This window comes from Pseudorca crassidens, chromosome 12 (assembly GCF_039906515.1).
Source record: "Pseudorca crassidens isolate mPseCra1 chromosome 12, mPseCra1.hap1, whole genome shotgun sequence".
Taxonomy (NCBI): domain Eukaryota; kingdom Metazoa; phylum Chordata; class Mammalia; order Artiodactyla; family Delphinidae; genus Pseudorca; species Pseudorca crassidens.
Genome location: NC_090307.1, coordinates 31,866,279 through 31,936,119, shown reverse-complemented (window position 1 = coordinate 31,936,119; position 69,841 = coordinate 31,866,279).

The window sequence follows — 69,841 nt, the reverse complement described above, 5'->3', positions numbered from 1 at the left end:
GGCGACCTCTGGCTTCTGAGGAACCTTAGCGTAAGCAGGCCCCTGGAGACAGCTCTTCACATTCATAGCTAGGGCAGCGTACTCCTCTCTGTGTTGCCTAGGTAGAGTGGGCCAGTCGTCAGTGAGACTGGCGAAAGCAGCGCTGGTGGGACTCCCTTTGCCAGTCAGTCGCACGGCCTCCTTGACTGAAAGAGAACTGCAGTGCCAAAAGACACCTCGCTGACGACTGGCTCCAGGAAGAGACTCGGGACAGCACTCTCACAGAAGCGAAAGCTAGGCTGTGGGCCCAGCCTGAGGAGCAGTACGTACGTTCGCCACACTGCTTTACACAGCTAGGCGTGAGCCGGAGAGCCTTGGTCACTGAGGCCTACCTGAGGTACTGCCATACTTACCCAGTAGATCCCACGCAGAGGTCCCTGTGCCCTAAAGGGCCTCCACGGAAGGGCCCTGTCCCTCCCGTTGTGTTTCCTTGAGGTAATCAGAAACCACTGACGATAACTGTATGAGCTCAGGTGTGAAGCTGGGCGACCCTGGCCAAACCTGATTCCCCTCCGTGGTAGGCGAGACAGTGGCGGGTCCTAAGCTGCCTGAAGCACACTCCTCGCGCGCACCTTCTCTTTGCTGCCGGAAGGCCTCACATAAGAAGTCTGAGTTGACTCGTGTGAGGCCTGCTGCTCTCAGTTCCTTGCTGGGAGCTTCAGCAGGAGCGCTCTGGAGCTCGCCGGCAGAAGAACTGTGAGTCCCCCCGCCCCACCCCGGCCTCGAGCAAAAGTCCAGATTTCCCCCGTTAGGAACACCTCGGAGTGCCAGAGGGAGCGGAGGGGCATGCGTTAACGGAATGCTTCGACCGTGGAAGGTATTTCACGAGACACTGTGCCCTCACGTTCGTTGTGACAACTGTCAAAGGGCCCTCGCTGTATGCCTTCCAACTCCTCGGCTGTGTTGGAGCCCCAGGAAGTAAATGCGTTCGTTTGACTAAGCTCCGTGAATGTGCAACGGTGATGGCGAAGCGCTGCCCTGTTCGCTCGAAAGCTCTCGTTCGTGCGGCCGTCACACGGCCGCAAGGTACGCAGTTCTAAACAGCCTTACATTCCATGCTGGTGTGCCAAGCCCCCCACCCACCCGCAGGGAGGATTTGGGCTCTTCTGAGAAACACCAGTGTGCGTCCCAAGTGAAACCAGGGCGTCTACCACAGGACGTCGCCAAACGGCAGTCGGATGCCAGAGGTGTACTTCCAGCCGGAAAAAGAGGGAAAAGGACAGCTTTCCCAGGGACAATTCTGGACCCTTGGGACCATCCAGAATCACCAAGGCCTCAAATTCGCACGGCCTGGGGAACGCTCTTCCGCCTGTCCAGCAATCCCCACGTCAAAACCTTTCTCGGCAGAGGCAGGCTCTCTCTCCCTTGTACTAGATAGCTCGGCAGAGCCTTCCGAGAAACATGCTGCGTCATTCAGCTTGAACGTGGGACGCGGAGGGGAGAGGACGCTTTCTCCCCGTTTGGAGGCGCCTTGCGCTTGGCTTCAAAGCTGCCTGGAACAGCACTAGCGGCCCGACGTCTCTGCACGGCAGGACTGTCGTTGTGGGCCGAGGCTGCGTGTTCTCCCAAAGCGAAAACCGTGCTGGCAATCCCTTTCTAGGAACTCCTCCCACGGCACCCCAGGTTCGGCTCCGGCCGAACGAAAGGTGACCTCGGGCCTCACGGTGAAGTTCCAGTGTTTCACGTCAGGGGACTTGGGTGTGCAGGGGTCTCCAATGAGGCCATACTCCACCACGGAGTGCCTTAACCCTGCGACGCTCCTGGGGACACACAGGGTAGGAGCCCATTCACCAGTTTCGCAGGATGACCTCTCTCCGTGCCGGAACGGCGACCTCTGGCTTCTGAGGAACCTTAGCGTAAGCAGGCCCCTGGAGACAGCTCTTCACATTCATAGCTAGGGCAGCGTACTCCTCTCTGTGTTGCCTAGGTAGAGTGGGCCAGTCGTCAGTGAGACTGGCGAAAGCAGCGCTGGTGGGACTCCCTTTGCCAGTCAGTCGCACGGCCTCCTTGACTGAAAGAGAACTGCAGTGCCAAAAGACACCTCGCTGACGACTGGATCCAGGAAGAGACTCGGGACAGCACTCTCACAGAAGCGAAAGCTAGGCTGTGGGCCCAGCCTGAGGAGCAGTACGTACGTTCGCCACACTGCTTTACACAGCTAGGCGTGAGCCGGAGAGCCTTGGTCACTGAGGCCTACCTGAGGTACTGCCATACTTACCCAGTAGATCCCACGCAGAGGTCCCTGTGCCCTAAAGGGCCTCCACGGAAGGGCCCTGTCCCTCCCGTTGTGTTTCCTTGAGGTAATCAGAAACCACTGACGATAACTGTATGAGCTCAGGTGTGAAGCTGGGCGACCCTGGCCAAACCTGATTCCCCTCCGTGGTAGGCGAGACAGTGGCGGGTCCTAAGCTGCCTGAAGCACACTCCTCGCGCGCACCTTCTCTTTGCTGCCGGAAGGCCTCACATAAGAAGTCTGAGTTGACTCGTGTGAGGCCTGCTGCTCTCAGTTCCTTGCTGGGAGCTTCAGCAGGAGCGCTCTGGAGCTCGCCGGCAGAAGAACTGTGAGTCCCCCCGCCCCACCCCGGCCTCGAGCAAAAGTCCAGATTTCCCCCGTTAGGAACACCTCGGAGTGCCAGAGGGAGCGGAGGGGCATGCGTTAACGGAATGCTTCGACCGTGGAAGGTATTTCACGAGACACTGTGCCCTCACGTTCGTTGTGACAACTGTCAAAGGGCCCTCGCTGTATGCCTTCCAACTCCTCGGCTGTGTTGGAGCCCCAGGAAGTAAATGCGTTCGTTTGACTAAGCTCCGTGAATGTGCAACGGTGATGGCGAAGCGCTGCCCTGTTCGCTCGAAAGCTCTCGTTCGTGCGGCCGTCACACGGCCGCAAGGTACGCAGTTCTAAACAGCCTTACATTCCATGCTGGTGTGCCAAGCCCCCCACCCACCCGCAGGGAGGATTTGGGCTCTTCTGAGAAACACCAGTGTGCGTCCCAAGTGAAACCAGGGCGTCTACCACAGGACGTCGCCAAACGGCAGTCGGATGCCAGAGGTGTACTTCCAGCCGGAAAAAGAGGGAAAAGGACAGCTTTCCCAGGGACAATTCTGGACCCTTGGGACCATCCAGAATCACCAAGGCCTCAAATTCGCACGGCCTGGGGAACGCTCTTCCGCCTGTCCAGCAATCCCCACGTCAAAACCTTTCTCGGCAGAGGCAGGCTCTCTCTCCCTTGTACTAGATAGCTCGGCAGAGCCTTCCGAGAAACATGCTGCGTCATTCAGCTTGAACGTGGGACGCGGAGGGGAGAGGACGCTTTCTCCCCGTTTGGAGGCGCCTTGCGCTTGGCTTCAAAGCTGCCTGGAACAGCACTAGCGGCCCGACGTCTCTGCACGGCAGGACTGTCGTTGTGGGCCGAGGCTGCGTGTTCTCCCAAAGCGAAAACCGTGCTGGCAATCCCTTTCTAGGAACTCCTCCCACGGCACCCCAGGTTCGGCTCCGGCCGAACGAAAGGTGACCTCGGGCCTCACGGTGAAGTTCCAGTGTTTCACGTCAGGGGACTTGGGTGTGCAGGGGTCTCCAATGAGGCCATACTCCACCACGGAGTGCCTTAACCCTGCGACGCTCCTGGGGACACACAGGGTAGGAGCCCATTCACCAGTTTCGCAGGATGACCTCTCTCCGTGCCGGAACGGCGACCTCTGGCTTCTGAGGAACCTTAGCGTAAGCAGGCCCCTGGAGACAGCTCTTCACATTCATAGCTAGGGCAGCGTACTCCTCTCTGTGTTGCCTAGGTAGAGTGGGCCAGTCGTCAGTGAGACTGGCGAAAGCAGCGTTGGTGGGACTCCCTTTGCCAGTCAGTCGCACGGCCTCCTTGACTGAAAGAGAACTGCAGTGCCAAAAGACACCTCGCTGACGACTGGCTCCAGGAAGAGACTCGGGACAGCACTCTCACAGAAGCGAAAGCTAGGCTGTGGGCCCAGCCTGAGGAGCAGTACGTACGTTCGCCACACTGCTTTACACAGCTAGGCGTGAGCCGGAGAGCCTTGGTCACTGAGGCCTACCTGAGGTACTGCCATACTTACCCAGTAGATCCCACGCAGAGGTCCCTGTGCCCTAAAGGGCCTCCACGGAAGGGCCCTGTCCCTCCCGTTGTGTTTCCTTGAGGTAATCAGAAACCACTGACGATAACTGTATGAGCTCAGGTGTGAAGCTGGGCGACCCTGGCCAAACCTGATTCCCCTCCGTGGTAGGCGAGACAGTGGCGGGTCCTAAGCTGCCTGAAGCACACTCCTCGCGCGCACCTTCTCTTTGCTGCCGGAAGGCCTCCCATGAGAAGTCTGAGTTGACTCGTGACAGAAGAAGTCTGAGTTGACTCGTGTGAGGCCTGCTGCTCTCAGTTCCTTGCTGGGAGCTTCAGCAGGAGCGCTCTGGAGCTCGCCGGCAGAAGAACTGTGAGTCCCCCCGCCCCACCCCGGCCTCGAGCAAAAGTCCAGATTTCCCCCGTTAGGAACACCTCGGAGTGCCAGAGGGAGCGGAGGGGCATGCGTTAACGGAATGCTTCGACCGTGGAAGGTATTTCACGAGACACTGTGCCCTCACGTTCGTTGTGACAACTGTCAAAGGGCCCTCGCTGTATGCCTTCCAACTCCTCGGCTGTGTTGGAGCCCCAGGAAGTAAATGCGTTCGTTTGACTAAGCTCCGTGAATGTGCAACGGTGATGGCGAAGCGCTGCCCTGTTCGCTCGAAAGCTCTCGTTCGTGCGGCCGTCACACGGCCGCAAGGTACGCAGTTCTAAACAGCCTTACATTCCATGCTGGTGTGCCAAGCCCCCCACCCACCCGCAGGGAGGATTTGGGCTCTTCTGAGAAACACCAGTGTGCGTCCCAAGTGAAACCAGGGCGTCTACCACAGGACGTCGCCAAACGGCAGTCGGATGCCAGAGGTGTACTTCCAGCCGGAAAAAGAGGGAAAAGGACAGCTTTCCCAGGGACAATTCTGGACCCTTGGGACCATCCAGAATCACCAAGGCCTCAAATTCGCACGGCCTGGGGAACGCTCTTCCGCCTGTCCAGCAATCCCCACGTCAAAACCTTTCTCGGCAGAGGCAGGCTCTCTCTCCCTTGTACTAGATAGCTCGGCAGAGCCTTCCGAGAAACATGCTGCGTCATTCAGCTTGAACGTGGGACGCGGAGGGGAGAGGACGCTTTCTCCCCGTTTGGAGGCGCCTTGCGCTTGGCTTCAAAGCTGCCTGGAACAGCACTAGCGGCCCGACGTCTCTGCACGGCAGGACTGTCGTTGTGGGCCGAGGCTGCGTGTTCTCCCAAAGCGAAAACCGTGCTGGCAATCCCTTTCTAGGAACTCCTCCCACGGCACCCCAGGTTCGGCTCCGGCCGAACGAAAGGTGACCTCGGGCCTCACGGTGAAGTTCCAGTGTTTCACGTCAGGGGACTTGGGTGTGCAGGGGTCTCCAATGAGGCCATACTCCACCACGGAGTGCCTTAACCCTGCGACGCTCCTGGGGACACACAGGGTAGGAGCCCATTCACCAGTTTCGCAGGATGACCTCTCTCCGTGCCGGAACGGCGACCTCTGGCTTCTGAGGAACCTTAGCGTAAGCAGGCCCCTGGAGACAGCTCTTCACATTCATAGCTAGGGCAGCGTACTCCTCTCTGTGTTGCCTAGGTAGAGTGGGCCAGTCGTCAGTGAGACTGGCGAAAGCAGCGCTGGTGGGACTCCCTTTGCCAGTCAGTCGCACGGCCTCCTTGACTGAAAGAGAACTGCAGTGCCAAAAGACACCTCGCTGACGACTGGCTCCAGGAAGAGACTCGGGACAGCACTCTCACAGAAGCGAAAGCTAGGCTGTGGGCCCAGCCTGAGGAGCAGTACGTACGTTCGCCACACTGCTTTACACAGCTAGGCGTGAGCCGGAGAGCCTTGGTCACTGAGGCCTACCTGAGGTACTGCCATACTTACCCAGTAGATCCCACGCAGAGGTCCCTGTGCCCTAAAGGGCCTCCACGGAAGGGCCCTGTCCCTCCCGTTGTGTTTCCTTGAGGTAATCAGAAACCACTGACGATAACTGTATGAGCTCAGGTGTGAAGCTGGGCGACCCTGGCCAAACCTGATTCCCCTCCGTGGTAGGCGAGACAGTGGCGGGTCCTAAGCTGCCTGAAGCACACTCCTCGCGCGCACCTTCTCTTTGCTGCCGGAAGGCCTCACATAAGAAGTCTGAGTTGACTCGTGTGAGGCCTGCTGCTCTCAGTTCCTTGCTGGGAGCTTCAGCAGGAGCGCTCTGGAGCTCGCCGGCAGAAGAACTGTGAGTCCCCCCGCCCCACCCCGGCCTCGAGCAAAAGTCCAGATTTCCCCCGTTAGGAACACCTCGGAGTGCCAGAGGGAGCGGAGGGGCATGCGTTAACGGAATGCTTCGACCGTGGAAGGTATTTCACGAGACACTGTGCCCTCACGTTCGTTGTGACAACTGTCAAAGGGCCCTCGCTGTATGCCTTCCAACTCCTCGGCTGTGTTGGAGCCCCAGGAAGTAAATGCGTTCGTTTGACTAAGCTCCGTGAATGTGCAACGGTGATGGCGAAGCGCTGCCCTGTTCGCTCGAAAGCTCTCGTTCGTGCGGCCGTCACACGGCCGCAAGGTACGCAGTTCTAAACAGCCTTACATTCCATGCTGGTGTGCCAAGCCCCCCACCCACCCGCAGGGAGGATTTGGGCTCTTCTGAGAAACACCAGTGTGCGTCCCAAGTGAAACCAGGGCGTCTACCACAGGACGTCGCCAAACGGCAGTCGGATGCCAGAGGTGTACTTCCAGCCGGAAAAAGAGGGAAAAGGACAGCTTTCCCAGGGACAATTCTGGACCCTTGGGACCATCCAGAATCACCAAGGCCTCAAATTCGCACGGCCTGGGGAACGCTCTTCCGCCTGTCCAGCAATCCCCACGTCAAAACCTTTCTCGGCAGAGGCAGGCTCTCTCTCCCTTGTACTAGATAGCTCGGCAGAGCCTTCCGAGAAACATGCTGCGTCATTCAGCTTGAACGTGGGACGCGGAGGGGAGAGGACGCTTTCTCCCCGTTTGGAGGCGCCTTGCGCTTGGCTTCAAAGCTGCCTGGAACAGCACTAGCGGCCCGACGTCTCTGCACGGCAGGACTGTCGTTGTGGGCCGAGGCTGCGTGTTCTCCCAAAGCGAAAACCGTGCTGGCAATCCCTTTCTAGGAACTCCTCCCACGGCACCCCAGGTTCGGCTCCGGCCGAACGAAAGGTGACCTCGGGCCTCACGGTGAAGTTCCAGTGTTTCACGTCAGGGGACTTGGGTGTGCAGGGGTCTCCAATGAGGCCATACTCCACCACGGAGTGCCTTAACCCTGCGACGCTCCTGGGGACACACAGGGTAGGAGCCCATTCACCAGTTTCGCAGGATGACCTCTCTCCGTGCCGGAACGGCGACCTCTGGCTTCTGAGGAACCTTAGCGTAAGCAGGCCCCTGGAGACAGCTCTTCACATTCATAGCTAGGGCAGCGTACTCCTCTCTGTGTTGCCTAGGTAGAGTGGGCCAGTCGTCAGTGAGACTGGCGAAAGCAGCGCTGGTGGGACTCCCTTTGCCAGTCAGTCGCACGGCCTCCTTGACTGAAAGAGAACTGCAGTGCCAAAAGACACCTCGCTGACGACTGGCTCCAGGAAGAGACTCGGGACAGCACTCTCACAGAAGCGAAAGCTAGGCTGTGGGCCCAGCCTGAGGAGCAGTACGTACGTTCGCCACACTGCTTTACACAGCTAGGCGTGAGCCGGAGAGCCTTGGTCACTGAGGCCTACCTGAGGTACTGCCATACTTACCCAGTAGATCCCACGCAGAGGTCCCTGTGCCCTAAAGGGCCTCCACGGAAGGGCCCTGTCCCTCCCGTTGTGTTTCCTTGAGGTAATCAGAAACCACTGACGATAACTGTATGAGCTCAGGTGTGAAGCTGGGCGACCCTGGCCAAACCTGATTCCCCTCCGTGGTAGGCGAGACAGTGGCGGGTCCTAAGCTGCCTGAAGCACACTCCTCGCGCGCACCTTCTCTTTGCTGCCGGAAGGCCTCACATAAGAAGTCTGAGTTGACTCGTGTGAGGCCTGCTGCTCTCAGTTCCTTGCTGGGAGCTTCAGCAGGAGCGCTCTGGAGCTCGCCGGCAGAAGAACTGTGAGTCCCCCCGCCCCACCCCGGCCTCGAGCAAAAGTCCAGATTTCCCCCGTTAGGAACACCTCGGAGTGCCAGAGGGAGCGGAGGGGCATGCGTTAACGGAATGCTTCGACCGTGGAAGGTATTTCACGAGACACTGTGCCCTCACGTTCGTTGTGACAACTGTCAAAGGGCCCTCGCTGTATGCCTTCCAACTCCTCGGCTGTGTTGGAGCCCCAGGAAGTAAATGCGTTCGTTTGACTAAGCTCCGTGAATGTGCAACGGTGATGGCGAAGCGCTGCCCTGTTCGCTCGAAAGCTCTCGTTCGTGCGGCCGTCACACGGCCGCAAGGTACGCAGTTCTAAACAGCCTTACATTCCATGCTGGTGTGCCAAGCCCCCCACCCACCCGCAGGGAGGATTTGGGCTCTTCTGAGAAACACCAGTGTGCGTCCCAAGTGAAACCAGGGCGTCTACCACAGGACGTCGCCAAACGGCAGTCGGATGCCAGAGGTGTACTTCCAGCCGGAAAAAGAGGGAAAAGGACAGCTTTCCCAGGGACAATTCTGGACCCTTGGGACCATCCAGAATCACCAAGGCCTCAAATTCGCACGGCCTGGGGAACGCTCTTCCGCCTGTCCAGCAATCCCCACGTCAAAACCTTTCTCGGCAGAGGCAGGCTCTCTCTCCCTTGTACTAGATAGCTCGGCAGAGCCTTCCGAGAAACATGCTGCGTCATTCAGCTTGAACGTGGGACGCGGAGGGGAGAGGACGCTTTCTCCCCGTTTGGAGGCGCCTTGCGCTTGGCTTCAAAGCTGCCTGGAACAGCACTAGCGGCCCGACGTCTCTGCACGGCAGGACTGTCGTTGTGGGCCGAGGCTGCGTGTTCTCCCAAAGCGAAAACCGTGCTGGCAATCCCTTTCTAGGAACTCCTCCCACGGCACCCCAGGTTCGGCTCCGGCCGAACGAAAGGTGACCTCGGGCCTCACGGTGAAGTTCCAGTGTTTCACGTCAGGGGACTTGGGTGTGCAGGGGTCTCCAATGAGGCCATACTCCACCACGGAGTGCCTTAACCCTGCGACGCTCCTGGGGACACACAGGGTAGGAGCCCATTCACCAGTTTCGCAGGATGACCTCTCTCCGTGCCGGAACGGCGACCTCTGGCTTCTGAGGAACCTTAGCGTAAGCAGGCCCCTGGAGACAGCTCTTCACATTCATAGCTAGGGCAGCGTACTCCTCTCTGTGTTGCCTAGGTAGAGTGGGCCAGTCGTCAGTGAGACTGGCGAAAGCAGCGCTGGTGGGACTCCCTTTGCCAGTCAGTCGCACGGCCTCCTTGACTGAAAGAGAACTGCAGTGCCAAAAGACACCTCGCTGACGACTGGCTCCAGGAAGAGACTCGGGACAGCACTCTCACAGAAGCGAAAGCTAGGCTGTGGGCCCAGCCTGAGGAGCAGTACGTACGTTCGCCACACTGCTTTACACAGCTAGGCGTGAGCCGGAGAGCCTTGGTCACTGAGGCCTACCTGAGGTACTGCCATACTTACCCAGTAGATCCCACGCAGAGGTCCCTGTGCCCTAAAGGGCCTCCACGGAAGGGCCCTGTCCCTCCCGTTGTGTTTCCTTGAGGTAATCAGAAACCACTGACGATAACTGTATGAGCTCAGGTGTGAAGCTGGGCGACCCTGGCCAAACCTGATTCCCCTCCGTGGTAGGCGAGACAGTGGCGGGTCCTAAGCTGCCTGAAGCACACTCCTCGCGCGCACCTTCTCTTTGCTGCCGGAAGGCCTCCCATGAGAAGTCTGAGTTGACTCGTGACAGAAGAAGTCTGAGTTGACTCGTGTGAGGCCTGCTGCTCTCAGTTCCTTGCTGGGAGCTTCAGCAGGAGCGCTCTGGAGCTCGCCGGCAGAAGAACTGTGAGTCCCCCCGCCCCACCCCGGCCTCGAGCAAAAGTCCAGATTTCCCCCGTTAGGAACACCTCGGAGTGCCAGAGGGAGCGGAGGGGCATGCGTTAACGGAATGCTTCGACCGTGGAAGGTATTTCACGAGACACTGTGCCCTCACGTTCGTTGTGACAACTGTCAAAGGGCCCTCGCTGTATGCCTTCCAACTCCTCGGCTGTGTTGGAGCCCCAGGAAGTAAATGCGTTCGTTTGACTAAGCTCCGTGAATGTGCAACGGTGATGGCGAAGCGCTGCCCTGTTCGCTCGAAAGCTCTCGTTCGTGCGGCCGTCACACGGCCGCAAGGTACGCAGTTCTAAACAGCCTTACATTCCATGCTGGTGTGCCAAGCCCCCCACCCACCCGCAGGGAGGATTTGGGCTCTTCTGAGAAACACCAGTGTGCGTCCCAAGTGAAACCAGGGCGTCTACCACAGGACGTCGCCAAACGGCAGTCGGATGCCAGAGGTGTACTTCCAGCCGGAAAAAGAGGGAAAAGGACAGCTTTCCCAGGGACAATTCTGGACCCTTGGGACCATCCAGAATCACCAAGGCCTCAAATTCGCACGGCCTGGGGAACGCTCTTCCGCCTGTCCAGCAATCCCCACGTCAAAACCTTTCTCGGCAGAGGCAGGCTCTCTCTCCCTTGTACTAGATAGCTCGGCAGAGCCTTCCGAGAAACATGCTGCGTCATTCAGCTTGAACGTGGGACGCGGAGGGGAGAGGACGCTTTCTCCCCGTTTGGAGGCGCCTTGCGCTTGGCTTCAAAGCTGCCTGGAACAGCACTAGCGGCCCGACGTCTCTGCACGGCAGGACTGTCGTTGTGGGCCGAGGCTGCGTGTTCTCCCAAAGCGAAAACCGTGCTGGCAATCCCTTTCTAGGAACTCCTCCCACGGCACCCCAGGTTCGGCTCCGGCCGAACGAAAGGTGACCTCGGGCCTCACGGTGAAGTTCCAGTGTTTCACGTCAGGGGACTTGGGTGTGCAGGGGTCTCCAATGAGGCCATACTCCACCACGGAGTGCCTTAACCCTGCGACGCTCCTGGGGACACACAGGGTAGGAGCCCATTCACCAGTTTCGCAGGATGACCTCTCTCCGTGCCGGAACGGCGACCTCTGGCTTCTGAGGAACCTTAGCGTAAGCAGGCCCCTGGAGACAGCTCTTCACATTCATAGCTAGGGCAGCGTACTCCTCTCTGTGTTGCCTAGGTAGAGTGGGCCAGTCGTCAGTGAGACTGGCGAAAGCAGCGCTGGTGGGACTCCCTTTGCCAGTCAGTCGCACGGCCTCCTTGACTGAAAGAGAACTGCAGTGCCAAAAGACACCTCGCTGACGACTGGCTCCAGGAAGAGACTCGGGACAGCACTCTCACAGAAGCGAAAGCTAGGCTGTGGGCCCAGCCTGAGGAGCAGTACGTACGTTCGCCACACTGCTTTACACAGCTAGGCGTGAGCCGGAGAGCCTTGGTCACTGAGGCCTACCTGAGGTACTGCCATACTTACCCAGTAGATCCCACGCAGAGGTCCCTGTGCCCTAAAGGGCCTCCACGGAAGGGCCCTGTCCCTCCCGTTGTGTTTCCTTGAGGTAATCAGAAACCACTGACGATAACTGTATGAGCTCAGGTGTGAAGCTGGGCGACCCTGGCCAAACCTGATTCCCCTCCGTGGTAGGCGAGACAGTGGCGGGTCCTAAGCTGCCTGAAGCACACTCCTCGCGCGCACCTTCTCTTTGCTGCCGGAAGGCCTCACATAAGAAGTCTGAGTTGACTCGTGTGAGGCCTGCTGCTCTCAGTTCCTTGCTGGGAGCTTCAGCAGGAGCGCTCTGGAGCTCGCCGGCAGAAGAACTGTGAGTCCCCCCGCCCCACCCCGGCCTCGAGCAAAAGTCCAGATTTCCCCCGTTAGGAACACGTCGGAGTGCCAGAGGGAGCGGAGGGGCATGCGTTAACGGAATGCTTCGACCGTGGAAGGTATTTCACGAGACACTGTGCCCTCACGTTCGTTGTGACAACTGTCAAAGGGCCCTCGCTGTATGCCTTCCAACTCCTCGGCTGTGTTGGAGCCCCAGGAAGTAAATGCGTTCGTTTGACTAAGCTCCGTGAATGTGCAACGGTGATGGCGAAGCGCTGCCCTGTTCGCTCGAAAGCTCTCGTTCGTGCGGCCGTCACACGGCCGCAAGGTACGCAGTTCTAAACAGCCTTACATTCCATGCTGGTGTGCCAAGCCCCCCACCCACCCGCAGGGAGGATTTGGGCTCTTCTGAGAAACACCAGTGTGCGTCCCAAGTGAAACCAGGGCGTCTACCACAGGACGTCGCCAAACGGCAGTCGGATGCCAGAGGTGTACTTCCAGCCGGAAAAAGAGGGAAAAGGACAGCTTTCCCAGGGACAATTCTGGACCCTTGGGACCATCCAGAATCACCAAGGCCTCAAATTCGCACGGCCTGGGGAACGCTCTTCCGCCTGTCCAGCAATCCCCACGTCAAAACCTTTCTCGGCAGAGGCAGGCTCTCTCTCCCTTGTACTAGATAGCTCGGCAGAGCCTTCCGAGAAACATGCTGCGTCATTCAGCTTGAACGTGGGACGCGGAGGGGAGAGGACGCTTTCTCCCCGTTTGGAGGCGCCTTGCGCTTGGCTTCAAAGCTGCCTGGAACAGCACTAGCGGCCCGACGTCTCTGCACGGCAGGACTGTCGTTGTGGGCCGAGGCTGCGTGTTCTCCCAAAGCGAAAACCGTGCTGGCAATCCCTTTCTAGGAACTCCTCCCACGGCACCCCAGGTTCGGCTCCGGCCGAACGAAAGGTGACCTCGGGCCTCACGGTGAAGTTCCAGTGTTTCACGTCAGGGGACTTGGGTGTGCAGGGGTCTCCAATGAGGCCATACTCCACCACGGAGTGCCTTAACCCTGCGACGCTCCTGGGGACACACAGGGTAGGAGCCCATTCACCAGTTTCGCAGGATGACCTCTCTCCGTGCCGGAACGGCGACCTCTGGCTTCTGAGGAACCTTAGCGTAAGCAGGCCCCTGGAGACAGCTCTTCACATTCATAGCTAGGGCAGCGTACTCCTCTCTGTGTTGCCTAGGTAGAGTGGGCCAGTCGTCAGTGAGACTGGCGAAAGCAGCGCTGGTGGGACTCCCTTTGCCAGTCAGTCGCACGGCCTCCTTGACTGAAAGAGAACTGCAGTGCCAAAAGACACCTCGCTGACGACTGGCTCCAGGAAGAGACTCGGGACAGCACTCTCACAGAAGCGAAAGCTAGGCTGTGGGCCCAGCCTGAGGAGCAGTACGTACGTTCGCCACACTGCTTTACACAGCTAGGCGTGAGCCGGAGAGCCTTGGTCACTGAGGCCTACCTGAGGTACTGCCATACTTACCCAGTAGATCCCACGCAGAGGTCCCTGTGCCCTAAAGGGCCTCCACGGAAGGGCCCTGTCCCTCCCGTTGTGTTTCCTTGAGGTAATCAGAAACCACTGACGATAACTGTATGAGCTCAGGTGTGAAGCTGGGCGACCCTGGCCAAACCTGATTCCCCTCCGTGGTAGGCGAGACAGTGGCGGGTCCTAAGCTGCCTGAAGCACACTCCTCGCGCGCACCTTCTCTTTGCTGCCGGAAGGCCTCCCATGAGAAGTCTGAGTTGACTCGTGACAGAAGAAGTCTGAGTTGACTCGTGTGAGGCCTGCTGCTCTCAGTTCCTTGCTGGGAGCTTCAGCAGGAGCGCTCTGGAGCTCGCCGGCAGAAGAATTGTGAGTCCCCCCGCCCCACCCCGGCCTCGAGCAAAAGTCCAGATTTCCCCCGTTAGGAACACCTCGGAGTGCCAGAGGGAGCGGAGGGGCATGCGTTAACGGAATGCTTCGACCGTGGAAGGTATTTCACGAGACACTGTGCCCTCACGTTCGTTGTGACAACTGTCAAAGGGCCCTCGCTGTATGCCTTCCAACTCCTCGGCTGTGTTGGAGCCCCAGGAAGTAAATGCGTTCGTTTGACTAAGCTCCGTGAATGTGCAACGGTGATGGCGAAGCGCTGCCCTGTTCGCTCGAAAGCTCTCGTTCGTGCGGCCGTCACACGGCCGCAAGGTACGCAGTTCTAAACAGCCTTACATTCCATGCTGGTGTGCCAAGCCCCCCACCCACCCGCAGGGAGGATTTGGGCTCTTCTGAGAAACACCAGTGTGCGTCCCAAGTGAAACCAGGGCGTCTACCACAGGACGTCGCCAAACGGCAGTCGGATGCCAGAGGTGTACTTCCAGCCGGAAAAAGAGGGAAAAGGACAGCTTTCCCAGGGACAATTCTGGACCCTTGGGACCATCCAGAATCACCAAGGCCTCAAATTCGCACGGCCTGGGGAACGCTCTTCCGCCTGTCCAGCAATCCCCACGTCAAAACCTTTCTCGGCAGAGGCAGGCTCTCTCTCCCTTGTACTAGATAGCTCGGCAGAGCCTTCCGAGAAACATGCTGCGTCATTCAGCTTGAACGTGGGACGCGGAGGGGAGAGGACGCTTTCTCCCCGTTTGGAGGCGCCTTGCGCTTGGCTTCAAAGCTGCCTGGAACAGCACTAGCGGCCCGACGTCTCTGCACGGCAGGACTGTCGTTGTGGGCCGAGGCTGCGTGTTCTCCCAAAGCGAAAACCGTGCTGGCAATCCCTTTCTAGGAACTCCTCCCACGGCACCCCAGGTTCGGCTCCGGCCGAACGAAAGGTGACCTCGGGCCTCACGGTGAAGTTCCAGTGTTTCACGTCAGGGGACTTGGGTGTGCAGGGGTCTCCAATGAGGCCATACTCCACCACGGAGTGCCTTAACCCTGCGACGCTCCTGGGGACACACAGGGTAGGAGCCCATTCACCAGTTTTGCAGGATGACCTCTCTCCGTGCCGGAACGGCGACCTCTGGCTTCTGAGGAACCTTAGCGTAAGCAGGCCCCTGGAGACAGCTCTTCACATTCATAGCTAGGGCAGCGTACTCCTCTCTGTGTTGCCTAGGTAGAGTGGGCCAGTCGTCAGTGAGACTGGCGAAAGCAGCGCTGGTGGGACTCCCTTTGCCAGTCAGTCGCACGGCCTCCTTGACTGAAAGAGAACTGCAGTGCCAAAAGACACCTCGCTGACGACTGGCTCCAGGAAGAGACTCGGGACAGCACTCTCACAGAAGCGAAAGCTAGGCTGTGGGCCCAGCCTGAGGAGCAGTACGTACGTTCGCCACACTGCTTTACACAGCTAGGCGTGAGCCGGAGAGCCTTGGTCACTGAGGCCTACCTGAGGTACTGCCATACTTACCCAGTAGATCCCACGCAGAGGTCCCTGTGCCCTAAAGGGCCTCCACGGAAGGGCCCTGTCCCTCCCGTTGTGTTTCCTTGAGGTAATCAGAAACCACTGACGATAACTGTATGAGCTCAGGTGTGAAGCTGGGCGACCCTGGCCAAACCTGATTCCCCTCCGTGGTAGGCGAGACAGTGGCGGGTCCTAAGCTGCCTGAAGCACACTCCTCGCGCGCACCTTCTCTTTGCTGCCGGAAGGCCTCCCATGAGAAGTCTGAGTTGACTCGTGACAGAAGAAGTCTGAGTTGACTCGTGTGAGGCCTGCTGCTCTCAGTTCCTTGCTGGGAGCTTCAGCAGGAGCGCTCTGGAGCTCGCCGGCAGAAGAACTGTGAGTCCCCCCGCCCCACCCCGGCCTCGAGCAAAAGTCCAGATTTCCCCCGTTAGGAACACCTCGGAGTGCCAGAGGGAGCGGAGGGGCATGCGTTAACGGAATGCTTCGACCGTGGAAGGTATTTCACGAGACACTGTGCCCTCACGTTCGTTGTGACAACTGTCAAAGGGCCCTCGCTGTATGCCTTCCAACTCCTCGGCTGTGTTGGAGCCCCAGGAAGTAAATGCGTTCGTTTGACTAAGCTCCGTGAATGTGCAACGGTGATGGCGAAGCGCTGCCCTGTTCGCTCGAAAGCTCTCGTTCGTGCGGCCGTCACACGGCCGCAAGGTACGCAGTTCTAAACAGCCTTACATTCCATGCTGGTGTGCCAAGCCCCCCACCCACCCGCAGGGAGGATTTGGGCTCTTCTGAGAAACACCAGTGTGCGTCCCAAGTGAAACCAGGGCGTCTACCACAGGACGTCGCCAAACGGCAGTCGGATGCCAGAGGTGTACTTCCAGCCGGAAAAAGAGGGAAAAGGACAGCTTTCCCAGGGACAATTCTGGACCCTTGGGACCATCCAGAATCACCAAGGCCTCAAATTCGCACGGCCTGGGGAACGCTCTTCCGCCTGTCCAGCAATCCCCACGTCAAAACCTTTCTCGGCAGAGGCAGGCTCTCTCTCCCTTGTACTAGATAGCTCGGCAGAGCCTTCCGAGAAACATGCTGCGTCATTCAGCTTGAACGTGGGACGCGGAGGGGAGAGGACGCTTTCTCCCCGTTTGGAGGCGCCTTGCGCTTGGCTTCAAAGCTGCCTGGAACAGCACTAGCGGCCCGACGTCTCTGCACGGCAGGACTGTCGTTGTGGGCCGAGGCTGCGTGTTCTCCCAAAGCGAAAACCGTGCTGGCAATCCCTTTCTAGGAACTCCTCCCACGGCACCCCAGGTTCGGCTCCGGCCGAACGAAAGGTGACCTCGGGCCTCACGGTGAAGTTCCAGTGTTTCACGTCAGGGGACTTGGGTGTGCAGGGGTCTCCAATGAGGCCATACTCCACCACGGAGTGCCTTAACCCTGCGACGCTCCTGGGGACACACAGGGTAGGAGCCCATTCACCAGTTTCGCAGGATGACCTCTCTCCGTGCCGGAACGGCGACCTCTGGCTTCTGAGGAACCTTAGCGTAAGCAGGCCCCTGGAGACAGCTCTTCACATTCATAGCTAGGGCAGCGTACTCCTCTCTGTGTTGCCTAGGTAGAGTGGGCCAGTCGTCAGTGAGACTGGCGAAAGCAGCGCTGGTGGGACTCCCTTTGCCAGTCAGTCGCACGGCCTCCTTGACTGAAAGAGAACTGCAGTGCCAAAAGACACCTCGCTGACGACTGGCTCCAGGAAGAGACTCGGGACAGCACTCTCACAGAAGCGAAAGCTAGGCTGTGGGCCCAGCCTGAGGAGCAGTACGTACGTTCGCCACACTGCTTTACACAGCTAGGCGTGAGCCGGAGAGCCTTGGTCACTGAGGCCTACCTGAGGTACTGCCATACTTACCCAGTAGATCCCACGCAGAGGTCCCTGTGCCCTAAAGGGCCTCCACGGAAGGGCCCTGTCCCTCCCGTTGTGTTTCCTTGAGGTAATCAGAAACCACTGACGATAACTGTATGAGCTCAGGTGTGAAGCTGGGCGACCCTGGCCAAACCTGATTCCCCTCCGTGGTAGGCGAGACAGTGGCGGGTCCTAAGCTGCCTGAAGCACACTCCTCGCGCGCACCTTCTCTTTGCTGCCGGAAGGCCTCCCATGAGAAGTCTGAGTTGACTCGTGACAGAAGAAGTCTGAGTTGACTCGTGTGAGGCCTGCTGCTCTCAGTTCCTTGCTGGGAGCTTCAGCAGGAGCGCTCTGGAGCTCGCCGGCAGAAGAACTGTGAGTCCCCCCGCCCCACCCCGGCCTCGAGCAAAAGTCCAGATTTCCCCCGTTAGGAACACCTCGGAGTGCCAGAGGGAGCGGAGGGGCATGCGTTAACGGAATGCTTCGACCGTGGAAGGTATTTCACGAGACACTGTGCCCTCACGTTCGTTGTGACAACTGTCAAAGGGCCCTCGCTGTATGCCTTCCAACTCCTCGGCTGTGTTGGAGCCCCAGGAAGTAAATGCGTTCGTTTGACTAAGCTCCGTGAATGTGCAACGGTGATGGCGAAGCGCTGCCCTGTTCGCTCGAAAGCTCTCGTTCGTGCGGCCGTCACACGGCCGCAAGGTACGCAGTTCTAAACAGCCTTACATTCCATGCTGGTGTGCCAAGCCCCCCACCCACCCGCAGGGAGGATTTGGGCTCTTCTGAGAAACACCAGTGTGCGTCCCAAGTGAAACCAGGGCGTCTACCACAGGACGTCGCCAAACGGCAGTCGGATGCCAGAGGTGTACTTCCAGCCGGAAAAAGAGGGAAAAGGACAGCTTTCCCAGGGACAATTCTGGACCCTTGGGACCATCCAGAATCACCAAGGCCTCAAATTCGCACGGCCTGGGGAACGCTCTTCCGCCTGTCCAGCAATCCCCACGTCAAAACCTTTCTCGGCAGAGGCAGGCTCTCTCTCCCTTGTACTAGATAGCTCGGCAGAGCCTTCCGAGAAACATGCTGCGTCATTCAGCTTGAACGTGGGACGCGGAGGGGAGAGGACGCTTTCTCCCCGTTTGGAGGCGCCTTGCGCTTGGCTTCAAAGCTGCCTGGAACAGCACTAGCGGCCCGACGTCTCTGCACGGCAGGACTGTCGTTGTGGGCCGAGGCTGCGTGTTCTCCCAAAGCGAAAACCGTGCTGGCAATCCCTTTCTAGGAACTCCTCCCACGGCACCCCAGGTTCGGCTCCGGCCGAACGAAAGGTGACCTCGGGCCTCACGGTGAAGTTCCAGTGTTTCACGTCAGGGGACTTGGGTGTGCAGGGGTCTCCAATGAGGCCATACTCCACCACGGAGTGCCTTAACCCTGCGACGCTCCTGGGGACACACAGGGTAGGAGCCCATTCACCAGTTTCGCAGGATGACCTCTCTCCGTGCCGGAACGGCGACCTCTGGCTTCTGAGGAACCTTAGCGTAAGCAGGCCCCTGGAGACAGCTCTTCACATTCATAGCTAGGGCAGCGTACTCCTCTCTGTGTTGCCTAGGTAGAGTGGGCCAGTCGTCAGTGAGACTGGCGAAAGCAGCGCTGGTGGGACTCCCTTTGCCAGTCAGTCGCACGGCCTCCTTGACTGAAAGAGAACTGCAGTGCCAAAAGACACCTCGCTGACGACTGGCTCCAGGAAGAGACTCGGGACAGCACTCTCACAGAAGCGAAAGCTAGGCTGTGGGCCCAGCCTGAGGAGCAGTACGTACGTTCGCCACACTGCTTTACACAGCTAGGCGTGAGCCGGAGAGCCTTGGTCACTGAGGCCTACCTGAGGTACTGCCATACTTACCCAGTAGATCCCACGCAGAGGTCCCTGTGCCCTAAAGGGCCTCCACGGAAGGGCCCTGTCCCTCCCGTTGTGTTTCCTTGAGGTAATCAGAAACCACTGACGATAACTGTATGAGCTCAGGTGTGAAGCTGGGCGACCCTGGCCAAACCTGATTCCCCTCCGTGGTAGGCGAGACAGTGGCGGGTCCTAAGCTGCCTGAAGCACACTCCTCGCGCGCACCTTCTCTTTGCTGCCGGAAGGCCTCCCATGAGAAGTCTGAGTTGACTCGTGACAGAAGAAGTCTGAGTTGACTCGTGTGAGGCCTGCTGCTCTCAGTTCCTTGCTGGGAGCTTCAGCAGGAGCGCTCTGGAGCTCGCCGGCAGAAGAACTGTGAGTCCCCCCGCCCCACCCCGGCCTCGAGCAAAAGTCCAGATTTCCCCCGTTAGGAACACCTCGGAGTGCCAGAGGGAGCGGAGGGGCATGCGTTAACGGAATGCTTCGACCGTGGAAGGTATTTCACGAGACACTGTGCCCTCACGTTCGTTGTGACAACTGTCAAAGGGCCCTCGCTGTATGCCTTCCAACTCCTCGGCTGTGTTGGAGCCCCAGGAAGTAAATGCGTTCGTTTGACTAAGCTCCGTGAATGTGCAACGGTGATGGCGAAGCGCTGCCCTGTTCGCTCGAAAGCTCTCGTTCGTGCGGCCGTCACACGGCCGCAAGGTACGCAGTTCTAAACAGCCTTACATTCCATGCTGGTGTGCCAAGCCCCCCACCCACCCGCAGGGAGGATTTGGGCTCTTCTGAGAAACACCAGTGTGCGTCCCAAGTGAAACCAGGGCGTCTACCACAGGACGTCGCCAAACGGCAGTCGGATGCCAGAGGTGTACTTCCAGCCGGAAAAAGAGGGAAAAGGACAGCTTTCCCAGGGACAATTCTGGACCCTTGGGACCATCCAGAATCACCAAGGCCTCAAATTCGCACGGCCTGGGGAACGCTCTTCCGCCTGTCCAGCAATCCCCACGTCAAAACCTTTCTCGGCAGAGGCAGGCTCTCTCTCCCTTGTACTAGATAGCTCGGCAGAGCCTTCCGAGAAACATGCTGCGTCATTCAGCTTGAACGTGGGACGCGGAGGGGAGAGGACGCTTTCTCCCCGTTTGGAGGCGCCTTGCGCTTGGCTTCAAAGCTGCCTGGAACAGCACTAGCGGCCCGACGTCTCTGCACGGCAGGACTGTCGTTGTGGGCCGAGGCTGCGTGTTCTCCCAAAGCGAAAACCGTGCTGGCAATCCCTTTCTAGGAACTCCTCCCACGGCACCCCAGGTTCGGCTCCGGCCGAACGAAAGGTGACCTCGGGCCTCACGGTGAAGTTCCAGTGTTTCACGTCAGGGGACTTGGGTGTGCAGGGGTCTCCAATGAGGCCATACTCCACCACGGAGTGCCTTAACCCTGCGACGCTCCTGGGGACACACAGGGTAGGAGCCCATTCACCAGTTTCGCAGGATGACCTCTCTCCGTGCCGGAACGGCGACCTCTGGCTTCTGAGGAACCTTAGCGTAAGCAGGCCCCTGGAGACAGCTCTTCACATTCATAGCTAGGGCAGCGTACTCCTCTCTGTGTTGCCTAGGTAGAGTGGGCCAGTCGTCAGTGAGACTGGCGAAAGCAGCGCTGGTGGGACTCCCTTTGCCAGTCAGTCGCACGGCCTCCTTGACTGAAAGAGAACTGCAGTGCCAAAAGACACCTCGCTGACGACTGGCTCCAGGAAGAGACTCGGGACAGCACTCTCACAGAAGCGAAAGCTAGGCTGTGGGCCCAGCCTGAGGAGCAGTACGTACGTTCGCCACACTGCTTTACACAGCTAGGCGTGAGCCGGAGAGCCTTGGTCACTGAGGCCTACCTGAGGTACTGCCATACTTACCCAGTAGATCCCACGCAGAGGTCCCTGTGCCCTAAAGGGCCTCCACGGAAGGGCCCTGTCCCTCCCGTTGTGTTTCCTTGAGGTAATCAGAAACCACTGACGATAACTGTATGAGCTCAGGTGTGAAGCTGGGCGACCCTGGCCAAACCTGATTCCCCTCCGTGGTAGGCGAGACAGTGGCGGGTCCTAAGCTGCCTGAAGCACACTCCTCGCGCGCACCTTCTCTTTGCTGCCGGAAGGCCTCCCATGAGAAGTCTGAGTTGACTCGTGACAGAAGAAGTCTGAGTTGACTCGTGTGAGGCCTGCTGCTCTCAGTTCCTTGCTGGGAGCTTCAGCAGGAGCGCTCTGGAGCTCGCCGGCAGAAGAACTGTGAGTCCCCCCGCCCCACCCCGGCCTCGAGCAAAAGTCCAGATTTCCCCCGTTAGGAACACCTCGGAGTGCCAGAGGGAGCGGAGGGGCATGCGTTAACGGAATGCTTCGACCGTGGAAGGTATTTCACGAGACACTGTGCCCTCACGTTCGTTGTGACAACTGTCAAAGGGCCCTCGCTGTATGCCTTCCAACTCCTCGGCTGTGTTGGAGCCCCAGGAAGTAAATGCGTTCGTTTGACTAAGCTCCGTGAATGTGCAACGGTGATGGCGAAGCGCTGCCCTGTTCGCTCGAAAGCTCTCGTTCGTGCGGCCGTCACACGGCCGCAAGGTACGCAGTTCTAAACAGCCTTACATTCCATGCTGGTGTGCCAAGCCCCCCACCCACCCGCAGGGAGGATTTGGGCTCTTCTGAGAAACACCAGTGTGCGTCCCAAGTGAAACCAGGGCGTCTACCACAGGACGTCGCCAAACGGCAGTCGGATGCCAGAGGTGTACTTCCAGCCGGAAAAAGAGGGAAAAGGACAGCTTTCCCAGGGACAATTCTGGACCCTTGGGACCATCCAGAATCACCAAGGCCTCAAATTCGCACGGCCTGGGGAACGCTCTTCCGCCTGTCCAGCAATCCCCACGTCAAAACCTTTCTCGGCAGAGGCAGGCTCTCTCTCCCTTGTACTAGATAGCTCGGCAGAGCCTTCCGAGAAACATGCTGCGTCATTCAGCTTGAACGTGGGACGCGGAGGGGAGAGGACGCTTTCTCCCCGTTTGGAGGCGCCTTGCGCTTGGCTTCAAAGCTGCCTGGAACAGCACTAGCGGCCCGACGTCTCTGCACGGCAGGACTGTCGTTGTGGGCCGAGGCTGCGTGTTCTCCCAAAGCGAAAACCGTGCTGGCAATCCCTTTCTAGGAACTCCTCCCACGGCACCCCAGGTTCGGCTCCGGCCGAACGAAAGGTGACCTCGGGCCTCACGGTGAAGTTCCAGTGTTTCACGTCAGGGGACTTGGGTGTGCAGGGGTCTCCAATGAGGCCATACTCCACCACGGAGTGCCTTAACCCTGCGACGCTCCTGGGGACACACAGGGTAGGAGCCCATTCACCAGTTTCGCAGGATGACCTCTCTCCGTGCCGGAACGGCGACCTCTGGCTTCTGAGGAACCTTAGCGTAAGCAGGCCCCTGGAGACAGCTCTTCACATTCATAGCTAGGGCAGCGTACTCCTCTCTGTGTTGCCTAGGTAGAGTGGGCCAGTCGTCAGTGAGACTGGCGAAAGCAGCGCTGGTGGGACTCCCTTTGCCAGTCAGTCGCACGGCCTCCTTGACTGAAAGAGAACTGCAGTGCCAAAAGACACCTCGCTGACGACTGGCTCCAGGAAGAGACTCGGGACAGCACTCTCACAGAAGCGAAAGCTAGGCTGTGGGCCCAGCCTGAGGAGCAGTACGTACGTTCGCCACACTGCTTTACACAGCTAGGCGTGAGCCGGAGAGCCTTGGTCACTGAGGCCTACCTGAGGTACTGCCATACTTACCCAGTAGATCCCACGCAGAGGTCCCTGTGCCCTAAAGGGCCTCCACGGAAGGGCCCTGTCCCTCCCGTTGTGTTTCCTTGAGGTAATCAGAAACCACTGACGATAACTGTATGAGCTCAGGTGTGAAGCTGGGCGACCCTGGCCAAACCTGATTCCCCTCCGTGGTAGGCGAGACAGTGGCGGGTCCTAAGCTGCCTGAAGCACACTCCTCGCGCGCACCTTCTCTTTGCTGCCGGAAGGCCTCCCATGAGAAGTCTGAGTTGACTCGTGACAGAAGAAGTCTGAGTTGACTCGTGTGAGGCCTGCTGCTCTCAGTTCCTTGCTGGGAGCTTCAGCAGGAGCGCTCTGGAGCTCGCCGGCAGAAGAACTGTGAGTCCCCCCGCCCCACCCCGGCCTCGAGCAAAAGTCCAGATTTCCCCCGTTAGGAACACCTCGGAGTGCCAGAGGGAGCGGAGGGGCATGCGTTAACGGAATGCTTCGACCGTGGAAGGTATTTCACGAGACACTGTGCCCTCACGTTCGTTGTGACAACTGTCAAAGGGCCCTCGCTGTATGCCTTCCAACTCCTCGGCTGTGTTGGAGCCCCAGGAAGTAAATGCGTTCGTTTGACTAAGCTCCGTGAATGTGCAACGGTGATGGCGAAGCGCTGCCCTGTTCGCTCGAAAGCTCTCGTTCGTGCGGCCGTCACACGGCCGCAAGGTACGCAGTTCTAAACAGCCTTACATTCCATGCTGGTGTGCCAAGCCCCCCACCCACCCGCAGGGAGGATTTGGGCTCTTCTGAGAAACACCAGTGTGCGTCCCAAGTGAAACCAGGGCGTCTACCACAGGACGTCGCCAAACGGCAGTCGGATGCCAGAGGTGTACTTCCAGCCGGAAAAAGAGGGAAAAGGACAGCTTTCCCAGGGACAATTCTGGACCCTTGGGACCATCCAGAATCACCAAGGCCTCAAATTCGCACGGCCTGGGGAACGCTCTTCCGCCTGTCCAGCAATCCCCACGTCAAAACCTTTCTCGGCAGAGGCAGGCTCTCTCTCCCTTGTACTAGATAGCTCGGCAGAGCCTTCCGAGAAACATGCTGCGTCATTCAGCTTGAACGTGGGACGCGGAGGGGAGAGGACGCTTTCTCCCCGTTTGGAGGCGCCTTGCGCTTGGCTTCAAAGCTGCCTGGAACAGCACTAGCGGCCCGACGTCTCTGCACGGCAGGACTGTCGTTGTGGGCCGAGGCTGCGTGTTCTCCCAAAGCGAAAACCGTGCTGGCAATCCCTTTCTAGGAACTCCTCCCACGGCACCCCAGGTTCGGCTCCGGCCGAACGAAAGGTGACCTCGGGCCTCACGGTGAAGTTCCAGTGTTTCACGTCAGGGGACTTGGGTGTGCAGGGGTCTCCAATGAGGCCATACTCCACCACGGAGTGCCTTAACCCTGCGACGCTCCTGGGGACACACAGGGTAGGAGCCCATTCACCAGTTTCGCAGGATGACCTCTCTCCGTGCCGGAACGGCGACCTCTGGCTTCTGAGGAACCTTAGCGTAAGCAGGCCCCTGGAGACAGCTCTTCACATTCATAGCTAGGGCAGCGTACTCCTCTCTGTGTTGCCTAGGTAGAGTGGGCCAGTCGTCAGTGAGACTGGCGAAAGCAGCGCTGGTGGGACTCCCTTTGCCAGTCAGTCGCACGGCCTCCTTGACTGAAAGAGAACTGCAGTGCCAAAAGACACCTCGCTGACGACTGGCTCCAGGAAGAGACTCGGGACAGCACTCTCACAGAAGCGAAAGCTAGGCTGTGGGCCCAGCCTGAGGAGCAGTACGTACGTTCGCCACACTGCTTTACACAGCTAGGCGTGAGCCGGAGAGCCTTGGTCACTGAGGCCTACCTGAGGTACTGCCATACTTACCCAGTAGATCCCACGCAGAGGTCCCTGTGCCCTAAAGGGCCTCCACGGAAGGGCCCTGTCCCTCCCGTTGTGTTTCCTTGAGGTAATCAGAAACCACTGACGATAACTGTATGAGCTCAGGTGTGAAGCTGGGCGACCCTGGCCAAACCTGATTCCCCTCCGTGGTAGGCGAGACAGTGGCGGGTCCTAAGCTGCCTGAAGCACACTCCTCGCGCGCACCTTCTCTTTGCTGCCGGAAGGCCTCCCATGAGAAGTCTGAGTTGACTCGTGACAGAAGAAGTCTGAGTTGACTCGTGTGAGGCCTGCTGCTCTCAGTTCCTTGCTGGGAGCTTCAGCAGGAGCGCTCTGGAGCTCGCCGGCAGAAGAACTGTGAGTCCCCCCGCCCCACCCCGGCCTCGAGCAAAAGTCCAGATTTCCCCCGTTAGGAACACCTCGGAGTGCCAGAGGGAGCGGAGGGGCATGCGTTAACGGAATGCTTCGACCGTGGAAGGTATTTCACGAGACACTGTGCCCTCACGTTCGTTGTGACAACTGTCAAAGGGCCCTCGCTGTATGCCTTCCAACTCCTCGGCTGTGTTGGAGCCCCAGGAAGTAAATGCGTTCGTTTGACTAAGCTCCGTGAATGTGCAACGGTGATGGCGAAGCGCTGCCCTGTTCGCTCGAAAGCTCTCGTTCGTGCGGCCGTCACACGGCCGCAAGGTACGCAGTTCTAAACAGCCTTACATTCCATGCTGGTGTGCCAAGCCCCCCACCCACCCGCAGGGAGGATTTGGGCTCTTCTGAGAAACACCAGTGTGCGTCCCAAGTGAAACCAGGGCGTCTACCACAGGACGTCGCCAAACGGCAGTCGGATGCCAGAGGTGTACTTCCAGCCGGAAAAAGAGGGAAAAGGACAGCTTTCCCAGGGACAATTCTGGACCCTTGGGACCATCCAGAATCACCAAGGCCTCAAATTCGCACGGCCTGGGGAACGCTCTTCCGCCTGTCCAGCAATCCCCACGTCAAAACCTTTCTCGGCAGAGGCAGGCTCTCTCTCCCTTGTACTAGATAGCTCGGCAGAGCCTTCCGAGAAACATGCTGCGTCATTCAGCTTGAACGTGGGACGCGGAGGGGAGAGGACGCTTTCTCCCCGTTTGGAGGCGCCTTGCGCTTGGCTTCAAAGCTGCCTGGAACAGCACTAGCGGCCCGACGTCTCTGCACGGCAGGACTGTCGTTGTGGGCCGAGGCTGCGTGTTCTCCCAAAGCGAAAACCGTGCTGGCAATCCCTTTCTAGGAACTCCTCCCACGGCACCCCAGGTTCGGCTCCGGCCGAACGAAAGGTGACCTCGGGCCTCACGGTGAAGTTCCAGTGTTTCACGTCAGGGGACTTGGGTGTGCAGGGGTCTCCAATGAGGCCATACTCCACCACGGAGTGCCTTAACCCTGCGACGCTCCTGGGGACACACAGGGTAGGAGCCCATTCACCAGTTTCGCAGGATGACCTCTCTCCGTGCCGGAACGGCGACCTCTGGCTTCTGAGGAACCTTAGCGTAAGCAGGCCCCTGGAGACAGCTCTTCACATTCATAGCTAGGGCAGCGTACTCCTCTCTGTGTTGCCTAGGTAGAGTGGGCCAGTCGTCAGTGAGACTGGCGAAAGCAGCGCTGGTGGGACTCCCTTTGCCAGTCAGTCGCACGGCCTCCTTGACTGAAAGAGAACTGCAGTGCCAAAAGACACCTCGCTGACGACTGGCTCCAGGAAGAGACTCGGGACAGCACTCTCACAGAAGCGAAAGCTAGGCTGTGGGCCCAGCCTGAGGAGCAGTACGTACGTTCGCCACACTGCTTTACACAGCTAGGCGTGAGCCGGAGAGCCTTGGTCACTGAGGCCTACCTGAGGTACTGCCATACTTACCCAGTAGATCCCACGCAGAGGTCCCTGTGCCCTAAAGGGCCTCCACGGAAGGGCCCTGTCCCTCCCGTTGTGTTTCCTTGAGGTAATCAGAAACCACTGACGATAACTGTATGAGCTCAGGTGTGAAGCTGGGCGACCCTGGCCAAACCTGATTCCCCTCCGTGGTAGGCGAGACAGTGGCGGGTCCTAAGCTGCCTGAAGCACACTCCTCGCGCGCACCTTCTCTTTGCTGCCGGAAGGCCTCCCATGAGAAGTCTGAGTTGACTCGTGACAGAAGAAGTCTGAGTTGACTCGTGTGAGGCCTGCTGCTCTCAGTTCCTTGCTGGGAGCTTCAGCAGGAGCGCTCTGGAGCTCGCCGGCAGAAGAATTGTGAGTCCCCCCGCCCCACCCCGGCCTCGAGCAAAAGTCCAGATTTCCCCCGTTAGGAACACCTCGGAGTGCCAGAGGGAGCGGAGGGGCATGCGTTAACGGAATGCTTCGACCGTGGAAGGTATTTCACGAGACACTGTGCCCTCACGTTCGTTGTGACAACTGTCAAAGGGCCCTCGCTGTATGCCTTCCAACTCCTCGGCTGTGTTGGAGCCCCAGGAAGTAAATGCGTTCGTTTGACTAAGCTCCGTGAATGTGCAACGGTGATGGCGAAGCGCTGCCCTGTTCGCTCGAAAGCTCTCGTTCGTGCGGCCGTCACACGGCCGCAAGGTACGCAGTTCTAAACAGCCTTACATTCCATGCTGGTGTGCCAAGCCCCCCACCCACCCGCAGGGAGGATTTGGGCTCTTCTGAGAAACACCAGTGTGCGTCCCAAGTGAAACCAGGGCGTCTACCACAGGACGTCGCCAAACGGCAGTCGGATGCCAGAGGTGTACTTCCAGCCGGAAAAAGAGGGAAAAGGACAGCTTTCCCAGGGACAATTCTGGACCCTTGGGACCATCCAGAATCACCAAGGCCTCAAATTCGCACGGCCTGGGGAACGCTCTTCCGCCTGTCCAGCAATCCCCACGTCAAAACCTTTCTCGGCAGAGGCAGGCTCTCTCTCCCTTGTACTAGATAGCTCGGCAGAGCCTTCCGAGAAACATGCTGCGTCATTCAGCTTGAACGTGGGACGCGGAGGGGAGAGGACGCTTTCTCCCCGTTTGGAGGCGCCTTGCGCTTGGCTTCAAAGCTGCCTGGAACAGCACTAGCGGCCCGACGTCTCTGCACGGCAGGACTGTCGTTGTGGGCCGAGGCTGCGTGTTCTCCCAAAGCGAAAACCGTGCTGGCAATCCCTTTCTAGGAACTCCTCCCACGGCACCCCAGGTTCGGCTCCGGCCGAACGAAAGGTGACCTCGGGCCTCACGGTGAAGTTCCAGTGTTTCACGTCAGGGGACTTGGGTGTGCAGGGGTCTCCAATGAGGCCATACTCCACCACGGAGTGCCTTAACCCTGCGACGCTCCTGGGGACACACAGGGTAGGAGCCCATTCACCAGTTTCGCAGGATGACCTCTCTCCGTGCCGGAACGGCGACCTCTGGCTTCTGAGGAACCTTAGCGTAAGCAGGCCCCTGGAGACAGCTCTTCACATTCATAGCTAGGGCAGCGTACTCCTCTCTGTGTTGCCTAGGTAGAGTGGGCCAGTCGTCAGTGAGACTGGCGAAAGCAGCGCTGGTGGGACTCCCTTTGCCAGTCAGTCGCACGGCCTCCTTGACTGAAAGAGAACTGCAGTGCCAAAAGACACCTCGCTGACGACTGGCTCCAGGAAGAGACTCGGGACAGCACTCTCACAGAAGCGAAAGCTAGGCTGTGGGCCCAGCCTGAGGAGCAGTACGTACGTTCGCCACACTGCTTTACACAGCTAGGCGTGAGCCGGAGAGCCTTGGTCACTGAGGCCTACCTGAGGTACTGCCATACTTACCCAGTAGATCCCACGCAGAGGTCCCTGTGCCCAAAAGGGCCTCCACGGAAGGGCCCTGTCCCTCCCGTTGTGTTTCCTTGAGGTAATCAGAAACCACTGACGATAACTGTATGAGCTCAGGTGTGAAGCTGGGCGACCCTGGCCAAACCTGATTCCCCTCCGTGGTAGGCGAGACAGTGGCGGGTCCTAAGCTGCCTGAAGCACACTCCTCGCGCGCACCTTCTCTTTGCTGCCGGAAGGCCTCCCATGAGAAGTCTGAGTTGACTCGTGACAGAAGAAGTCTGAGTTGACTCGTGTGAGGCCTGCTGCTCTCAGTTCCTTGCTGGGAGCTTCAGCAGGAGCGCTCTGGAGCTCGCCGGCAGAAGAATTGTGAGTCCCCCCGCCCCACCCCGGCCTCGAGCAAAAGTCCAGATTTCCCCCGTTAGGAACACCTCGGAGTGCCAGAGGGAGCGGAGGGGCATGCGTTAACGGAATGCTTCGACCGTGGAAGGTATTTCACGAGACACTGTGCCCTCACGTTCGTTGTGACAACTGTCAAAGGGCCCTCGCTGTATGCCTTCCAACTCCTCGGCTGTGTTGGAGCCCCAGGAAGTAAATGCGTTCGTTTGACTAAGCTCCGTGAATGTGCAACGGTGATGGCGAAGCGCTGCCCTGTTCGCTCGAAAGCTCTCGTTCGTGCGGCCGTCACACGGCCGCAAGGTACGCAGTTCTAAACAGCCTTACATTCCATGCTGGTGTGCCAAGCCCCCCACCCACCCGCAGGGAGGATTTGGGCTCTTCTGAGAAACACCAGTGTGCGTCCCAAGTGAAACCAGGGCGTCTACCACAGGACGTCGCCAAACGGCAGTCGGATGCCAGAGGTGTACTTCCAGCCGGAAAAAGAGGGAAAAGGACAGCTTTCCCAGGGACAATTCTGGACCCTTGGGACCATCCAGAATCACCAAGGCCTCAAATTCGCACGGCCTGGGGAACGCTCTTCCGCCTGTCCAGCAATCCCCACGTCAAAACCTTTCTCGGCAGAGGCAGGCTCTCTCTCCCTTGTACTAGATAGCTCGGCAGAGCCTTCCGAGAAACATGCTGCGTCATTCAGCTTGAACGTGGGACGCGGAGGGGAGAGGACGCTTTCTCCCCGTTTGGAGGCGCCTTGCGCTTGGCTTCAAAGCTGCCTGGAACAGCACTAGCGGCCCGACGTCTCTGCACGGCAGGACTGTCGTTGTGGGCCGAGGCTGCGTGTTCTCCCAAAGCGAAAACCGTGCTGGCAATCCCTTTCTAGGAACTCCTCCCACGGCACCCCAGGTTCGGCTCCGGCCGAACGAAAGGTGACCTCGGGCCTCACGGTGAAGTTCCAGTGTTTCACGTCAGGGGACTTGGGTGTGCAGGGGTCTCCAATGAGGCCATACTCCACCACGGAGTGCCTTAACCCTGCGACGCTCCTGGGGACACACAGGGTAGGAGCCCATTCACCAGTTTCGCAGGATGACCTCTCTCCGTGCCGGAACGGCGACCTCTGGCTTCTGAGGAACCTTAGCGTAAGCAGGCCCCTGGAGACAGCTCTTCACATTCATAGCTAGGGCAGCGTACTCCTCTCTGTGTTGCCTAGGTAGAGTGGGCCAGTCGTCAGTGAGACTGGCGAAAGCAGCGCTGGTGGGACTCCCTTTGCCAGTCAGTCGCACGGCCTCCTTGACTGAAAGAGAACTGCAGTGCCAAAAGACACCTCGCTGACGACTGGCTCCAGGAAGAGACTCGGGACAGCACTCTCACAGAAGCGAAAGCTAGGCTGTGGGCCCAGCCTGAGGAGCAGTACGTACGTTCGCCACACTGCTTTACACAGCTAGGCGTGAGCCGGAGAGCCTTGGTCACTGAGGCCTACCTGAGGTACTGCCATACTTACCCAGTAGATCCCACGCAGAGGTCCCTGTGCCCTAAAGGGCCTCCACGGAAGGGCCCTGTCCCTCCCGTTGTGTTTCCTTGAGGTAATCAGAAACCACTGACGATAACTGTATGAGCTCAGGTGTGAAGCTGGGCGACCCTGGCCAAACCTGATTCCCCTCCGTGGTAGGCGAGACAGTGGCGGGTCCTAAGCTGCCTGAAGCACACTCCTCGCGCGCACCTTCTCTTTGCTGCCGGAAGGCCTCCCATGAGAAGTCTGAGTTGACTCGTGACAGAAGAAGTCTGAGTTGACTCGTGTGAGGCCTGCTGCTCTCAGTTCCTTGCTGGGAGCTTCAGCAGGAGCGCTCTGGAGCTCGCCGGCAGAAGAACTGTGAGTCCCCCCGCCCCACCCCGGCCTCGAGCAAAAGTCCAGATTTCCCCCGTTAGGAACACCTCGGAGTGCCAGAGGGAGCGGAGGGGCATGCGTTAACGGAATGCTTCGACCGTGGAAGGTATTTCACGAGACACTGTGCCCTCACGTTCGTTGTGACAACTGTCAAAGGGCCCTCGCTGTATGCCTTCCAACTCCTCGGCTGTGTTGGAGCCCCAGGAAGTAAATGCGTTCGTTTGACTAAGCTCCGTGAATGTGCAACGGTGATGGCGAAGCGCTGCCCTGTTCGCTCGAAAGCTCTCGTTCGTGCGGCCGTCACACGGCCGCAAGGTACGCAGTTCTAAACAGCCTTACATTCCATGCTGGTGTGCCAAGCCCCCCACCCACCCGCAGGGAGGATTTGGGCTCTTCTGAGAAACACCAGTGTGCGTCCCAAGTGAAACCAGGGCGTCTACCACAGGACGTCGCCAAACGGCAGTCGGATGCCAGAGGTGTACTTCCAGCCGGAAAAAGAGGGAAAAGGACAGCTTTCCCAGGGACAATTCTGGACCCTTGGGACCATCCAGAATCACCAAGGCCTCAAATTCGCACGGCCTGGGGAACGCTCTTCCGCCTGTCCAGCAATCCCCACGTCAAAACCTTTCTCGGCAGAGGCAGGCTCTCTCTCCCTTGTACTAGATAGCTCGGCAGAGCCTTCCGAGAAACATGCTGCGTCATTCAGCTTGAACGTGGGACGCGGAGGGGAGAGGACGCTTTCTCCCCGTTTGGAGGCGCCTTGCGCTTGGCTTCAAAGCTGCCTGGAACAGCACTAGCGGCCCGACGTCTCTGCACGGCAGGACTGTCGTTGTGGGCCGAGGCTGCGTGTTCTCCCAAAGCGAAAACCGTGCTGGCAATCCCTTTCTAGGAACTCCTCCCACGGCACCCCAGGTTCGGCTCCGGCCGAACGAAAGGTGACCTCGGGCCTCACGGTGAAGTTCCAGTGTTTCACGTCAGGGGACTTGGGTGTGCAGGGGTCTCCAATGAGGCCATACTCCACCACGGAGTGCCTTAACCCTGCGACGCTCCTGGGGACACACAGGGTAGGAGCCCATTCACCAGTTTCGCAGGATGACCTCTCTCCGTGCCGGAACGGCGACCTCTGGCTTCTGAGGAACCTTAGCGTAAGCAGGCCCCTGGAGACAGCTCTTCACATTCATAGCTAGGGCAGCGTACTCCTCTCTGTGTTGCCTAGGTAGAGTGGGCCAGTCGTCAGTGAGACTGGCGAAAGCAGCGCTGGTGGGACTCCCTTTGCCAGTCAGTCGCACGGCCTCCTTGACTGAAAGAGAACTGCAGTGCCAAAAGACACCTCGCTGACGACTGGCTCCAGGAAGAGACTCGGGACAGCACTCTCACAGAAGCGAAAGCTAGGCTGTGGGCCCAGCCTGAGGAGCAGTACGTACGTTCGCCACACTGCTTTACACAGCTAGGCGTGAGCCGGAGAGCCTTGGTCACTGAGGCCTACCTGAGGTACTGCCATACTTACCCAGTAGATCCCACGCAGAGGTCCCTGTGCCCTAAAGGGCCTCCACGGAAGGGCCCTGTCCCTCCCGTTGTGTTTCCTTGAGGTAATCAGAAACCACTGACGATAACTGTATGAGCTCAGGTGTGAAGCTGGGCGACCCTGGCCAAACCTGATTCCCCTCCGTGGTAGGCGAGACAGTGGCGGGTCCTAAGCTGCCTGAAGCACACTCCTCGCGCGCACCTTCTCTTTGCTGCCGGAAGGCCTCCCATGAGAAGTCTGAGTTGACTCGTGACAGAAGAAGTCTGAGTTGACTCGTGTGAGGCCTGCTGCTCTCAGTTCCTTGCTGGGAGCTTCAGCAGGAGCGCTCTGGAGCTCGCCGGCAGAAGAACTGTGAGTCCCCCCGCCCCACCCCGGCCTCGAGCAAAAGTCCAGATTTCCCCCGTTAGGAACACCTCGGAGTGCCAGAGGGAGCGGAGGGGCATGCGTTAACGGAATGCTTCGACCGTGGAAGGTATTTCACGAGACACTGTGCCCTCACGTTCGTTGTGACAACTGTCAAAGGGCCCTCGCTGTATGCCTTCCAACTCCTCGGCTGTGTTGGAGCCCCAGGAAGTAAATGCGTTCGTTTGACTAAGCTCCGTGAATGTGCAACGGTGATGGCGAAGCGCTGCCCTGTTCGCTCGAAAGCTCTCGTTTGTGCGGCCGTCACACGGCCGCAAGGTACGCAGTTCTAAACAGCCTTACATTCCATGCTGGTGTGCCAAGCCCCCCACCCACCCGCAGGGAGGATTTGGGCTCTTCTGAGAAACACCAGTGTGCGTCCCAAGTGAAACCAGGGCGTCTACCACAGGACGTCGCCAAACGGCAGTCGGATGCCAGAGGTGTACTTCCAGCCGGAAAAAGAGGGAAAAGGACAGCTTTCCCAGGGACAATTCTGGACCCTTGGGACCATCCAGAATCACCAAGGCCTCAAATTCGCACGGCCTGGGGAACGCTCTTCCGCCTGTCCAGCAATCCCCACGTCAAAACCTTTCTCGGCAGAGGCAGGCTCTCTCTCCCTTGTACTAGATAGCTCGGCAGAGCCTTCCGAGAAACATGCTGCGTCATTCAGCTTGAACGTGGGACGCGGAGGGGAGAGGACGCTTTCTCCCCGTTTGGAGGCGCCTTGCGCTTGGCTTCAAAGCTGCCTGGAACAGCACTAGCGGCCCGACGTCTCTGCACGGCAGGACTGTCGTTGTGGGCCGAGGCTGCGTGTTCTCCCAAAGCGAAAACCGTGCTGGCAATCCCTTTCTAGGAACTCCTCCCACGGCACCCCAGGTTCGGCTCCGGCCGAACGAAAGGTGACCTCGGGCCTCACGGTGAAGTTCCAGTGTTTCACGTCAGGGGACTTGGGTGTGCAGGGGTCTCCAATGAGGCCATACTCCACCACGGAGTGCCTTAACCCTGCGACGCTCCTGGGGACACACAGGGTAGGAGCCCATTCACCAGTTTCGCAGGATGACCTCTCTCCGTGCCGGAACGGCGACCTCTGGCTTCTGAGGAACCTTAGCGTAAGCAGGCCCCTGGAGACAGCTCTTCACATTCATAGCTAGGGCAGCGTACTCCTCTCTGTGTTGCCTAGGTAGAGTGGGCCAGTCGTCAGTGAGACTGGCGAAAGCAGCGCTGGTGGGACTCCCTTTGCCAGTCAGTCGCACGGCCTCCTTGACTGAAAGAGAACTGCAGTGCCAAAAGACACCTCGCTGACGACTGGCTCCAGGAAGAGACTCGGGACAGCACTCTCACAGAAGCGAAAGCTAGGCTGTGGGCCCAGCCTGAGGAGCAGTACGTACGTTCGCCACACTGCTTTACACAGCTAGGCGTGAGCCGGAGAGCCTTGGTCACTGAGGCCTACCTGAGGTACTGCCATACTTACCCAGTAGATCCCACGCAGAGGTCCCTGTGCCCTAAAGGGCCTCCACGGAAGGGCCCTGTCCCTCCCGTTGTGTTTCCTTGAGGTAATCAGAAACCACTGACGATAACTGTATGAGCTCAGGTGTGAAGCTGGGCGACCCTGGCCAAACCTGATTCCCCTCCGTGGTAGGCGAGACAGTGGCGGGTCCTAAGCTGCCTGAAGCACACTCCTCGCGCGCACCTTCTCTTTGCTGCCGGAAGGCCTCCCATGAGAAGTCTGAGTTGACTCGTGACAGAAGAAGTCTGAGTTGACTCGTGTGAGGCCTGCTGCTCTCAGTTCCTTGCTGGGAGCTTCAGCAGGAGCGCTCTGGAGCTCGCCGGCAGAAGAATTGTGAGTCCCCCCGCCCCACCCCGGCCTCGAGCAAAAGTCCAGATTTCCCCCGTTAGGAACACCTCGGAGTGCCAGAGGGAGCGGAGGGGCATGCGTTAACGGAATGCTTCGACCGTGGAAGGTATTTCACGAGACACTGTGCCCTCACGTTCGTTGTGACAACTGTCAAAGGGCCCTCGCTGTATGCCTTCCAACTCCTCGGCTGTGTTGGAGCCCCAGGAAGTAAATGCGTTCGTTTGACTAAGCTCCGTGAATGTGCAACGGTGATGGCGAAGCGCTGCCCTGTTCGCTCGAAAGCTCTCGTTCGTGCGGCCGTCACACGGCCGCAAGGTACGCAGTTCTAAACAGCCTTACATTCCATGCTGGTGTGCCAAGCCCCCCACCCACCCGCAGGGAGGATTTGGGCTCTTCTGAGAAACACCAGTGTGCGTCCCAAGTGAAACCAGGGCGTCTACCACAGGACGTCGCCAAACGGCAGTCGGATGCCAGAGGTGTACTTCCAGCCGGAAAAAGAGGGAAAAGGACAGCTTTCCCAGGGACAATTCTGGACCCTTGGGACCATCCAGAATCACCAAGGCCTCAAATTCGCACGGCCTGGGGAACGCTCTTCCGCCTGTCCAGCAATCCCCACGTCAAAACCTTTCTCGGCAGAGGCAGGCTCTCTCTCCCTTGTACTAGATAGCTCGGCAGAGCCTTCCGAGAAACATGCTGCGTCATTCAGCTTGAACGTGGGACGCGGAGGGGAGAGGACGCTTTCTCCCCGTTTGGAGGCGCCTTGCGCTTGGCTTCAAAGCTGCCTGGAACAGCACTAGCGGCCCGACGTCTCTGCACGGCAGGACTGTCGTTGTGGGCCGAGGCTGCGTGTTCTCCCAAAGCGAAAACCGTGCTGGCAATCCCTTTCTAGGAACTCCTCCCACGGCACCCCAGGTTCGGCTCCGGCCGAACGAAAGGTGACCTCGGGCCTCACGGTGAAGTTCCAGTGTTTCACGTCAGGGGACTTGGGTGTGCAGGGGTCTCCAATGAGGCCATACTCCACCACGGAGTGCCTTAACCCTGCGACGCTCCTGGGGACACACAGGGTAGGAGCCCATTCACCAGTTTCGCAGGATGACCTCTCTCCGTGCCGGAACGGCGACCTCTGGCTTCTGAGGAACCTTAGCGTAAGCAGGCCCCTGGAGACAGCTCTTCACATTCATAGCTAGGGCAGCGTACTCCTCTCTGTGTTGCCTAGGTAGAGTGGGCCAGTCGTCAGTGAGACTGGCGAAAGCAGCGCTGGTGGGACTCCCTTTGCCAGTCAGTCGCACGGCCTCCTTGACTGAAAGAGAACTGCAGTGCCAAAAGACACCTCGCTGACGACTGGCTCCAGGAAGAGACTCGGGACAGCACTCTCACAGAAGCGAAAGCTAGGCTGTGGGCCCAGCCTGAGGAGCAGTACGTACGTTCGCCACACTGCTTTACACAGCTAGGCGTGAGCCGGAGAGCCTTGGTCACTGAGGCCTACCTGAGGTACTGCCATACTTACCCAGTAGATCCCACGCAGAGGTCCCTGTGCCCTAAAGGGCCTCCACGGAAGGGCCCTGTCCCTCCCGTTGTGTTTCCTTGAGGTAATCAGAAACCACTGACGATAACTGTATGAGCTCAGGTGTGAAGCTGGGCGACCCTGGCCAAACCTGATTCCCCTCCGTGGTAGGCGAGACAGTGGCGGGTCCTAAGCTGCCTGAAGCACACTCCTCGCGCGCACCTTCTCTTTGCTGCCGGAAGGCCTCCCATGAGAAGTCTGAGTTGACTCGTGACAGAAGAAGTCTGAGTTGACTCGTGTGAGGCCTGCTGCTCTCAGTTCCTTGCTGGGAGCTTCAGCAGGAGCGCTCTGGAGCTCGCTGGCAGAAGAATTGTGAGTCCCCCCGCCCCACCCCGGCCTCGAGCAAAAGTCCAGATTTCCCCCGTTAGGAACACCTCGGAGTGCCAGAGGGAGCGGAGGGGCATGCGTTAACGGAATGCTTCGACCGTGGAAGGTATTTCACGAGACACTGTGCCCTCACGTTCGTTGTGACAACTGTCAAAGGGCCCTCGCTGTATGCCTTCCAACTCCTCGGCTGTGTTGGAGCCCCAGGAAGTAAATGCGTTCGTTTGACTAAGCTCCGTGAATGTGCAACGGTGATGGCGAAGCGCTGCCCTGTTCGCTCGAAAGCTCTCGTTCGTGCGGCCGTCACACGGCCGCAAGGTACGCAGTTCTAAACAGCCTTACATTCCATGCTGGTGTGCCAAGCCCCCCACCCACCCGCAGGGAGGATTTGGGCTCTTCTGAGAAACACCAGTGTGCGTCCCAAGTGAAACCAGGGCGTCTACCACAGGACGTCGCCAAACGGCAGTCGGATGCCAGAGGTGTACTTCCAGCCGGAAAAAGAGGGAAAAGGACAGCTTTCCCAGGGACAATTCTGGACCCTTGGGACCATCCAGAATCACCAAGGCCTCAAATTCGCACGGCCTGGGGAACGCTCTTCCGCCTGTCCAGCAATCCCCACGTCAAAACCTTTCTCGGCAGAGGCAGGCTCTCTCTCCCTTGTACTAGATAGCTCGGCAGAGCCTTCCGAGAAACATGCTGCGTCATTCAGCTTGAACGTGGGACGCGGAGGGGAGAGGACGCTTTCTCCCCGTTTGGAGGCGCCTTGCGCTTGGCTTCAAAGCTGCCTGGAACAGCACTAGCGGCCCGACGTCTCTGCACGGCAGGACTGTCGTTGTGGGCCGAGGCTGCGTGTTCTCCCAAAGCGAAAACCGTGCTGGCAATCCCTTTCTAGGAACTCCTCCCACGGCACCCCAGGTTCGGCTCCGGCCGAACGAAAGGTGACCTCGGGCCTCACGGTGAAGTTCCAGTGTTTCACGTCAGGGGACTTGGGTGTGCAGGGGTCTCCAATGAGGCCATACTCCACCACGGAGTGCCTTAACCCTGCGACGCTCCTGGGGACACACAGGGTAGGAGCCCATTCACCAGTTTCGCAGGATGACCTCTCTCCGTGCCGGAACGGCGACCTCTGGCTTCTGAGGAACCTTAGCGTAAGCAGGCCCCTGGAGACAGCTCTTCACATTCATAGCTAGGGCAGCGTACTCCTCTCTGTGTTGCCTAGGTAGAGTGGGCCAGTCGTCAGTGAGACTGGCGAAAGCAGCGCTGGTGGGACTCCCTTTGCCAGTCAGTCGCACGGCCTCCTTGACTGAAAGAGAACTGCAGTGCCAAAAGACACCTCGCTGACGACTGGCTCCAGGAAGAGACTCGGGACAGCACTCTCACAGAAGCGAAAGCTAGGCTGTGGGCCCAGCCTGAGGAGCAGTACGTACGTTCGCCACACTGCTTTACACAGCTAGGCGTGAGCCGGAGAGCCTTGGTCACTGAGGCCTACCTGAGGTACTGCCATACTTACCCAGTAGATCCCACGCAGAGGTCCCTGTGCCCTAAAGGGCCTCCACGGAAGGGCCCTGTCCCTCCCGTTGTGTTTCCTTGAGGTAATCAGAAACCACTGACGATAACTGTATGAGCTCAGGTGTGAAGCTGGGCGACCCTGGCCAAACCTGATTCCCCTCCGTGGTAGGCGAGACAGTGGCGGGTCCTAAGCTGCCTGAAGCACACTCCTCGCGCGCACCTTCTCTTTGCTGCCGGAAGGCCTCCCATGAGAAGTCTGAGTTGACTCGTGACAGAAGAAGTCTGAGTTGACTCGTGTGAGGCCTGCTGCTCTCAGTTCCTTGCTGGGAGCTTCAGCAGGAGCGCTCTGGAGCTCGCCGGCAGAAGAACTGTGAGTCCCCCCGCCCCACCCCGGCCTCGAGCAAAAGTCCAGATTTCCCCCGTTAGGAACACCTCGGAGTGCCAGAGGGAGCGGAGGGGCATGCGTTAACGGAATGCTTCGACCGTGGAAGGTATTTCACGAGACACTGTGCCCTCACGTTCGTTGTGACAACTGTCAAAGGGCCCTCGCTGTATGCCTTCCAACTCCTCGGCTGTGTTGGAGCCCCAGGAAGTAAATGCGTTCGTTTGACTAAGCTCCGTGAATGTGCAACGGTGATGGCGAAGCGCTGCCCTGTTCGCTCGAAAGCTCTCGTTCGTGCGGCCGTCACACGGCCGCAAGGTACGCAGTTCTAAACAGCCTTACATTCCATGCTGGTGTGCCAAGCCCCCCACCCACCCGCAGGGAGGATTTGGGCTCTTCTGAGAAACACCAGTGTGCGTCCCAAGTGAAACCAGGGCGTCTACCACAGGACGTCGCCAAACGGCAGTCGGATGCCAGAGGTGTACTTCCAGCCGGAAAAAGAGGGAAAAGGACAGCTTTCCCAGGGACAATTCTGGACCCTTGGGACCATCCAGAATCACCAAGGCCTCAAATTCGCACGGCCTGGGGAACGCTCTTCCGCCTGTCCAGCAATCCCCACGTCAAAACCTTTCTCGGCAGAGGCAGGCTCTCTCTCCCTTGTACTAGATAGCTCGGCAGAGCCTTCCGAGAAACATGCTGCGTCATTCAGCTTGAACGTGGGACGCGGAGGGGAGAGGACGCTTTCTCCCCGTTTGGAGGTGCCTTGCGCTTGGCTTCAAAGCTGCCTGGAACAGCACTAGCGGCCCGACGTCTCTGCACGGCAGGACTGTCGTTGTGGGCCGAGGCTGCGTGTTCTCCCAAAGCGAAAACCGTGCTGGCAATCCCTTTCTAGGAACTCCTCCCACGGCACCCCAGGTTCGGCTCCGGCCGAACGAAAGGTGACCTCGGGCCTCACGGTGAAGTTCCAGTGTTTCACGTCAGGGGACTTGGGTGTGCAGGGGTCTCCAATGAGGCCATACTCCACCACGGAGTGCCTTAACCCTGCGACGCTCCTGGGGACACACAGGGTAGGAGCCCATTCACCAGTTTCGCAGGATGACCTCTCTCCGTGCCGGAACGGCGACCTCTGGCTTCTGAGGAACCTTAGCGTAAGCAGGCCCCTGGAGACAGCTCTTCACATTCATAGCTAGGGCAGCGTACTCCTCTCTGTGTTGCCTAGGTAGAGTGGGCCAGTCGTCAGTGAGACTGGCGAAAGCAGCGCTGGTGGGACTCCCTTTGCCAGTCAGTCGCACGGCCTCCTTGACTGAAAGAGAACTGCAGTGCCAAAAGACACCTCGCTGACGACTGGCTCCAGGAAGAGACTCGGGACAGCACTCTCACAGAAGCGAAAGCTAGGCTGTGGGCCCAGCCTGAGGAGCAGTACGTACGTTCGCCACACTGCTTTACACAGCTAGGCGTGAGCCGGAGAGCCTTGGTCACTGAGGCCTACCTGAGGTACTGCCATACTTACCCAGTAGATCCCACGCAGAGGTCCCTGTGCCCTAAAGGGCCTCCACGGAAGGGCCCTGTCCCTCCCGTTGTGTTTCCTTGAGGTAATCAGAAACCACTGACGATAACTGTATGAGCTCAGGTGTGAAGCTGGGCGACCCTGGCCAAACCTGATTCCCCTCCGTGGTAGGCGAGACAGTGGCGGGTCCTAAGCTGCCTGAAGCACACTCCTCGCGCGCACCTTCTCTTTGCTGCCGGAAGGCCTCCCATGAGAAGTCTGAGTTGACTCGTGACAGAAGAAGTCTGAGTTGACTCGTGTGAGGCCTGCTGCTCTCAGTTCCTTGCTGGGAGCTTCAGCAGGAGCGCTCTGGAGCTCGCCGGCAGAAGAATTGTGAGTCCCCCCGCCCCACCCCGGCCTCGAGCAAAAGTCCAGATTTCCCCCGTTAGGAACACGTCGGAGTGCCAGAGGGAGCGGAGGGGCATGCGTTAACGGAATGCTTCGACCGTGGAAGGTATTTCACGAGACACTGTGCCCTCACGTTCGTTGTGACAACTGTCAAAGGGCCCTCGCTGTATGCCTTCCAACTCCTCGGCTGTGTTGGAGCCCCAGGAAGTAAATGCGTTCGTTTGACTAAGCTCCGTGAATGTGCAACGGTGATGGCGAAGCGCTGCCCTGTTCGCTCGAAAGCTCTCGTTCGTGCGGCCGTCACACGGCCGCAAGGTACGCAGTTCTAAACAGCCTTACATTCCATGCTGGTGTGCCAAGCCCCCCACCCACCCGCAGGGAGGATTTGGGCTCTTCTGAGAAACACCAGTGTGCGTCCCAAGTGAAACCAGGGCGTCTACCACAGGACGTCGCCAAACGGCAGTCGGATGCCAGAGGTGTACTTCCAGCCGGAAAAAGAGGGAAAAGGACAGCTTTCCCAGGGACAATTCTGGACCCTTGGGACCATCCAGAATCACCAAGGCCTCAAATTCGCACGGCCTGGGGAACGCTCTTCCGCCTGTCCAGCAATCCCCACGTCAAAACCTTTCTCGGCAGAGGCAGGCTCTCTCTCCCTTGTACTAGATAGCTCGGCAGAGCCTTCCGAGAAACATGCTGCGTCATTCAGCTTGAACGTGGGACGCGGAGGGGAGAGGACGCTTTCTCCCCGTTTGGAGGCGCCTTGCGCTTGGCTTCAAAGCTGCCTGGAACAGCACTAGCGGCCCGACGTCTCTGCACGGCAGGACTGTCGTTGTGGGCCGAGGCTGCGTGTTCTCCCAAAGCGAAAACCGTGCTGGCAATCCCTTTCTAGGAACTCCTCCCACGGCACCCCAGGTTCGGCTCCGGCCGAACGAAAGGTGACCTCGGGCCTCACGGTGAAGTTCCAGTGTTTCACGTCAGGGGACTTGGGTGTGCAGGGGTCTCCAATGAGGCCATACTCCACCACGGAGTGCCTTAACCCTGCGACGCTCCTGGGGACACACAGGGTAGGAGCCCATTCACCAGTTTCGCAGGATGACCTCTCTCCGTGCCGGAACGGCGACCTCTGGCTTCTGAGGAACCTTAGCGTAAGCAGGCCCCTGGAGACAGCTCTTCACATTCATAGCTAGGGCAGCGTACTCCTCTCTGTGTTGCCTAGGTAGAGTGGGCCAGTCGTCAGTGAGACTGGCGAAAGCAGCGCTGGTGGGACTCCCTTTGCCAGTCAGTCGCACGGCCTCCTTGACTGAAAGAGAACTGCAGTGCCAAAAGACACCTCGCTGACGACTGGCTCCAGGAAGAGACTCGGGACAGCACTCTCACAGAAGCGAAAGCTAGGCTGTGGGCCCAGCCTGAGGAGCAGTACGTACGTTCGCCACACTGCTTTACACAGCTAGGCGTGAGCCGGAGAGCCTTGGTCACTGAGGCCTACCTGAGGTACTGCCATACTTACCCAGTAGATCCCACGCAGAGGTCCCTGTGCCCTAAAGGGCCTCCACGGAAGGGCCCTGTCCCTCCCGTTGTGTTTCCTTGAGGTAATCAGAAACCACTGACGATAACTGTATGAGCTCAGGTGTGAAGCTGGGCGACCCTGGCCAAACCTGATTCCCCTCCGTGGTAGGCGAGACAGTGGCGGGTCCTAAGCTGCCTGAAGCACACTCCTCGCGCGCACCTTCTCTTTGCTGCCGGAAGGCCTCCCATGAGAAGTCTGAGTTGACTCGTGACAGAAGAAGTCTGAGTTGACTCGTGTGAGGCCTGCTGCTCTCAGTTCCTTGCTGGGAGCTTCAGCAGGAGCGCTCTGGAGCTCGCCGGCAGAAGAACTGTGAGTCCCCCCGCCCCACCCCGGCCTCGAGCAAAAGTCCAGATTTCCCCCGTTAGGAACACCTCGGAGTGCCAGAGGGAGCGGAGGGGCATGCGTTAACGGAATGCTTCGACCGTGGAAGGTATTTCACGAGACACTGTGCCCTCACGTTCGTTGTGACAACTGTCAAAGGGCCCTCGCTGTATGCCTTCCAACTCCTCGGCTGTGTTGGAGCCCCAGGAAGTAAATGCGTTCGTTTGACTAAGCTCCGTGAATGTGCAACGGTGATGGCGAAGCGCTGCCCTGTTCGCTCGAAAGCTCTCGTTCGTGCGGCCGTCACACGGCCGCAAGGTACGCAGTTCTAAACAGCCTTACATTCCATGCTGGTGTGCCAAGCCCCCCACCCACCCGCAGGGAGGATTTGGGCTCTTCTGAGAAACACCAGTGTGCGTCCCAAGTGAAACCAGGGCGTCTACCACAGGACGTCGCCAAACGGCAGTCGGATGCCAGAGGTGTACTTCCAGCCGGAAAAAGAGGGAAAAGGACAGCTTTCCCAGGGACAATTCTGGACCCTTGGGACCATCCAGAATCACCAAGGCCTCAAATTCGCACGGCCTGGGGAACGCTCTTCCGCCTGTCCAGCAATCCCCACGTCAAAACCTTTCTCGGCAGAGGCAGGCTCTCTCTCCCTTGTACTAGATAGCTCGGCAGAGCCTTCCGAGAAACATGCTGCGTCATTCAGCTTGAACGTGGGACGCGGAGGGGAGAGGACGCTTTCTCCCCGTTTGGAGGCGCCTTGCGCTTGGCTTCAAAGCTGCCTGGAACAGCACTAGCGGCCCGACGTCTCTGCACGGCAGGACTGTCGTTGTGGGCCGAGGCTGCGTGTTCTCCCAAAGCGAAAACCGTGCTGGCAATCCCTTTCTAGGAACTCCTCCCACGGCACCCCAGGTTCGGCTCCGGCCGAACGAAAGGTGACCTCGGGCCTCACGGTGAAGTTCCAGTGTTTCACGTCAGGGGACTTGGGTGTGCAGGGGTCTCCAATGAGGCCATACTCCACCACGGAGTGCCTTAACCCTGCGACGCTCCTGGGGACACACAGGGTAGGAGCCCATTCACCAGTTTCGCAGGATGACCTCTCTCCGTGCCGGAACGGCGACCTCTGGCTTCTGAGGAACCTTAGCGTAAGCAGGCCCCTGGAGACAGCTCTTCACATTCATAGCTAGGGCAGCGTACTCCTCTCTGTGTTGCCTAGGTAGAGTGGGCCAGTCGTCAGTGAGACTGGCGAAAGCAGCGCTGGTGGGACTCCCTTTGCCAGTCAGTCGCACGGCCTCCTTGACTGAAAGAGAACTGCAGTGCCAAAAGACACCTCGCTGACGACTGGCTCCAGGAAGAGACTCGGGACAGCACTCTCACAGAAGCGAAAGCTAGGCTGTGGGCCCAGCCTGAGGAGCAGTACGTACGTTCGCCACACTGCTTTACACAGCTAGGCGTGAGCCGGAGAGCCTTGGTCACTGAGGCCTACCTGAGGTACTGCCATACTTACCCAGTAGATCCCACGCAGAGGTCCCTGTGCCCTAAAGGGTCTCCACGGAAGGGCCCTGTCCCTCCCGTTGTGTTTCCTTGAGGTAATCAGAAACCACTGACGATAACTGTATGAGCTCAGGTGTGAAGCTGGGCGACCCTGGCCAAACCTGATTCCCCTCCGTGGTAGGCGAGACAGTGGCGGGTCCTAAGCTGCCTGAAGCACACTCCTCGCGCGCACCTTCTCTTTGCTGCCGGAAGGCCTCCCATGAGAAGTCTGAGTTGACTCGTGACAGAAGAAGTCTGAGTTGACTCGTGTGAGGCCTGCTGCTCTCAGTTCCTTGCTGGGAGCTTCAGCAGGAGCGCTCTGGAGCTCGCCGGCAGAAGAACTGTGAGTCCCCCCGCCCCACCCCGGCCTCGAGCAAAAGTCCAGATTTCCCCCGTTAGGAACACCTCGGAGTGCCAGAGGGAGCGGAGGGGCATGCGTTAACGGAATGCTTCGACCGTGGAAGGTATTTCACGAGACACTGTGCCCTCACGTTCGTTGTGACAACTGTCAAAGGGCCCTCGCTGTATGCCTTCCAACTCCTCGGCTGTGTTGGAGCCCCAGGAAGTAAATGCGTTCGTTTGACTAAGCTCCGTGAATGTGCAACGGTGATGGCGAAGCGCTGCCCTGTTCGCTCGAAAGCTCTCGTTCGTGCGGCCGTCACACGGCCGCAAGGTACGCAGTTCTAAACAGCCTTACATTCCATGCTGGTGTGCCAAGCCCCCCACCCACCCGCAGGGAGGATTTGGGCTCTTCTGAGAAACACCAGTGTGCGTCCCAAGTGAAACCAGGGCGTCTACCACAGGACGTCGCCAAACGGCAGTCGGATGCCAGAGGTGTACTTCCAGCCGGAAAAAGAGGGAAAAGGACAGCTTTCCCAGGGACAATTCTGGACCCTTGGGACCATCCAGAATCACCAAGGCCTCAAATTCGCACGGCCTGGGGAACGCTCTTCCGCCTGTCCAGCAATCCCCACGTCAAAACCTTTCTCGGCAGAGGCAGGCTCTCTCTCCCTTGTACTAGATAGCTCGGCAGAGCCTTCCGAGAAACATGCTGCGTCATTCAGCTTGAACGTGGGACGCGGAGGGGAGAGGACGCTTTCTCCCCGTTTGGAGGCGCCTTGCGCTTGGCTTCAAAGCTGCCTGGAACAGCACTAGCGGCCCGACGTCTCTGCACGGCAGGACTGTCGTTGTGGGCCGAGGCTGCGTGTTCTCCCAAAGCGAAAACCGTGCTGGCAATCCCTTTCTAGGAACTCCTCCCACGGCACCCCAGGTTCGGCTCCGGCCGAACGAAAGGTGACCTCGGGCCTCACGGTGAAGTTCCAGTGTTTCACGTCAGGGGACTTGGGTGTGCAGGGGTCTCCAATGAGGCCATACTCCACCACGGAGTGCCTTAACCCTGCGACGCTCCTGGGGACACACAGGGTAGGAGCCCATTCACCAGTTTCGCAGGATGACCTCTCTCCGTGCCGGAACGGCGACCTCTGGCTTCTGAGGAACCTTAGCGTAAGCAGGCCCCTGGAGACAGCTCTTCACATTCATAGCTAGGGCAGCGTACTCCTCTCTGTGTTGCCTAGGTAGAGTGGGCCAGTCGTCAGTGAGACTGGCGAAAGCAGCGCTGGTGGGACTCCCTTTGCCAGTCAGTCGCACGGCCTCCTTGACTGAAAGAGAACTGCAGTGCCAAAAGACACCTCGCTGACGACTGGCTCCAGGAAGAGACTCGGGACAGCACTCTCACAGAAGCGAAAGCTAGGCTGTGGGCCCAGCCTGAGGAGCAGTACGTACGTTCGCCACACTGCTTTACACAGCTAGGCGTGAGCCGGAGAGCCTTGGTCACTGAGGCCTACCTGAGGTACTGCCATACTTACCCAGTAGATCCCACGCAGAGGTCCCTGTGCCCTAAAGGGCCTCCACGGAAGGGCCCTGTCCCTCCCGTTGTGTTTCCTTGAGGTAATCAGAAACCACTGACGATAACTGTATGAGCTCAGGTGTGAAGCTGGGCGACCCTGGCCAAACCTGATTCCCCTCCGTGGTAGGCGAGACAGTGGCGGGTCCTAAGCTGCCTGAAGCACACTCCTCGCGCGCACCTTCTCTTTGCTGCCGGAAGGCCTCCCATGAGAAGTCTGAGTTGACTCGTGACAGAAGAAGTCTGAGTTGACTCGTGTGAGGCCTGCTGCTCTCAGTTCCTTGCTGGGAGCTTCAGCAGGAGCGCTCTGGAGCTCGCCGGCAGAAGAACTGTGAGTCCCCCCGCCCCACCCCGGCCTCGAGCAAAAGTCCAGATTTCCCCCGTTAGGAACACCTCGGAGTGCCAGAGGGAGCGGAGGGGCATGCGTTAACGGAATGCTTCGACCGTGGAAGGTATTTCACGAGACACTGTGCCCTCACGTTCGTTGTGACAACTGTCAAAGGGCCCTCGCTGTATGCCTTCCAACTCCTCGGCTGTGTTGGAGCCCCAGGAAGTAAATGCGTTCGTTTGACTAAGCTCCGTGAATGTGCAACGGTGATGGCGAAGCGCTGCCCTGTTCGCTCGAAAGCTCTCGTTCGTGCGGCCGTCACACGGCCGCAAGGTACGCAGTTCTAAACAGCCTTACATTCCATGCTGGTGTGCCAAGCCCCCCACCCACCCGCAGGGAGGATTTGGGCTCTTCTGAGAAACACCAGTGTGCGTCCCAAGTGAAACCAGGGCGTCTACCACAGGACGTCGCCAAACGGCAGTCGGATGCCAGAGGTGTACTTCCAGCCGGAAAAAGAGGGAAAAGGACAGCTTTCCCAGGGACAATTCTGGACCCTTGGGACCATCCAGAATCACCAAGGCCTCAAATTCGCACGGCCTGGGGAACGCTCTTCCGCCTGTCCAGCAATCCCCACGTCAAAACCTTTCTCGGCAGAGGCAGGCTCTCTCTCCCTTGTACTAGATAGCTCGGCAGAGCCTTCCGAGAAACATGCTGCGTCATTCAGCTTGAACGTGGGACGCGGAGGGGAGAGGACGCTTTCTCCCCGTTTGGAGGCGCCTTGCGCTTGGCTTCAAAGCTGCCTGGAACAGCACTAGCGGCCCGACGTCTCTGCACGGCAGGACTGTCGTTGTGGGCCGAGGCTGCGTGTTCTCCCAAAGCGAAAACCGTGCTGGCAATCCCTTTCTAGGAACTCCTCCCACGGCACCCCAGGTTCGGCTCCGGCCGAACGAAAGGTGACCTCGGGCCTCACGGTGAAGTTCCAGTGTTTCACGTCAGGGGACTTGGGTGTGCAGGGGTCTCCAATGAGGCCATACTCCACCACGGAGTGCCTTAACCCTGCGACGCTCCTGGGGACACACAGGGTAGGAGCCCATTCACCAGTTTCGCAGGATGACCTCTCTCCGTGCCGGAACGGCGACCTCTGGCTTCTGAGGAACCTTAGCGTAAGCAGGCCCCTGGAGACAGCTCTTCACATTCATAGCTAGGGCAGCGTACTCCTCTCTGTGTTGCCTAGGTAGAGTGGGCCAGTCGTCAGTGAGACTGGCGAAAGCAGCGCTGGTGGGACTCCCTTTGCCAGTCAGTCGCACGGCCTCCTTGACTGAAAGAGAACTGCAGTGCCAAAAGACACCTCGCTGACGACTGGCTCCAGGAAGAGACTCGGGACAGCACTCTCACAGAAGCGAAAGCTAGGCTGTGGGCCCAGCCTGAGGAGCAGTACGTACGTTCGCCACACTGCTTTACACAGCTAGGCGTGAGCCGGAGAGCCTTGGTCACTGAGGCCTACCTGAGGTACTGCCATACTTACCCAGTAGATCCCACGCAGAGGTCCCTGTGCCCTAAAGGGCCTCCACGGAAGGGCCCTGTCCCTCCCGTTGTGTTTCCTTGAGGTAATCAGAAACCACTGACGATAACTGTATGAGCTCAGGTGTGAAGCTGGGCGACCCTGGCCAAACCTGATTCCCCTCCGTGGTAGGCGAGACAGTGGCGGGTCCTAAGCTGCCTGAAGCACACTCCTCGCGCGCACCTTCTCTTTGCTGCCGGAAGGCCTCCCATGAGAAGTCTGAGTTGACTCGTGACAGAAGAAGTCTGAGTTGACTCGTGTGAGGCCTGCTGCTCTCAGTTCCTTGCTGGGAGCTTCAGCAGGAGCGCTCTGGAGCTCGCCGGCAGAAGAACTGTGAGTCCCCCCGCCCCACCCCGGCCTCGAGCAAAAGTCCAGATTTCCCCCGTTAGGAACACCTCGGAGTGCCAGAGGGAGCGGAGGGGCATGCGTTAACGGAATGCTTCGACCGTGGAAGGTATTTCACGAGACACTGTGCCCTCACGTTCGTTGTGACAACTGTCAAAGGGCCCTCGCTGTATGCCTTCCAACTCCTCGGCTGTGTTGGAGCCCCAGGAAGTAAATGCGTTCGTTTGACTAAGCTCCGTGAATGTGCAACGGTGATGGCGAAGCGCTGCCCTGTTCGCTCGAAAGCTCTCGTTCGTGCGGCCGTCACACGGCCGCAAGGTACGCAGTTCTAAACAGCCTTACATTCCATGCTGGTGTGCCAAGCCCCCCACCCACCCGCAGGGAGGATTTGGGCTCTTCTGAGAAACACCAGTGTGCGTCCCAAGTGAAACCAGGGCGTCTACCACAGGACGTCGCCAAACGGCAGTCGGATGCCAGAGGTGTACTTCCAGCCGGAAAAAGAGGGAAAAGGACAGCTTTCCCAGGGACAATTCTGGACCCTTGGGACCATCCAGAATCACCAAGGCCTCAAATTCGCACGGCCTGGGGAACGCTCTTCCGCCTGTCCAGCAATCCCCACGTCAAAACCTTTCTCGGCAGAGGCAGGCTCTCTCTCCCTTGTACTAGATAGCTCGGCAGAGCCTTCCGAGAAACATGCTGCGTCATTCAGCTTGAACGTGGGACGCGGAGGGGAGAGGACGCTTTCTCCCCGTTTGGAGGCGCCTTGCGCTTGGCTTCAAAGCTGCCTGGAACAGCACTAGCGGCCCGACGTCTCTGCACGGCAGGACTGTCGTTGTGGGCCGAGGCTGCGTGTTCTCCCAAAGCGAAAACCGTGCTGGCAATCCCTTTCTAGGAACTCCTCCCACGGCACCCCAGGTTCGGCTCCGGCCGAACGAAAGGTGACCTCGGGCCTCACGGTGAAGTTCCAGTGTTTCACGTCAGGGGACTTGGGTGTGCAGGGGTCTCCAATGAGGCCATACTCCACCACGGAGTGCCTTAACCCTGCGACGCTCCTGGGGACACACAGGGTAGGAGCCCATTCACCAGTTTCGCAGGATGACCTCTCTCCGTGCCGGAACGGCGACCTCTGGCTTCTGAGGAACCTTAGCGTAAGCAGGCCCCTGGAGACAGCTCTTCACATTCATAGCTAGGGCAGCGTACTCCTCTCTGTGTTGCCTAGGTAGAGTGGGCCAGTCGTCAGTGAGACTGGCGAAAGCAGCGCTGGTGGGACTCCCTTTGCCAGTCAGTCGCACGGCCTCCTTGACTGAAAGAGAACTGCAGTGCCAAAAGACACCTCGCTGACGACTGGCTCCAGGAAGAGACTCGGGACAGCACTCTCACAGAAGCGAAAGCTAGGCTGTGGGCCCAGCCTGAGGAGCAGTACGTACGTTCGCCACACTGCTTTACACAGCTAGGCGTGAGCCGGAGAGCCTTGGTCACTGAGGCCTACCTGAGGTACTGCCATACTTACCCAGTAGATCCCACGCAGAGGTCCCTGTGCCCTAAAGGGCCTCCACGGAAGGGCCCTGTCCCTCCCGTTGTGTTTCCTTGAGGTAATCAGAAACCACTGACGATAACTGTATGAGCTCAGGTGTGAAGCTGGGCGACCCTGGCCAAACCTGATTCCCCTCCGTGGTAGGCGAGACAGTGGCGGGTCCTAAGCTGCCTGAAGCACACTCCTCGCGCGCACCTTCTCTTTGCTGCCGGAAGGCCTCCCATGAGAAGTCTGAGTTGACTCGTGACAGAAGAAGTCTGAGTTGACTCGTGTGAGGCCTGCTGCTCTCAGTTCCTTGCTGGGAGCTTCAGCAGGAGCGCTCTGGAGCTCGCCGGCAGAAGAATTGTGAGTCCCCCCGCCCCACCCCGGCCTCGAGCAAAAGTCCAGATTTCCCCCGTTAGGAACACCTCGGAGTGCCAGAGGGAGCGGAGGGGCATGCGTTAACGGAATGCTTCGACCGTGGAAGGTATTTCACGAGACACTGTGCCCTCACGTTCGTTGTGACAACTGTCAAAGGGCCCTCGCTGTATGCCTTCCAACTCCTCGGCTGTGTTGGAGCCCCAGGAAGTAAATGCGTTCGTTTGACTAAGCTCCGTGAATGTGCAACGGTGATGGCGAAGCGCTGCCCTGTTCGCTCGAAAGCTCTCGTTCGTGCGGCCGTCACACGGCCGCAAGGTACGCAGTTCTAAACAGCCTTACATTCCATGCTGGTGTGCCAAGCCCCCCACCCACCCGCAGGGAGGATTTGGGCTCTTCTGAGAAACACCAGTGTGCGTCCCAAGTGAAACCAGGGCGTCTACCACAGGACGTCGCCAAACGGCAGTCGGATGCCAGAGGTGTACTTCCAGCCGGAAAAAGAGGGAAAAGGACAGCTTTCCCAGGGACAATTCTGGACCCTTGGGACCATCCAGAATCACCAAGGCCTCAAATTCGCACGGCCTGGGGAACGCTCTTCCGCCTGTCCAGCAATCCCCACGTCAAAACCTTTCTCGGCAGAGGCAGGCTCTCTCTCCCTTGTACTAGATAGCTCGGCAGAGCCTTCCGAGAAACATGCTGCGTCATTCAGCTTGAACGTGGGACGCGGAGGGGAGAGGACGCTTTCTCCCCGTTTGGAGGCGCCTTGCGCTTGGCTTCAAAGCTGCCTGGAACAGCACTAGCGGCCCGACGTCTCTGCACGGCAGGACTGTCGTTGTGGGCCGAGGCTGCGTGTTCTCCCAAAGCGAAAACCGTGCTGGCAATCCCTTTCTAGGAACTCCTCCCACGGCACCCCAGGTTCGGCTCCGGCCGAACGAAAGGTGACCTCGGGCCTCACGGTGAAGTTCCAGTGTTTCACGTCAGGGGACTTGGGTGTGCAGGGGTCTCCAATGAGGCCATACTCCACCACGGAGTGCCTTAACCCTGCGACGCTCCTGGGGACACACAGGGTAGGAGCCCATTCACCAGTTTCGCAGGATGACCTCTCTCCGTGCCGGAACGGCGACCTCTGGCTTCTGAGGAACCTTAGCGTAAGCAGGCCCCTGGAGACAGCTCTTCACATTCATAGCTAGGGCAGCGTACTCCTCTCTGTGTTGCCTAGGTAGAGTGGGCCAGTCGTCAGTGAGACTGGCGAAAGCAGCGCTGGTGGGACTCCCTTTGCCAGTCAGTCGCACGGCCTCCTTGACTGAAAGAGAACTGCAGTGCCAAAAGACACCTCGCTGACGACTGGCTCCAGGAAGAGACTCGGGACAGCACTCTCACAGAAGCGAAAGCTAGGCTGTGGGCCCAGCCTGAGGAGCAGTACGTACGTTCGCCACACTGCTTTACACAGCTAGGCGTGAGCCGGAGAGCCTTGGTCACTGAGGCCTACCTGAGGTACTGCCATACTTACCCAGTAGATCCCACGCAGTGGTCCCTGTGCCCAAAAGGGCCTCCACGGAAGGGCCCTGTCCCTCCCGTTGTGTTTCCTTGAGGTAATCAGAAACCACTGACGATAACTGTATGAGCTCAGGTGTGAAGCTGGGCGACCCTGGCCAAACCTGATTCCCCTCCGTGGTAGGCGAGACAGTGGCGGGTCCTAAGCTGCCTGAAGCACACTCCTCGCGCGCACCTTCTCTTTGCTGCCGGAAGGCCTCCCATGAGAAGTCTGAGTTGACTCGTGACAGAAGAAGTCTGAGTTGACTCGTGTGAGGCCTGCTGCTCTCAGTTCCTTGCTGGGAGCTTCAGCAGGAGCGCTCTGGAGCTCGCCGGCAGAAGAACTGTGAGTCCCCCCGCCCCACCCCGGCCTCGAGCAAAAGTCCAGATTTCCCCCGTTAGGAACACCTCGGAGTGCCAGAGGGAGCGGAGGGGCATGCGTTAACGGAATGCTTCGACCGTGGAAGGTATTTCACGAGACACTGTGCCCTCAGGTTCGTTGTGACAACTGTCAAAGGGCCCTCGCTGTATGCCTTCCAACTCCTCGGCTGTGTTGGAGCCCCAGGAAGTAAATGCGTTCGTTTGACTAAGCTCCGTGAATGTGCAACGGTGATGGCGAAGCGCTGCCCTGTTCGCTCGAAAGCTCTCGTTCGTGCGGCCGTCACACGGCCGCAAGGTACGCAGTTCTAAACAGCCTTACATTCCATGCTGGTGTGCCAAGCCCCCCACCCACCCGCAGGGAGGATTTGGGCTCTTCTGAGAAACACCAGTGTGCGTCCCAAGTGAAACCAGGGCGTCTACCACAGGACGTCGCCAAACGGCAGTCGGATGCCAGAGGTGTACTTCCAGCCGGAAAAAGAGGGAAAAGGACAGCTTTCCCAGGGACAATTCTGGACCCTTGGGACCATCCAGAATCACCAAGGCCTCAAATTCGCACGGCCTGGGGAACGCTCTTCCGCCTGTCCAGCAATCCCCACGTCAAAACCTTTCTCGGCAGAGGCAGGCTCTCTCTCCCTTGTACTAGATAGCTCGGCAGAGCCTTCCGAGAAACATGCTGCGTCATTCAGCTTGAACGTGGGACGCGGAGGGGAGAGGACGCTTTCTCCCCGTTTGGAGGCGCCTTGCGCTTGGCTTCAAAGCTGCCTGGAACAGCACTAGCGGCCCGACGTCTCTGCACGGCAGGACTGTCGTTGTGGGCCGAGGCTGCGTGTTCTCCCAAAGCGAAAACCGTGCTGGCAATCCCTTTCTAGGAACTCCTCCCACGGCACCCCAGGTTCGGCTCCGGCCGAACGAAAGGTGACCTCGGGCCTCACGGTGAAGTTCCAGTGTTTCACGTCAGGGGACTTGGGTGTGCAGGGGTCTCCAATGAGGCCATACTCCACCACGGAGTGCCTTAACCCTGCGACGCTCCTGGGGACACACAGGGTAGGAGCCCATTCACCAGTTTCGCAGGATGACCTCTCTCCGTGCCGGAACGGCGACCTCTGGCTTCTGAGGAACCTTAGCGTAAGCAGGCCCCTGGAGACAGCTCTTCACATTCATAGCTAGGGCAGCGTACTCCTCTCTGTGTTGCCTAGGTAGAGTGGGCCAGTCGTCAGTGAGACTGGCGAAAGCAGCGCTGGTGGGACTCCCTTTGCCAGTCAGTCGCACGGCCTCCTTGACTGAAAGAGAACTGCAGTGCCAAAAGACACCTCGCTGACGACTGGCTCCAGGAAGAGACTCGGGACAGCACTCTCACAGAAGCGAAAGCTAGGCTGTGGGCCCAGCCTGAGGAGCAGTACGTACGTTCGCCACACTGCTTTACACAGCTAGGCGTGAGCCGGAGAGCCTTGGTCACTGAGGCCTACCTGAGGTACTGCCATACTTACCCAGTAGATCCCACGCAGTGGTCCCTGTGCCCAAAAGGGCCTCCACGGAAGGGCCCTGTCCCTCCCGTTGTGTTTCCTTGAGGTAATCAGAAACCACTGACGATAACTGTATGAGCTCAGGTGTGAAGCTGGGCGACCCTGGCCAAACCTGATTCCCCTCCGTGGTAGGCGAGACAGTGGCGGGTCCTAAGCTGCCTGAAGCACACTCCTCGCGCGCACCTTCTCTTTGCTGCCGGAAGGCCTCCCATGAGAAGTCTGAGTTGACTCGTGACAGAAGAAGTCTGAGTTGACTCGTGTGAGGCCTGCTGCTCTCAGTTCCTTGCTGGGAGCTTCAGCAGGAGCGCTCTGGAGCTCGCCGGCAGAAGAACTGTGAGTCCCCCCGCCCCACCCCGGCCTCGAGCAAAAGTCCAGATTTCCCCCGTTAGGAACACCTCGGAGTGCCAGAGGGAGCGGAGGGGCATGCGTTAACGGAATGCTTCGACCGTGGAAGGTATTTCACGAGACACTGTGCCCTCAGGTTCGTTGTGACAACTGTCAAAGGGCCCTCGCTGTATGCCTTCCAACTCCTCGGCTGTGTTGGAGCCCCAGGAAGTAAATGCGTTCGTTTGACTAAGCTCCGTGAATGTGCAACGGTGATGGCGAAGCGCTGCCCTGTTCGCTCGAAAGCTCTCGTTCGTGCGGCCGTCACACGGCCGCAAGGTACGCAGTTCTAAACAGCCTTACATTCCATGCTGGTGTGCCAAGCCCCCCACCCACCCGCAGGGAGGATTTGGGCTCTTCTGAGAAACACCAGTGTGCGTCCCAAGTGAAACCAGGGCGTCTACCACAGGACGTCGCCAAACGGCAGTCGGATGCCAGAGGTGTACTTCCAGCCGGAAAAAGAGGGAAAAGGACAGCTTTCCCAGGGACAATTCTGGACCCTTGGGACCATCCAGAATCACCAAGGCCTCAAATTCGCACGGCCTGGGGAACGCTCTTCCGCCTGTCCAGCAATCCCCACGTCAAAACCTTTCTCGGCAGAGGCAGGCTCTCTCTCCCTTGTACTAGATAGCTCGGCAGAGCCTTCCGAGAAACATGCTGCGTCATTCAGCTTGAACGTGGGACGCGGAGGGGAGAGGACGCTTTCTCCCCGTTTGGAGGCGCCTTGCGCTTGGCTTCAAAGCTGCCTGGAACAGCACTAGCGGCCCGACGTCTCTGCACGGCAGGACTGTCGTTGTGGGCCGAGGCTGCGTGTTCTCCCAAAGCGAAAACCGTGCTGGCAATCCCTTTCTAGGAACTCCTCCCACGGCACCCCAGGTTCGGCTCCGGCCGAACGAAAGGTGACCTCGGGCCTCACGGTGAAGTTCCAGTGTTTCACGTCAGGGGACTTGGGTGTGCAGGGGTCTCCAATGAGGCCATACTCCACCACGGAGTGCCTTAACCCTGCGACGCTCCTGGGGACACACAGGGTAGGAGCCCATTCACCAGTTTCGCAGGATGACCTCTCTCCGTGCCGGAACGGCGACCTCTGGCTTCTGAGGAACCTTAGCGTAAGCAGGCCCCTGGAGACAGCTCTTCACATTCATAGCTAGGGCAGCGTACTCCTCTCTGTGTTGCCTAGGTAGAGTGGGCCAGTCGTCAGTGAGACTGGCGAAAGCAGCGCTGGTGGGACTCCCTTTGCCAGTCAGTCGCACGGCCTCCTTGACTGAAAGAGAACTGCAGTGCCAAAAGACACCTCGCTGACGACTGGCTCCAGGAAGAGACTCGGGACAGCACTCTCACAGAAGCGAAAGCTAGGCTGTGGGCCCAGCCTGAGGAGCAGTACGTACGTTCGCCACACTGCTTTACACAGCTAGGCGTGAGCCGGAGAGCCTTGGTCACTGAGGCCTACCTGAGGTACTGCCATACTTACCCAGTAGATCCCACGCAGAGGTCCCTGTGCCCTAAAGGGCCTCCACGGAAGGGCCCTGTCCCTCCCGTTGTGTTTCCTTGAGGTAATCAGAAACCACTGACGATAACTGTATGAGCTCAGGTGTGAAGCTGGGCGACCCTGGCCAAACCTGATTCCCCTCCGTGGTAGGCGAGACAGTGGCGGGTCCTAAGCTGCCTGAAGCACACTCCTCGCGCGCACCTTCTCTTTGCTGCCGGAAGGCCTCCCATGAGAAGTCTGAGTTGACTCGTGACAGAAGAAGTCTGAGTTGACTCGTGTGAGGCCTGCTGCTCTCAGTTCCTTGCTGGGAGCTTCAGCAGGAGCGCTCTGGAGCTCGCCGGCAGAAGAACTGTGAGTCCCCCCGCCCCACCCCGGCCTCGAGCAAAAGTCCAGATTTCCCCCGTTAGGAACACCTCGGAGTGCCAGAGGGAGCGGAGGGGCATGCGTTAACGGAATGCTTCGACCGTGGAAGGTATTTCACGAGACACTGTGCCCTCACGTTCGTTGTGACAACTGTCAAAGGGCCCTCGCTGTATGCCTTCCAACTCCTCGGCTGTGTTGGAGCCCCAGGAAGTAAATGCGTTCGTTTGACTAAGCTCCGTGAATGTGCAACGGTGATGGCGAAGCGCTGCCCTGTTCGCTCGAAAGCTCTCGTTCGTGCGGCCGTCACACGGCCGCAAGGTACGCAGTTCTAAACAGCCTTACATTCCATGCTGGTGTGCCAAGCCCCCCACCCACCCGCAGGGAGGATTTGGGCTCTTCTGAGAAACACCAGTGTGCGTCCCAAGTGAAACCAGGGCGTCTACCACAGGACGTCGCCAAACGGCAGTCGGATGCCAGAGGTGTACTTCCAGCCGGAAAAAGAGGGAAAAGGACAGCTTTCCCAGGGACAATTCTGGACCCTTGGGACCATCCAGAATCACCAAGGCCTCAAATTCGCACGGCCTGGGGAACGCTCTTCCGCCTGTCCAGCAATCCCCACGTCAAAACCTTTCTCGGCAGAGGCAGGCTCTCTCTCCCTTGTACTAGATAGCTCGGCAGAGCCTTCCGAGAAACATGCTGCGTCATTCAGCTTGAACGTGGGACGCGGAGGGGAGAGGACGCTTTCTCCCCGTTTGGAGGCGCCTTGCGCTTGGCTTCAAAGCTGCCTGGAACAGCACTAGCGGCCCGACGTCTCTGCACGGCAGGACTGTCGTTGTGGGCCGAGGCTGCGTGTTCTCCCAAAGCGAAAACCGTGCTGGCAATCCCTTTCTAGGAACTCCTCCCACGGCACCCCAGGTTCGGCTCCGGCCGAACGAAAGGTGACCTCGGGCCTCACGGTGAAGTTCCAGTGTTTCACGTCAGGGGACTTGGGTGTGCAGGGGTCTCCAATGAGGCCATACTCCACCACGGAGTGCCTTAACCCTGCGACGCTCCTGGGGACACACAGGGTAGGAGCCCATTCACCAGTTTCGCAGGATGACCTCTCTCCGTGCCGGAACGGCGACCTCTGGCTTCTGAGGAACCTTAGCGTAAGCAGGCCCCTGGAGACAGCTCTTCACATTCATAGCTAGGGCAGCGTACTCCTCTCTGTGTTGCCTAGGTAGAGTGGGCCAGTCGTCAGTGAGACTGGCGAAAGCAGCGCTGGTGGGACTCCCTTTGCCAGTCAGTCGCACGGCCTCCTTGACTGAAAGAGAACTGCAGTGCCAAAAGACACCTCGCTGACGACTGGCTCCAGGAAGAGACTCGGGACAGCACTCTCACAGAAGCGAAAGCTAGGCTGTGGGCCCAGCCTGAGGAGCAGTACGTACGTTCGCCACACTGCTTTACACAGCTAGGCGTGAGCCGGAGAGCCTTGGTCACTGAGGCCTACCTGAGGTACTGCCATACTTACCCAGTAGATCCCACGCAGAGGTCCCTGTGCCCTAAAGGGCCTCCACGGAAGGGCCCTGTCCCTCCCGTTGTGTTTCCTTGAGGTAATCAGAAACCACTGACGATAACTGTATGAGCTCAGGTGTGAAGCTGGGCGACCCTGGCCAAACCTGATTCCCCTCCGTGGTAGGCGAGACAGTGGCGGGTCCTAAGCTGCCTGAAGCACACTCCTCGCGCGCACCTTCTCTTTGCTGCCGGAAGGCCTCCCATGAGAAGTCTGAGTTGACTCGTGACAGAAGAAGTCTGAGTTGACTCGTGTGAGGCCTGCTGCTCTCAGTTCCTTGCTGGGAGCTTCAGCAGGAGCGCTCTGGAGCTCGCCGGCAGAAGAACTGTGAGTCCCCCCGCCCCACCCCGGCCTCGAGCAAAAGTCCAGATTTCCCCCGTTAGGAACACCTCGGAGTGCCAGAGGGAGCGGAGGGGCATGCGTTAACGGAATGCTTCGACCGTGGAAGGTATTTCACGAGACACTGTGCCCTCACGTTCGTTGTGACAACTGTCAAAGGGCCCTCGCTGTATGCCTTCCAACTCCTCGGCTGTGTTGGAGCCCCAGGAAGTAAATGCGTTCGTTTGACTAAGCTCCGTGAATGTGCAACGGTGATGGCGAAGCGCTGCCCTGTTCGCTCGAAAGCTCTCGTTCGTGCGGCCGTCACACGGCCGCAAGGTACGCAGTTCTAAACAGCCTTACATTCCATGCTGGTGTGCCAAGCCCCCCACCCACCCGCAGGGAGGATTTGGGCTCTTCTGAGAAACACCAGTGTGCGTCCCAAGTGAAACCAGGGCGTCTACCACAGGACGTCGCCAAACGGCAGTCGGATGCCAGAGGTGTACTTCCAGCCGGAAAAAGAGGGAAAAGGACAGCTTTCCCAGGGACAATTCTGGACCCTTGGGACCATCCAGAATCACCAAGGCCTCAAATTCGCACGGCCTGGGGAACGCTCTTCCGCCTGTCCAGCAATCCCCACGTCAAAACCTTTCTCGGCAGAGGCAGGCTCTCTCTCCCTTGTACTAGATAGCTCGGCAGAGCCTTCCGAGAAACATGCTGCGTCATTCAGCTTGAACGTGGGACGCGGAGGGGAGAGGACGCTTTCTCCCCGTTTGGAGGCGCCTTGCGCTTGGCTTCAAAGCTGCCTGGAACAGCACTAGCGGCCCGACGTCTCTGCACGGCAGGACTGTCGTTGTGGGCCGAGGCTGCGTGTTCTCCCAAAGCGAAAACCGTGCTGGCAATCCCTTTCTAGGAACTCCTCCCACGGCACCCCAGGTTCGGCTCCGGCCGAACGAAAGGTGACCTCGGGCCTCACGGTGAAGTTCCAGTGTTTCACGTCAGGGGACTTGGGTGTGCAGGGGTCTCCAATGAGGCCATACTCCACCACGGAGTGCCTTAACCCTGCGACGCTCCTGGGGACACACAGGGTAGGAGCCCATTCACCAGTTTCGCAGGATGACCTCTCTCCGTGCCGGAACGGCGACCTCTGGCTTCTGAGGAACCTTAGCGTAAGCAGGCCCCTGGAGACAGCTCTTCACATTCATAGCTAGGGCAGCGTACTCCTCTCTGTGTTGCCTAGGTAGAGTGGGCCAGTCGTCAGTGAGACTGGCGAAAGCAGCGCTGGTGGGACTCCCTTTGCCAGTCAGTCGCACGGCCTCCTTGACTGAAAGAGAACTGCAGTGCCAAAAGACACCTCGCTGACGACTGGCTCCAGGAAGAGACTCGGGACAGCACTCTCACAGAAGCGAAAGCTAGGCTGTGGGCCCAGCCTGAGGAGCAGTACGTACGTTCGCCACACTGCTTTACACAGCTAGGCGTGAGCCGGAGAGCCTTGGTCACTGAGGCCTACCTGAGGTACTGCCATACTTACCCAGTAGATCCCACGCAGAGGTCCCTGTGCCCTAAAGGGCCTCCACGGAAGGGCCCTGTCCCTCCCGTTGTGTTTCCTTGAGGTAATCAGAAACCACTGACGATAACTGTATGAGCTCAGGTGTGAAGCTGGGCGACCCTGGCCAAACCTGATTCCCCTCCGTGGTAGGCGAGACAGTGGCGGGTCCTAAGCTGCCTGAAGCACACTCCTCGCGCGCACCTTCTCTTTGCTGCCGGAAGGCCTCCCATGAGAAGTCTGAGTTGACTCGTGACAGAAGAAGTCTGAGTTGACTCGTGTGAGGCCTGCTGCTCTCAGTTCCTTGCTGGGAGCTTCAGCAGGAGCGCTCTGGAGCTCGCCGGCAGAAGAACTGTGAGTCCCCCCGCCCCACCCCGGCCTCGAGCAAAAGTCCAGATTTCCCCCGTTAGGAACACCTCGGAGTGCCAGAGGGAGCGGAGGGGCATGCGTTAACGGAATGCTTCGACCGTGGAAGGTATTTCACGAGACACTGTGCCCTCACGTTCGTTGTGACAACTGTCAAAGGGCCCTCGCTGTATGCCTTCCAACTCCTCGGCTGTGTTGGAGCCCCAGGAAGTAAATGCGTTCGTTTGACTAAGCTCCGTGAATGTGCAACGGTGATGGCGAAGCGCTGCCCTGTTCGCTCGAAAGCTCTCGTTCGTGCGGCCGTCACACGGCCGCAAGGTACGCAGTTCTAAACAGCCTTACATTCCATGCTGGTGTGCCAAGCCCCCCTCCCACCCGCAGGGAGGATTTGGGCTCTTCTGAGAAACACCAGTGTGCGTCCCAAGTGAAACCAGGGCGTCTACCACAGGACGTCGCCAAACGGCAGTCGGATGCCAGAGGTGTACTTCCAGCCGGAAAAAGAGGGAAAAGGACAGCTTTCCCAGGGACAATTCTGGACCCTTGGGACCATCCAGAATCACCAAGGCCTCAAATTCGCACGGCCTGGGGAACGCTCTTCCGCCTGTCCAGCAATCCCCACGTCAAAACCTTTCTCGGCAGAGGCAGGCTCTCTCTCCCTTGTACTAGATAGCTCGGCAGAGCCTTCCGAGAAACATGCTGCGTCATTCAGCTTGAACGTGGGACGCGGAGGGGAGAGGACGCTTTCTCCCCGTTTGGAGGCGCCTTGCGCTTGGCTTCAAAGCTGCCTGGAACAGCACTAGCGGCCCGACGTCTCTGCACGGCAGGACTGTCGTTGTGGGCCGAGGCTGCGTGTTCTCCCAAAGCGAAAACCGTGCTGGCAATCCCTTTCTAGGAACTCCTCCCACGGCACCCCAGGTTCGGCTCCGGCCGAACGAAAGGTGACCTCGGGCCTCACGGTGAAGTTCCAGTGTTTCACGTCAGGGGACTTGGGTGTGCAGGGGTCTCCAATGAGGCCATACTCCACCACGGAGTGCCTTAACCCTGCGACGCTCCTGGGGACACACAGGGTAGGAGCCCATTCACCAGTTTCGCAGGATGACCTCTCTCCGTGCCGGAACGGCGACCTCTGGCTTCTGAGGAACCTTAGCGTAAGCAGGCCCCTGGAGACAGCTCTTCACATTCATAGCTAGGGCAGCGTACTCCTCTCTGTGTTGCCTAGGTAGAGTGGGCCAGTCGTCAGTGAGACTGGCGAAAGCAGCGCTGGTGGGACTCCCTTTGCCAGTCAGTCGCACGGCCTCCTTGACTGAAAGAGAACTGCAGTGCCAAAAGACACCTCGCTGACGACTGGCTCCAGGAAGAGACTCGGGACAGCACTCTCACAGAAGCGAAAGCTAGGCTGTGGGCCCAGCCTGAGGAGCAGTACGTACGTTCGCCACACTGCTTTACACAGCTAGGCGTGAGCCGGAGAGCCTTGGTCACTGAGGCCTACCTGAGGTACTGCCATACTTACCCAGTAGATCCCACGCAGAGGTCCCTGTGCCCTAAAGGGCCTCCACGGAAGGGCCCTGTCCCTCCCGTTGTGTTTCCTTGAGGTAATCAGAAACCACTGACGATAACTGTATGAGCTCAGGTGTGAAGCTGGGCGACCCTGGCCAAACCTGATTCCCCTCCGTGGTAGGCGAGACAGTGGCGGGTCCTAAGCTGCCTGAAGCACACTCCTCGCGCGCACCTTCTCTTTGCTGCCGGAAGGCCTCCCATGAGAAGTCTGAGTTGACTCGTGACAGAAGAAGTCTGAGTTGACTCGTGTGAGGCCTGCTGCTCTCAGTTCCTTGCTGGGAGCTTCAGCAGGAGCGCTCTGGAGCTCGCCGGCAGAAGAATTGTGAGTCCCCCCGCCCCACCCCGGCCTCGAGCAAAAGTCCAGATTTCCCCCGTTAGGAACACCTCGGAGTGCCAGAGGGAGCGGAGGGGCATGCGTTAACGGAATGCTTCGACCGTGGAAGGTATTTCACGAGACACTGTGCCCTCACGTTCGTTGTGACAACTGTCAAAGGGCCCTCGCTGTATGCCTTCCAACTCCTCGGCTGTGTTGGAGCCCCAGGAAGTAAATGCGTTCGTTTGACTAAGCTCCGTGAATGTGCAACGGTGATGGCGAAGCGCTGCCCTGTTCGCTCGAAAGCTCTCGTTCGTGCGGCCGTCACACGGCCGCAAGGTACGCAGTTCTAAACAGCCTTACATTCCATGCTGGTGTGCCAAGCCCCCCACCCACCCGCAGGGAGGATTTGGGCTCTTCTGAGAAACACCAGTGTGCGTCCCAAGTGAAACCAGGGCGTCTACCACAGGACGTCGCCAAACGGCAGTCGGATGCCAGAGGTGTACTTCCAGCCGGAAAAAGAGGGAAAAGGACAGCTTTCCCAGGGACAATTCTGGACCCTTGGGACCATCCAGAATCACCAAGGCCTCAAATTCGCACGGCCTGGGGAACGCTCTTCCGCCTGTCCAGCAATCCCCACGTCAAAACCTTTCTCGGCAGAGGCAGGCTCTCTCTCCCTTGTACTAGATAGCTCGGCAGAGCCTTCCGAGAAACATGCTGCGTCATTCAGCTTGAACGTGGGACGCGGAGGGGAGAGGACGCTTTCTCCCCGTTTGGAGGCGCCTTGCGCTTGGCTTCAAAGCTGCCTGGAACAGCACTAGCGGCCCGACGTCTCTGCACGGCAGGACTGTCGTTGTGGGCCGAGGCTGCGTGTTCTCCCAAAGCGAAAACCGTGCTGGCAATCCCTTTCTAGGAACTCCTCCCACGGCACCCCAGGTTCGGCTCCGGCCGAACGAAAGGTGACCTCGGGCCTCACGGTGAAGTTCCAGTGTTTCACGTCAGGGGACTTGGGTGTGCAGGGGTCTCCAATGAGGCCATACTCCACCACGGAGTGCCTTAACCCTGCGACGCTCCTGGGGACACACAGGGTAGGAGCCCATTCACCAGTTTCGCAGGATGACCTCTCTCCGTGCCGGAACGGCGACCTCTGGCTTCTGAGGAACCTTAGCGTAAGCAGGCCCCTGGAGACAGCTCTTCACATTCATAGCTAGGGCAGCGTACTCCTCTCTGTGTTGCCTAGGTAGAGTGGGCCAGTCGTCAGTGAGACTGGCGAAAGCAGCGCTGGTGGGACTCCCTTTGCCAGTCAGTCGCACGGCCTCCTTGACTGAAAGAGAACTGCAGTGCCAAAAGACACCTCGCTGACGACTGGCTCCAGGAAGAGACTCGGGACAGCACTCTCACAGAAGCGAAAGCTAGGCTGTGGGCCCAGCCTGAGGAGCAGTACGTACGTTCGCCACACTGCTTTACACAGCTAGGCGTGAGCCGGAGAGCCTTGGTCACTGAGGCCTACCTGAGGTACTGCCATACTTACCCAGTAGATCCCACGCAGAGGTCCCTGTGCCCTAAAGGGCCTCCACGGAAGGGCCCTGTCCCTCCCGTTGTGTTTCCTTGAGGTAATCAGAAACCACTGACGATAACTGTATGAGCTCAGGTGTGAAGCTGGGCGACCCTGGCCAAACCTGATTCCCCTCCGTGGTAGGCGAGACAGTGGCGGGTCCTAAGCTGCCTGAAGCACACTCCTCGCGCGCACCTTCTCTTTGCTGCCGGAAGGCCTCCCATGAGAAGTCTGAGTTGACTCGTGACAGAAGAAGTCTGAGTTGACTCGTGTGAGGCCTGCTGCTCTCAGTTCCTTGCTGGGAGCTTCAGCAGGAGCGCTCTGGAGCTCGCCGGCAGAAGAATTGTGAGTCCCCCCGCCCCACCCCGGCCTCGAGCAAAAGTCCAGATTTCCCCCGTTAGGAACACCTCGGAGTGCCAGAGGGAGCGGAGGGGCATGCGTTAACGGAATGCTTCGACCGTGGAAGGTATTTCACGAGACACTGTGCCCTCACGTTCGTTGTGACAACTGTCAAAGGGCCCTCGCTGTATGCCTTCCAACTCCTCGGCTGTGTTGGAGCCCCAGGAAGTAAATGCGTTCGTTTGACTAAGCTCCGTGAATGTGCAACGGTGATGGCGAAGCGCTGCCCTGTTCGCTCGAAAGCTCTCGTTCGTGCGGCCGTCACACGGCCGCAAGGTACGCAGTTCTAAACAGCCTTACATTCCATGCTGGTGTGCCAAGCCCCCCACCCACCCGCAGGGAGGATTTGGGCTCTTCTGAGAAACACCAGTGTGCGTCCCAAGTGAAACCAGGGCGTCTACCACAGGACGTCGCCAAACGGCAGTCGGATGCCAGAGGTGTACTTCCAGCCGGAAAAAGAGGGAAAAGGACAGCTTTCCCAGGGACAATTCTGGACCCTTGGGACCATCCAGAATCACCAAGGCCTCAAATTCGCACGGCCTGGGGAACGCTCTTCCGCCTGTCCAGCAATCCCCACGTCAAAACCTTTCTCGGCAGAGGCAGGCTCTCTCTCCCTTGTACTAGATAGCTCGGCAGAGCCTTCCGAGAAACATGCTGCGTCATTCAGCTTGAACGTGGGACGCGGAGGGGAGAGGACGCTTTCTCCCCGTTTGGAGGCGCCTTGCGCTTGGCTTCAAAGCTGCCTGGAACAGCACTAGCGGCCCGACGTCTCTGCACGGCAGGACTGTCGTTGTGGGCCGAGGCTGCGTGTTCTCCCAAAGCGAAAACCGTGCTGGCAATCCCTTTCTAGGAACTCCTCCCACGGCACCCCAGGTTCGGCTCCGGCCGAACGAAAGGTGACCTCGGGCCTCACGGTGAAGTTCCAGTGTTTCACGTCAGGGGACTTGGGTGTGCAGGGGTCTCCAATGAGGCCATACTCCACCACGGAGTGCCTTAACCCTGCGACGCTCCTGGGGACACACAGGGTAGGAGCCCATTCACCAGTTTCGCAGGATGACCTCTCTCCGTGCCGGAACGGCGACCTCTGGCTTCTGAGGAACCTTAGCGTAAGCAGGCCCCTGGAGACAGCTCTTCACATTCATAGCTAGGGCAGCGTACTCCTCTCTGTGTTGCCTAGGTAGAGTGGGCCAGTCGTCAGTGAGACTGGCGAAAGCAGCGCTGGTGGGACTCCCTTTGCCAGTCAGTCGCACGGCCTCCTTGACTGAAAGAGAACTGCAGTGCCAAAAGACACCTCGCTGACGACTGGCTCCAGGAAGAGACTCGGGACAGCACTCTCACAGAAGCGAAAGCTAGGCTGTGGGCCCAGCCTGAGGAGCAGTACGTACGTTCGCCACACTGCTTTACACAGCTAGGCGTGAGCCGGAGAGCCTTGGTCACTGAGGCCTACCTGAGGTACTGCCATACTTACCCAGTAGATCCCACGCAGTGGTCCCTGTGCCCAAAAGGGCCTCCACGGAAGGGCCCTGTCCCTCCCGTTGTGTTTCCTTGAGGTAATCAGAAACCACTGACGATAACTGTATGAGCTCAGGTGTGAAGCTGGGCGACCCTGGCCAAACCTGATTCCCCTCCGTGGTAGGCGAGACAGTGGCGGGTCCTAAGCTGCCTGAAGCACACTCCTCGCGCGCACCTTCTCTTTGCTGCCGGAAGGCCTCCCATGAGAAGTCTGAGTTGACTCGTGACAGAAGAAGTCTGAGTTGACTCGTGTGAGGCCTGCTGCTCTCAGTTCCTTGCTGGGAGCTTCAGCAGGAGCGCTCTGGAGCTCGCCGGCAGAAGAATTGTGAGTCCCCCCGCCCCACCCCGGCCTCGAGCAAAAGTCCAGATTTCCCCCGTTAGGAACACCTCGGAGTGCCAGAGGGAGCGGAGGGGCATGCGTTAACGGAATGCTTCGACCGTGGAAGGTATTTCACGAGACACTGTGCCCTCACGTTCGTTGTGACAACTGTCAAAGGGCCCTCGCTGTATGCCTTCCAACTCCTCGGCTGTGTTGGAGCCCCAGGAAGTAAATGCGTTCGTTTGACTAAGCTCCGTGAATGTGCAACGGTGATGGCGAAGCGCTGCCCTGTTCGCTCGAAAGCTCTCGTTCGTGCGGCCGTCACACGGCCGCAAGGTACGCAGTTCTAAACAGCCTTACATTCCATGCTGGTGTGCCAAGCCCCCCACCCACCCGCAGGGAGGATTTGGGCTCTTCTGAGAAACACCAGTGTGCGTCCCAAGTGAAACCAGGGCGTCTACCACAGGACGTCGCCAAACGGCAGTCGGATGCCAGAGGTGTACTTCCAGCCGGAAAAAGAGGGAAAAGGACAGCTTTCCCAGGGACAATTCTGGACCCTTGGGACCATCCAGAATCACCAAGGCCTCAAATTCGCACGGCCTGGGGAACGCTCTTCCGCCTGTCCAGCAATCCCCACGTCAAAACCTTTCTCGGCAGAGGCAGGCTCTCTCTCCCTTGTACTAGATAGCTCGGCAGAGCCTTCCGAGAAACATGCTGCGTCATTCAGCTTGAACGTGGGACGCGGAGGGGAGAGGACGCTTTCTCCCCGTTTGGAGGCGCCTTGCGCTTGGCTTCAAAGCTGCCTGGAACAGCACTAGCGGCCCGACGTCTCTGCACGGCAGGACTGTCGTTGTGGGCCGAGGCTGCGTGTTCTCCCAAAGCGAAAACCGTGCTGGCAATCCCTTTCTAGGAACTCCTCCCACGGCACCCCAGGTTCGGCTCCGGCCGAACGAAAGGTGACCTCGGGCCTCACGGTGAAGTTCCAGTGTTTCACGTCAGGGGACTTGGGTGTGCAGGGGTCTCCAATGAGGCCATACTCCACCACGGAGTGCCTTAACCCTGCGACGCTCCTGGGGACACACAGGGTAGGAGCCCATTCACCAGTTTCGCAGGATGACCTCTCTCCGTGCCGGAACGGCGACCTCTGGCTTCTGAGGAACCTTAGCGTAAGCAGGCCCCTGGAGACAGCTCTTCACATTCATAGCTAGGGCAGCGTACTCCTCTCTGTGTTGCCTAGGTAGAGTGGGCCAGTCGTCAGTGAGACTGGCGAAAGCAGCGCTGGTGGGACTCCCTTTGCCAGTCAGTCGCACGGCCTCCTTGACTGAAAGAGAACTGCAGTGCCAAAAGACACCTCGCTGACGACTGGCTCCAGGAAGAGACTCGGGACAGCACTCTCACAGAAGCGAAAGCTAGGCTGTGGGCCCAGCCTGAGGAGCAGTACGTACGTTCGCCACACTGCTTTACACAGCTAGGCGTGAGCCGGAGAGCCTTGGTCACTGAGGCCTACCTGAGGTACTGCCATACTTACCCAGTAGATCCCACGCAGTGGTCCCTGTGCCCAAAAGGGCCTCCACGGAAGGGCCCTGTCCCTCCCGTTGTGTTTCCTTGAGGTAATCAGAAACCACTGACGATAACTGTATGAGCTCAGGTGTGAAGCTGGGCGACCCTGGCCAAACCTGATTCCCCTCCGTGGTAGGCGAGACAGTGGCGGGTCCTAAGCTGCCTGAAGCACACTCCTCGCGCGCACCTTCTCTTTGCTGCCGGAAGGCCTCCCATGAGAAGTCTGAGTTGACTCGTGACAGAAGAAGTCTGAGTTGACTCGTGTGAGGCCTGCTGCTCTCAGTTCCTTGCTGGGAGCTTCAGCAGGAGCGCTCTGGAGCTCGCCGGCAGAAGAATTGTGAGTCCCCCCGCCCCACCCCGGCCTCGAGCAAAAGTCCAGATTTCCCCCGTTAGGAACACCTCGGAGTGCCAGAGGGAGCGGAGGGGCATGCGTTAACGGAATGCTTCGACCGTGGAAGGTATTTCACGAGACACTGTGCCCTCACGTTCGTTGTGACAACTGTCAAAGGGCCCTCGCTGTATGCCTTCCAACTCCTCGGCTGTGTTGGAGCCCCAGGAAGTAAATGCGTTCGTTTGACTAAGCTCCGTGAATGTGCAACGGTGATGGCGAAGCGCTGCCCTGTTCGCTCGAAAGCTCTCGTTCGTGCGGCCGTCACACGGCCGCAAGGTACGCAGTTCTAAACAGCCTTACATTCCATGCTGGTGTGCCAAGCCCCCCACCCACCCGCAGGGAGGATTTGGGCTCTTCTGAGAAACACCAGTGTGCGTCCCAAGTGAAACCAGGGCGTCTACCACAGGACGTCGCCAAACGGCAGTCGGATGCCAGAGGTGTACTTCCAGCCGGAAAAAGAGGGAAAAGGACAGCTTTCCCAGGGACAATTCTGGACCCTTGGGACCATCCAGAATCACCAAGGCCTCAAATTCGCACGGCCTGGGGAACGCTCTTCCGCCTGTCCAGCAATCCCCACGTCAAAACCTTTCTCGGCAGAGGCAGGCTCTCTCTCCCTTGTACTAGATAGCTCGGCAGAGCCTTCCGAGAAACATGCTGCGTCATTCAGCTTGAACGTGGGACGCGGAGGGGAGAGGACGCTTTCTCCCCGTTTGGAGGCGCCTTGCGCTTGGCTTCAAAGCTGCCTGGAACAGCACTAGCGGCCCGACGTCTCTGCACGGCAGGACTGTCGTTGTGGGCCGAGGCTGCGTGTTCTCCCAAAGCGAAAACCGTGCTGGCAATCCCTTTCTAGGAACTCCTCCCACGGCACCCCAGGTTCGGCTCCGGCCGAACGAAAGGTGACCTCGGGCCTCACGGTGAAGTTCCAGTGTTTCACGTCAGGGGACTTGGGTGTGCAGGGGTCTCCAATGAGGCCATACTCCACCACGGAGTGCCTTAACCCTGCGACGCTCCTGGGGACACACAGGGTAGGAGCCCATTCACCAGTTTCGCAGGATGACCTCTCTCCGTGCCGGAACGGCGACCTCTGGCTTCTGAGGAACCTTAGCGTAAGCAGGCCCCTGGAGACAGCTCTTCACATTCATAGCTAGGGCAGCGTACTCCTCTCTGTGTTGCCTAGGTAGAGTGGGCCAGTCGTCAGTGAGACTGGCGAAAGCAGCGCTGGTGGGACTCCCTTTGCCAGTCAGTCGCACGGCCTCCTTGACTGAAAGAGAACTGCAGTGCCAAAAGACACCTCGCTGACGACTGGCTCCAGGAAGAGACTCGGGACAGCACTCTCACAGAAGCGAAAGCTAGGCTGTGGGCCCAGCCTGAGGAGCAGTACGTACGTTCGCCACACTGCTTTACACAGCTAGGCGTGAGCCGGAGAGCCTTGGTCACTGAGGCCTACCTGAGGTACTGCCATACTTACCCAGTAGATCCCACGCAGAGGTCCCTGTGCCCTAAAGGGCCTCCACGGAAGGGCCCTGTCCCTCCCGTTGTGTTTCCTTGAGGTAATCAGAAACCACTGACGATAACTGTATGAGCTCAGGTGTGAAGCTGGGCGACCCTGGCCAAACCTGATTCCCCTCCGTGGTAGGCGAGACAGTGGCGGGTCCTAAGCTGCCTGAAGCACACTCCTCGCGCGCACCTTCTCTTTGCTGCCGGAAGGCCTCCCATGAGAAGTCTGAGTTGACTCGTGACAGAAGAAGTCTGAGTTGACTCGTGTGAGGCCTGCTGCTCTCAGTTCCTTGCTGGGAGCTTCAGCAGGAGCGCTCTGGAGCTCGCCGGCAGAAGAACTGTGAGTCCCCCCGCCCCACCCCGGCCTCGAGCAAAAGTCCAGATTTCCCCCGTTAGGAACACCTCGGAGTGCCAGAGGGAGCGGAGGGGCATGCGTTAACGGAATGCTTCGACCGTGGAAGGTATTTCACGAGACACTGTGCCCTCACGTTCGTTGTGACAACTGTCAAAGGGCCCTCGCTGTATGCCTTCCAACTCCTCGGCTGTGTTGGAGCCCCAGGAAGTAAATGCGTTCGTTTGACTAAGCTCCGTGAATGTGCAACGGTGATGGCGAAGCGCTGCCCTGTTCGCTCGAAAGCTCTCGTTCGTGCGGCCGTCACACGGCCGCAAGGTACGCAGTTCTAAACAGCCTTACATTCCATGCTGGTGTGCCAAGCCCCCCACCCACCCGCAGGGAGGATTTGGGCTCTTCTGAGAAACACCAGTGTGCGTCCCAAGTGAAACCAGGGCGTCTACCACAGGACGTCGCCAAACGGCAGTCGGATGCCAGAGGTGTACTTCCAGCCGGAAAAAGAGGGAAAAGGACAGCTTTCCCAGGGACAATTCTGGACCCTTGGGACCATCCAGAATCACCAAGGCCTCAAATTCGCACGGCCTGGGGAACGCTCTTCCGCCTGTCCAGCAATCCCCACGTCAAAACCTTTCTCGGCAGAGGCAGGCTCTCTCTCCCTTGTACTAGATAGCTCGGCAGAGCCTTCCGAGAAACATGCTGCGTCATTCAGCTTGAACGTGGGACGCGGAGGGGAGAGGACGCTTTCTCCCCGTTTGGAGGCGCCTTGCGCTTGGCTTCAAAGCTGCCTGGAACAGCACTAGCGGCCCGACGTCTCTGCACGGCAGGACTGTCGTTGTGGGCCGAGGCTGCGTGTTCTCCCAAAGCGAAAACCGTGCTGGCAATCCCTTTCTAGGAACTCCTCCCACGGCACCCCAGGTTCGGCTCCGGCCGAACGAAAGGTGACCTCGGGCCTCACGGTGAAGTTCCAGTGTTTCACGTCAGGGGACTTGGGTGTGCAGGGGTCTCCAATGAGGCCATACTCCACCACGGAGTGCCTTAACCCTGCGACGCTCCTGGGGACACACAGGGTAGGAGCCCATTCACCAGTTTCGCAGGATGACCTCTCTCCGTGCCGGAACGGCG